General features: G+C 40.3%; 6 protein-coding genes across 7 annotated transcripts in view; 3 read left to right on the top strand and 3 right to left on the bottom strand.

The window, feature by feature from the left end:
- Nucleotides 1-8266, top strand: part of LOC5568115 (protein disulfide-isomerase TMX3) — a 13750-nt gene extending 5484 nt beyond the window's left edge. Inside the window, exon 4 of the mRNA XM_021840958.1 lies at nucleotides 7692-8266. Coding sequence (XP_021696650.1) covers nucleotides 7692-7910 — 219 coding nt within the window. The 3' untranslated portion in view covers nucleotides 7911-8266. The remainder of the gene's footprint in view (nucleotides 1-7691) is intronic.
- Nucleotides 8267-13121: 4855 nt separating this feature from the next.
- LOC5568114 (nuclear envelope phosphatase-regulatory subunit 1 homolog) lies at nucleotides 13122-21720 on the bottom strand. The gene is made up of 5 exons (XM_001652003.2): nucleotides 21480-21720; nucleotides 21343-21414; nucleotides 21148-21282; nucleotides 13724-13871; nucleotides 13122-13466 (listed from the first exon to the last, which is right to left on the bottom strand). The coding sequence occupies exons 1-5, from the start codon at nucleotides 21505-21507 to the stop codon at nucleotides 13412-13414; spliced, it is 438 nt and encodes a 145-aa protein (XP_001652053.1). The 5' UTR covers nucleotides 21508-21720; the 3' UTR covers nucleotides 13122-13411.
- An 11453-nt stretch (nucleotides 21721-33173) lies between these two features.
- Nucleotides 33174-34113, top strand: LOC5568113 (programmed cell death protein 5). Its single transcript, XM_001652002.2, has 2 exons — nucleotides 33174-33363; nucleotides 33548-34113. Exons 1-2 carry the CDS (start codon nucleotides 33310-33312, stop codon nucleotides 33878-33880), a joined length of 387 nt encoding a protein of 128 aa, XP_001652052.1. The 5' UTR covers nucleotides 33174-33309; the 3' UTR covers nucleotides 33881-34113.
- A 12677-nt stretch (nucleotides 34114-46790) lies between these two features.
- LOC5568112 (transcription elongation factor SPT4) lies at nucleotides 46791-47521 on the bottom strand. Its single transcript, XM_001652001.2, has 4 exons — nucleotides 47342-47521; nucleotides 47177-47283; nucleotides 47059-47114; nucleotides 46791-46990 (listed from the first exon to the last, which is right to left on the bottom strand). Exons 1-4 carry the CDS (start codon nucleotides 47408-47410, stop codon nucleotides 46872-46874), a joined length of 351 nt encoding a protein of 116 aa, XP_001652051.1. The 5' UTR covers nucleotides 47411-47521; the 3' UTR covers nucleotides 46791-46871.
- Nucleotides 47522-48473: 952 nt separating this feature from the next.
- Nucleotides 48474-49707, top strand: LOC5568111 (THO complex subunit 6). The gene is made up of 2 exons (XM_001652000.2): nucleotides 48474-48706; nucleotides 48775-49707. The coding sequence occupies exons 1-2, from the start codon at nucleotides 48597-48599 to the stop codon at nucleotides 49658-49660; spliced, it is 996 nt and encodes a 331-aa protein (XP_001652050.1). The 5' UTR covers nucleotides 48474-48596; the 3' UTR covers nucleotides 49661-49707.
- A 9438-nt stretch (nucleotides 49708-59145) lies between these two features.
- On the bottom strand, nucleotides 59146-71076 carry LOC5568110 (mitoferrin). 2 transcript variants are annotated; one of them, XM_001651999.2, is made up of 3 exons: nucleotides 70929-71076; nucleotides 68151-69543; nucleotides 59146-60912 (listed from the first exon to the last, which is right to left on the bottom strand). In XM_001651999.2, the coding sequence occupies exon 2, from the start codon at nucleotides 69369-69371 to the stop codon at nucleotides 68190-68192; it is 1182 nt and encodes a 393-aa protein (XP_001652049.1). In that variant the 5' UTR covers nucleotides 69372-69543; nucleotides 70929-71076; the 3' UTR covers nucleotides 59146-60912; nucleotides 68151-68189. The 2 variants fall into 2 exon arrangements, with proteins under 2 accessions (XP_001652049.1, XP_021696649.1); XM_021840957.1 differs by lacking the exon at nucleotides 70929-71076 and adding an exon at nucleotides 70627-70651.
- Between the last annotated feature and the right edge of the window lie 596 nt (nucleotides 71077-71672).

The raw sequence follows: 71672 nt of genomic DNA, 5'->3' as shown, positions 1-71672 counted from the left end.
GTCCATCGAGAAGTGAGCGTCAAACAGAATGACGGAAAATCCATCCCAAGCACAGACTGTACGACAGCCACCGGCGGCTCCAGTAATGAACAGCAGTATTCCCTTTCCGGACCCGTTGCAGCTGGATGGCAACGTACGGGAGAACTTGGAACTGTGGAAAGATGCTTTTGATACCTACATCATAGCATCAGGAGTAGAACAGCTGGAAGAGAGAGTGAAAATTGCGACGTTCAAATCTGCGCTAGGCACAGAAGCTAGGCGGATTTTCAATCTGTGGCCCCTTCGAGACGAGGAAAAGAATACGGTCGCTGCTTGCTTGCAATCATTGTCCTCGTATATGATACCACAGAAAAACATCAAGCTGGCACGATACGAGTTTTATCAATGCCAACAGGAGCCTGGAGATGACAGCCGTGAACCAGAAAGCATGTCGAAGTTCATCAATCGGACCCGTATGCTGGTGAAAGATTGCAATTTTGGTGATCTGGAGGACGAAATGCTCCGGGATAAAATCATCACCGGAATTCATGATGTTCGTCTGAAGAAGAAATTGATCAAAACCGCAGAATTGACTTCTGCCAAAGTGATCGAACTTTGTCAAGCTGAAGAAGCTACCCGAGCTGAAATGGAACGTAATCGATGGCTAGAAAATCGACAACATGGTGTAAACAGAATTGTTACAGCGAGCAGGGACAGCAGACAGTGCGGATACTGTGGACGTTCTTATCACAAAAATCTATCGGAATGTCCAGCAAGAGGAGCAACGTGTCGCTTTTGTGGATTTAAGAATCATTTCGAAGCAGTTTGCAAGAAAAAGAAGGAGCAGAGCAAACAAACCGGTATCCCAGGACCATCGAGAAGATTAGCGAAGAAAACGGTACACACCGTCGACTGGGAGACAGATCCGCCAACCGTTACTCAGTCCGACAACGAACAAGAATCCGTAAACGTCTGTCAGTATCTGTACAGCATCAATCAGGATAACGATGGATTGCTGAAAGCAACACTAACATTTCTCAACGTAAATCAGCGTGAACGTAAAGTACCATACATCCTTGATTCGGGAGCTTCCTGTAACGTTGTAGGAAAGAGGAATGCAATGGAGATTCTTGGTACGAAGCAGTTATCCCTTGACAATGACAGTGCTGTTCTGAATGTATTCGGAGGAGGCAAGTTGCGCTCGTTAGGCCGCACAGAAATCGATTGCGTACACAACGGATCACGTTTCAAAGCTGTTTTCCATGTGGTGGATTTCGAACAACCGCCGCTGCTATCGTTCAGAACGTGTCTCCAGTTGAAGCTGCTACAAGTATGTTTTTCTGTCACGGAGGATCAGAGGGAAGCTGCAAGACGAATCGTGAACCGCTACCCAGAGGTCTTCTCCGGGCTTGGAAAGCTTGAAGGAAAAGTTCATCTAGACGTCGACGACAGTGTTAAGCCAGTCGTGCAGCACCCACGGCGTGTAGCTGTTACGCTTCGTGAAAACCTTCGTCAGGAGTTGTCAAACTTGGTACAGCAAGGAGTAATTACAGAAGAAAAGCGACACACTAACTGGGTAAGTAACCTAGTATTAGTAAAACGGAATGACAAATTGCGAGTATGCATTGATCCGATCATGCTAAATAAGGCTCTGGAAAGACCACACTACCAGATGCCTACACTCGACGAACTTCTGCCGGAGCTCGCAAACGCGAAGGTTTTTACGACTGTCGATGCTAAATCCGGTTTTTGGCAGCTCGAGTTGGACGAAGAAAGCTCGAAACTTACTACTTGTTGGACACCCTTCGGTAGATACAGGTGGCTTCGAATGCCGATGGGCATTTCTCCGGCTCCAGAAGTGTTTCAACTGAGAGCGAATGAGGCCATTCAAGGCTTGAAGAACGTACGTGCACTGATGGATGATTTCATGATCTTCGGATGCGGGAATACGATCGAGGAGGCAGTGATCGATCACAATAGAAATCTGCAAGCTTTTTTGGAGAGAATGAAGGAGAAAAATCTAAAACTTAATCCGGATAAAATCAGTTTGTGCAAAGACAGTGTTAAATACTTTGGACATATTCTAACGGCCAGCGGTGTTCAACCGGATCCGGAAAAGGTGAACAGCATTTTGAATATGGAAAAACCGAAAGACGTTCCTGCCGCCCAAAGGTTCTTGGGTATGGTAACCTATTTGTCACATTATCTGCCGAGCCTCTCGACACTGGCGGAGCCTCTACGTCGCTTAACATACCATGATCAACCCTGGACATGGTCCCATGAGCAGGATGAAGCATTCGACAAGGTGAAGCAAGCTGTAACATCGGCACCAGTGCTAAGATACTTTGACGCAACAAAGCATACTACAATACAGTGCGACAGTAGTAGTGTGGGACTTGGCGCGTTACTCCTCCAGGAGGGACAACCAGTCGTGTATGCGTCGAAGACCCTCAGTGCAACCGAGCGTCGTTACGCACAGATCGAAAAAGAAACATTGGCTATTCTTTTCACCTGTAGAAAGTTTGAAATGTACATTCTTGGACGGCCTGTAACTGTCCAGACTGATCACCAACCGTTGATCAAGATCTTCCAAAAGCCTCTGACGGAAGCCCCTCTACGAATCCAGCGTATGCTTCTAGCATTGCAACGATACAACATTACGCTGACGTTCAAACCAGGTAAAGAAATAGTAATAGCTGATATGTTGTCAAGAGCTGCCCATATTGACAACGTTATTACCAGCCGCGACATTTACGATATATTCGTAACTGATATAGAAAACATTTGTGCATTGGACTATCTTCCCATTTCAGACGCTCGTGTTGATGAAATTCGATTCAGATCTCGAGAAGATCCAGACATCCAATCCATCATCAGGTGCATCGTTGATGGATGGCCCCGTAGGTACGATGAATTGCCACCAGCAATCCAAATATATTGGAAATACAAAAACGAACTCAGCACTCATAATGGTCTCGTATTGCGCAACGATCGAATCCTGATCCCGAAAAGCCTACGAGGCGCGATTATAGAAAGGCTTCATCAATCACATTGCGGCGTAGAAGCGACTACCAAACTTGCCAGGGATACGGTATTCTGGCCCGGAATCACCGATCAAATTCGACAGCGTGTGCAACATTGTCATGTGTGTGCAAAGTTTTCGTCCAACCAACAACCCCAACCCATGCAGAGCCATCAAATTCCTTCGTATCCGTATCAGAAAGTTTCAATGGATATTTGCGAATGTACACTGGGCAACAAGAGTTCTGTTTACCTTGTTAGCGTCGATCACTACTCGGATTATTTTGACGTGGACGAACTTACAACGCAGTCAGCGGCAGCTGTAGTGAAGATTTGTAAACGCAACTTTGCCAGGCTGGGTAAACCACAGGAGATTAGCAGCGATGGAGGTCCTCAATTCATGAGTGAAGAATTCAGCACATTTTGCCACTCCTGGGGAATCAAACATAGCGTATCAGCTCCTTACCATCAGCAAGGAAATGGTAAGGCTGAATCTGCGGTCAAAATCACCAAGATGCTTTTGAGAAAAGCGTACGAGTCCAAGCAAGACTTTTGGGAATTGTTACTACAGTGGCGAAATACACCGAACAAAACAGGAAGTTCTCCAGTCCAACGACTTTTCAATCGACGAACACGATGTGGCATTCCAATGTATGAAAAAAAGTATTTGCCCAAAATCGAAGAAAATGTCAAGGAAAAAATTGCATTGAACCACCGGAGAGCCAAATCCTATTATGACCGTAAAGCTCGTACACTACCAGAATTGGAAATTGGTCAACCGGTCTTCGCCAAAATGAAGCCAACCGATAAGGAGTGGAAGAGAGGAACAGTAACCAATCCTATCACAGACCGTTCATCAGTGGTAGCGGTTGAAGATCGAACATATCGTCGAGACAACACAATGATCAAGGTAAGGCGTCCAATTGAGGAACCTCCGAGCGAAGCAATGCCAATCAAAGAAGAGAAGGATACCGCACCATCTGAGATCCCCGAAACTGCTGACTACAGTTCGAAAATTGGTTCGTCATCTACAGTAGCAGTTGAGCGTCCTAAGCGTGCGATCCATGTTCCCAAGCGTTTCCAGGATTTTGAAATGTACTGACAAGGAAAGGCAGCTTAAATTTAATTGAAAAGGAGATGTTATATTATCAATACCTATTTTGATGTCTACCTTGTGATGAACTTGCTTGCCAACCTTTCATTTTGTACCTTTATACGTTGTACCTTACACTCGCACATCCTTGCCAATAAAAAGTCATTCTTTGTTGAACTGTACACGAGTCAACTTGTTTATTTAATAATATTATACTGTTTTTTATGTGCAGTATGCTTTTTAGAGTTCTTAAGCATTTGTTAAACATGGTTGCATAATTGGGAAAAAAATATTTTGTTTTCAAAAATAGGTTTAAAAAAAGCTTATATTTGGTAGTCGCCATCAAGCTAGCGGGGCAAAGTAGACACCCCATGGGGCAGTATGGACACCCTAATGTTTATAGGAAAATTGTCCCGCAATCGTTCTCAAAACCTCGAAAAATAAAGTTCATATTCAGGAAACCATTGTGACAGGTCACTGTGCCACTGGAAACATGATTAAACCCAATTTACGACATTTTTCGTAGAGATGCTTTCAATATTGCCTCCAAGTTAGTTTTAATCAAGAATTGACGATTTTCAACTGATTTGTGGTTCCGCTTCATAATCATTGCATTGGATGCTAAATATTTTTGGATAATTTTGTATTTGAAGTTATATTTTTTTCTCTTTGAAGTGTCAGCTCTACTTTGTCACCCGGTGTCCATATTGCCCCAACAGTATAAGAAATTTTTATATAAGTTTTTCAATGTCTTAAAGTACCAGAAGAAAATCTACGCTATTTTTGAATATAGCATAAATAATTGAAGATTCAATCAAGAGCTACATTATCGGTCAACTTGCAGTCATTTGCCTCTGAAACCTTATTTGGTGAGGTGTGAATGTTATAATTTTCGAACCAAATAAAAACATGCTCAATTTTTCTATTTAAAAAAATTTTAGTGGATAATTTACTCCTCCGACAGGCAACTGAAATATTGTTTGCATTTAAAGTGTAAAAGTATTCGCTTATTCAAAGATACAGGGGGTGTCCATTCTGCCCCGGGTGTCCATACTGCCTCCGGTACCCCTATTTTGCTCGTAAAACAGTCAATTGTTGAATAACGTGCTTATTTCAAGGGAAATTACATACATTTAGGCGTATTAGGCAGATTTACAAAGTTTGATTTTGCAATAAAATTATGATATACCCGAGTTGAAAGAATTTTGTCATCATTTTCAGATTCAGCAGAACCAAATTTAGTAGATAGGGAAATTTGACATACTAAAATATGCTTTATTATATAGTGATCAATTTCACCCCAATCAGTCATTTTTTTGGTACTAAAACTAATTTTATGAAATGTTAAATTTTATTTCATAAAAAATCGATTACATAAACTGATAGAGATCAATGAAGTACTGATTTTACCGAAAACAAAATGACAATTTTTGAGTTCCAAAAGAAATCATGACAAAAAGTTGTGAAAAAGTGATCAATTTGCCCCCGGATTACGGTACGTAATGAAAAAACGTTGCGTAAAAATCAACTGATTTTAGTTTCGTAATGACTTTTACAACACTGCATCATTCAGTGCAGGATAGTAGGCCTTTTCATGACAGATTGGCGTAATGAAAAACGGCATATTACGAAAGGAAGTTGCAAAAAAATAACTTTACTATACGGATCCCTCCCAAGAGGAAATACGAATTCTAGTTTTTATAGGCACCGTAAAAGGGGGTAGCTTTGATAGTTTTTTGGAAGAAAATCTCATTATGTCTGCATTATTTTCTAATGTTTTTTTTATATATATTTTTAGAATAAGTACCAGTATTCAGTGTCGTAGCGTGCGGTTGGCCAGGTTGACACCCGTCAAGGGTGGCGCCTAAATCCATGATGTGACCAAAATTTGGAAAAGACATGTTTGATAAGGGCGCAAACTATGAATAAAATATCAATGTGCATAATTTGAAAATTCCTGAGAGAGGTTCTTAAAATTATCAATATTGATATGTTGATCGTTTTATGAAGTATACTTTACAATTGACGAATAAAAGTGAGGTCAAATTTTGCAAAACTTGTGTTTGCCAAACAACTATAATTGTGATGAAAATGTAGGAAAAATGTTTCTTATCAAAATCTTGACAAATTTTACATCATTTAGTCAGAATTAGCTATATCAATTTCCAAATTTGCAGAAACAAAAACCAACTTTTATTCGCCAATTAATAATTTTAGAATTCAGCAGACGAATATGTTAAGTAGCAATCTTTTTCATAGCTGTTTTACATATAAATCTAATTTGTAATTTGTTTTGAGGTTCAAAATAATAATGAACTAATAAAGAACCATCCATGATGAAAAGGACAAAGCTGCTGAAAATATAATCCCTCTAATCACCTTAGTTATCACAGGAAATCCGGGACATATCGATGAAATTTAACATAGTACTTGGCAGGGATGGGAAAAGTACTGGAGCAAACATTTACCGCCTCTTACTTGGTGTAATTCTGACAGAATACTAGATGAACATAATAGTAACCTGAGTACATCCTATGAATTTCTGAGCTGACTAATGTAAAAATCCCGGTTGTCTTTCTTGGCACAATTTTCAGACTCTAACTCGATTTTCTGACGAAATCCTAGAAAAAAGTTCTTACAAGATCCTACCATAAGAATCTTGAGCAGAATGTTTTGCACTTACTAAAAATCATTTAAATTACTTGACCAAACTTACAAAACTTTATTTTGACTTACAAAACCATAAATTTAAAAAACTATTGGTATGTAGATTCTTTTTAAATATATGATTTTTATAAGATATTTTTCTGATAAGAATTTCATTGACGAGATCATCTATTGACTTCTACTGTAATTTGGACAAATAGACTTAGAAAGAAAAAAAAACTATGTCCAGAAGAATCTCTTTAAGAACACCTGGAACATTTGCTGAGCCTACAAAGGGTACTTTAGCTTGCTTCATTCATGCAATTGAATTTCTGAATAGATATCGGATGATTCTTATATTTTGACATTGAATTCATCTATTTCGAAGAAAATCGAATGAATTACGATACGTATATAAAGCGTTGCATACCTATAGGCGTTAAACGAAAATCCGTACTTTGATAACATAATTGGCTTGTAAAAATGCTAAGAAATTCGAAACCGAATACAAGTTCTGTTATGGATAGGTAACGAGCTATTGAAAACTTCATCAAATAGTTATTTTAGAACCGGTTGTTTGTAAGCGTTTCAAAAACGCTAACATCTCATCATTTGTATATATGAATTAATAACCCGTTTTACAGCATAATTTTTTGTTTCTGTTTGTTTGGTAGGAGAATCTTTGAATCAACAAAAAAAAAATTCTATTGACTAAAGCGCCCCTATGGCCAAACATGTATGTAGTATGCAGAGATTTTCCCATACGTACGGCCATTTTTTTTCATACATAACTTCAAGCTCGTTTAACCCCTAATTCTGATTAAATATTTACAGTAGTTTCTGAACAAACAGGAGAAGGGGAGGGGGGTTACGTAAGGTTTTTGTTGTTTGATCATTATGGTCCACCCTACTATATATTCTCAACTAATAGTTCATGAATTCATGATTTCAGGCCTTCGGCGGAAACTCGCTTCCGGTGCGGATCTATCGGGCCTGGTTCGAAGCCAAGCACTCGCTGTACGAGATGTGGATGGGCAATCCGGTGCTGACCTCGGTCCTGTTCGGCCTTCCCTTGGGCTTCCTCTCGTTGATACTGTACTCGATCTGCTGTGCGGACATCCTGGACGCCGAGGAAGAAGAGGAGGAACCCAAACACGAAAAGAAGGAGTAAGCTGTTCCGGGACTCGGTGCCATCGTTGCTTTGGAGCGCAGTATTGGTAGTGACATGAGCATAGTAACTACCATTCCTAACATATGGAAAAACTGTCCTTTTCTAGTCATTTTGATCAGTAAACGATGAATCTTTCTACTTCCATCATGGCAACGAAGTGAACGTTGGACTTGTGGGAAGCTTTTGTAGGAACCGCATTTTAAAGGAAATGTACGCATTCCCTAGAAGAAGGTTTGAGTCTTAATTAGTTTGTTGTAGCCAACGAAGAAAAGTGCGTGTTTTGTGTCTCATTGTGGTAGAATATAAGGTTAACGGAACATACCATAACTTATAATAAGAAAACTGTTTCAATTTTATTCGCATTGTTTTGATTTAGTATGACGGTGAAAAATATGACCTCCTTGATAAATATCATTGACGATGACGAGATTTTCAAACCTGGGTTAGTTCGTCTCGGGACCAACAGCTTTACTTCCTTTCCGAAAGAGGTCGCCACCATAATTTTTGTTTAGGTCATTGGTGACTATCTCGAGGATGGGATTCGATCTCAGGTTGATTGATTAACAATCAATTTCCTTTTTCCTAACTATTTTTCTTAAACAGTTTTGAAAAAAATGTATAGAAATAGTCGATTAAAGTCGTAAAAAAGAAAATTTTAACCTTTCGGATGTCGCACGAATTTTTATCACACGAGTAGTCGTGCAATGTACTTTGCACAACACCTATAGTTTTGCAAATATCCCAGGAGTCTGACCATTTAGAAAGATGGCGTCTTCGGAAAAGTTGTTCAGTAATTCGAGGACTATCTGATCGTGCTAGTGCTAGGTTCTAAGTTTTTCCATCAGGTGACGCCAGTGAGCATGAAAAATTTGTTTTACAAATACCTTAGGAGCCCGACCACTAAGTAAGATGGCATCTTCGGCAGAGTTGTTCAGTAGCTCAAATGATTGCTTTGGTTAAGGCGAAGTAGGCCATCATTAAAATTTGTACGCGTCGTTGATGATTGTTGCTTATACATCTCACGATTTGGAATCAAAGAAAATCAGTTGGTTTTGCACTGATACAGCTGAAAAAGTATCAGCATACCTTATGCATGTTAGCACGTATAGTGAAACTTCTTCAAGTTAATATAAACTATCAAGACTGAGTATTATCACTTTGAAATGCAAGCTGAAAAGTCATCATTGTTGCCAAAACGAATGACGGGATACTTAGCCTTAATCCTTGAAGTTCGAGGTTGGCTAAAATAATGATAGCTTTTGAGCTACTGAACTACTTTGACAAAGATGCAATCTTTCTAAAAGGTCGGGATTCTGAAGTACCCGCAAACCAAAAGTTTTATTCTTACTAGCGCATCCTGGTGGCAACATTTTGAATCAACTAGCTCGGACAATGATAGTCCGTAACTTACTGAACAAATTTGCCAAAGACGCCAGGTACCATCAGATAGCGCTCCACCTCCAAAACAACTTTACTGAAGACCCCATGTTTCGAAATTATAGGGATTTTGAGATATAGCGATTCCAAATTGTGAACCGTATGGTGCGTCCATTATTATGTCACTTCTATGTACAGTTGTTGATTTTACCGCATTATGAAGGGCCATACTGTAAACAAAAACTGTCGAGTATTGTTCTTTAACCCGTAGAAGCCTGAGTGAAAGAAAAAATATTGAAATTCTCACCGCTCAGAGAATTCTTAAAGGATTCAAATGATTTTTTGTCAGTTCACTGTCTTGGGTAAGAATTGTAGAGGTAGTACTTTAAGTGAATGAATTGTAGATATCTTTACCCAGACATGAAATAAAAGAGAGGAGCTGGCTGGTAGCGATATCAGTCAGTAGCCTGTGGTATGGAGGAATAGCCTTGTTGTGTTTAGTAGTCGAAGTTTATTTCAACAGGTTATGGGCCCAGGAACGCCTGGAGGACGCTGAGGCGGCTTCAATGAGGGACCACGAGGAAGCACCTGGACGAGGAGACATGGCCTAGACGAGGAGGCAGAATCTCGGTGAGGAGATATAGCCTGGACGAAAGGTGGAGTCTGGACGGGAGGTGGCTTGGACGAGGTGCCCAAGAGTTGGAGGCCAAGATGCTGAGAACGAGGCTGAAGGTGTGGATGCTGGCTGATCGGACGACGAGCTTGGAACAGCTGGAGGAACTTGGAAGTCAAGAGGAGCTTGAAGGACGGCGCGGTTGACCAAAAGGACGATGGTGCAGCTGGCCAGGATAAGCTCGACTAGGAGGAGTTCGGTAGCTGGAGCTCGGTGCCAGGAGGAGTTTAGTGGACAAGAGAGCTCGAATGGCAGATGGCGGTTTGATGGTTGTGTGATGAGGAGGAGTGTTGGAGTGTAGGTACATCACACACCTTGCAGCGGAGATGTCTTGGGTAAGAATTGTAGAGGTAGTACTTTAAGTGAATGAATTGTAGATATCTTTACCCAGACATGAAATAAAAGAGAGGAGCTGGCTGGTAGCGATATCAGTCAGTAGCCTGTGGTATGGAGGAATAGCCTTGTTGTGTTTAGTAGTCGAAGTTTATTTCAACACACTGGCCCACATATCTAGTTTCTAGAAGTGGCCAGAGGAACTCGGAAATATTCCTGTGGCCGGAGTTATTCCGGTGGGTCACTGGGTCAAGCCGGGTAAAAAGGACTTTTTTTAGGGACATGTTATGTTATCTTCATTTATTTGCAATGACAATAATTATGATTTGCATAAATCATTAAGATCTAACATTCAACATTATAGATGAAGAATTTTGCATCGTTTAAAATAGTTTGGCAAAGATGTTCAGATACAAATTGGCCACTTTATCGTAAGTTTGAGGCGTCCCGGGACTCGAAAATGGTCATTTGTAGGATAGATCAAATGAAAAACTCATAGTTATCCAATTCAATCGTTTCTCAAAAGGTTTACACTGATGCAATTTTCTTAAAATTCCGTCATGTAGGGGCCTCATTATAACCGATTCCGGAAATTATCTGTGACTTGAATATTGCCTCCAGGGACACAAACGCACAGTACCATTCTCACCCGACCTGACCCAGTGATCCACCAAAATAACTCTGACCACATATTTCCTCGTTCTTCTTTCCTTGTTCTCCACTTCTAGAAACTAGATATGTGTGCCAGTAAACTGACAAAAAATCATTTGAATCCATTAAGAATTCACTCAGGCCTATACGATTCTTGAGGCCAAGATTCTTGAGGAATACATTTTGGTTTGGTTATACGATAGATATTTTTGTTGAAAAATAATAGCATATCACAACTGTTGTACAAAGCACAACAGCGCGACAGCCCGAAGGTTAACTAGAGAACCTTACATCATATGATAATACAATGTGCTGGTGGCTTGAAAAGACGGACATTTTACGAAAGCTAAGTATGCTTTTATCTCAAGAAAAGTAAAGAAATTCCTTTACTTAAAGCTTGTTCATTTAGGAAAGTGAACACGAGTTTTTACAGCAAACTGTTTATTTTCGAACAAGTTCATGAGTTCACCTAAAATACACGGAAATCAACGTAATTTCGATAACTTTTCGTTGTGTTGCTGACCACTTTTTTTTTTTAAATCAATGGAGCTTGCTTCTTTTCCATCCTTCTTAAGATGCCATTTGAATATTGCCCAATATGTTTCAATGGGGCGTAGTTCTGGAAAATTTGATGGATTCGGTCCTTTTTCTACAAATTTAACTTTTTCCTTCTTGAGCATCTCCAAAGTAGCTGAAGCATAGTGAGCCGATGCTAGGTCTGGCAAAAACAATGGGGGCATGGTATGCTTTCAGTAGATGGGCAGCAGCCATTTTTTAAAGCATTTAGTTCTGTAATTTTGAATCCGTCGTGAAATATGAAGTATTTTCATACCGCAGAAGCAAATTGCTTGCCATACCAAATTATTTTTCCCAATTTTTTCTCTTTAATGAATGTTCGAATCCTCTGAGCAGAATCTCAAATAGAGAAACTTTAAAGTAGATGGAGTACCGTGTACCTTTTAATTCCGCTCCAGTCTTCTTCAGTGTCAGTTACTCGTATCCACTAGTGGATACGAGTAACTGACACTGAAGAAGACTGCAAGTGGTAGTCGAAATACGCGTATCTGTCAAAGATAAGCATTTAGGAGCGGAATTAAAAGGTACACGGTACTCCATCTACTTTAAAGTTTCTCAATTTTTTCTGTTGGGATGTATCGTACGTCGTCAGGAATAGGAACGACAGTTCTTCTGTACACCATTTGTGCAGAAAAAAAATGCGTGTCGCCATGTCAATCCGACCCATCGCATGGAATTTATAATTTTTTGATGTCAACTTTTGTCTGCTGTCAAAATAAACAAACTGAAGCAAATTTGTTTTAATGGAATTTTTACACCAAAATGTTAATATTCAAGTGTCCACTTTCTTAAATGAACAGTCCTTAGTGGTTCAAGAAATTTCCTACAGAGTGCTCCCTTTGTATTTTCCGTCCATTTCCTTTTGTTTTCAGTAGCAAACCAGCCTTAACCCTCTCTTTCCCATGGTAGCACGGGTGATCCACCGATTTTCAACGAACGCGGGCTAAACCGAATTGGTACGAGTAGCTCAATAATAATTGAAATAAATTTATACGCTCATTTATATTATCAAACATCGAAATAAGTGACCTAAGGGTCAAACTATTGAAAAACAATCAACTAACTATTGAAAAATAATCATTTTTTTTATTGTGGTTTTGAATAATAAAGCTTATTTGAAACAACTTTTGTTCAAGCACTTTTTTTAGAAACGCCATTTTGATAGCTAAATTGTCGAATAAAGCTGTGGGAAAGAAGGGTTAAAGCTTGATTTGCTGGTGAAAAGGAATCGCTGGAGTAATTTCTCGCCGAATGCTTGCAGAAATTTTCTACAGCGTCTCTCGTTTGAACTGACATTTCTTTTCAATTGTGTACTGCGATCAGAAAAAAGCGCTTTCTAGATCGATTTCTTACAGGACTTTCCAATGTATCAAGATAGGCCGAGAAATTACTTGTCAGCAGCGATTCAGGTTTAATGCAACTTTTTTGGTTACTATAGATAGATGCGATTCGTCTGACATAAGACTCTGATCAAGGTTTTTCTTCGAACACAAAGCAGGTTTGCGGAGTGGAGTTAGTACAGAAATCGATGTCACAATACACCCGATGAGGGCGAAAAGAGGCATTTTCGAAATTTGATGAATACCACCACATTTCTAGAATCCTTTTTTGAACAAAAGTATTTATTTTCCATAATTTTTCAAAACCAACTACACTTGACTGAATGCGAAAGATCAAAACTTACGAACGTTTAATGGTAATTTTTCAAACAATATGTGAAAAACTGTGGGAAATACAATTAAAATCATCCTATCGACTATTTACAATTGGCACCCCAAACACACTCTCAGAAAAAAAAAGAAATCGCATTATCGCTTGTGTCATTTTGGCTTCAACCCTGTTTGATCCGCGTCGTCATGCATATCTCCCGAGACCTCGGCCAATCCACGCGCTATCGTTTCGTCTTCTTGGGGCTACGGACGCTTCCGCCATTACCGTTGATATATCTACGAAAGTGCACACGCAGAAAAAGAGAGAAAGGGGGGGTACATAACTTAAAACGCAGGGTGCGGGTTTCTAGAATGAAGGGAAGGGTTTTGAACTTTCACCAAGACAAGAACACATGGAAGCAGAGGGAAGGAAGATTCAGTTCAGGGTAAATGCAAACGAGGCCAAACAAAAAAAAATCTAAGCTTAATCGCAAAGCCACGGGCAAGGGGTGGGGAGATCTGGCTTTGTCGCTTCCTAGCTCATGTCCATATACCGCGAGTTGTTGGTTGGCCGCGGCCGCAGTATCAGCTTGCCGGTTTCGTCGCAAGACATGTTGAACTCGGCCAGAACGCTTCGCGTTCGAGACGTGATGATCTGCGGGGCCATCACCAGCTTGTGGATGCCAAACACGAACAGCAGGACTGGAAACAAATAGAAACAAATGATAAACACATCGTATGTTCAATTATCAGGACTGGTATCAGAAAGTAGTGCAAAAAAAATATCGCAGAGCAGAGCTGTCCAAAAAAACGCTCGCGGCTTCATTTTGTGGCATTTTTCAATAGATACCGATCTGGGTTTTTTCGCTGCAGGTCTTTTTCGTGCTGAGATTGCAAAAAGCTTAATCCTGCCTAGTTTGGGTAGTGGTTACGATTAGTAGATGAAAACCCGAATTTAGTACTATACCATTTAATTCCACTAGAGTTTGTATCCTTTGACAGATACGCGTATTTCGATCTCAACTGTAAGGTCGTCTTCAGTGTCGTGTACTAGACTCGACTTGTAGAAAACCGTCGTATGCACACATTATATATTAACACTAGGTATAAACTTATTTCCCGAAACATTTTTTTAAACTTAAAATTTATGAGCTTTTAGATACATTCCATATCTCTTTTGTTGAAACTTTAAATGCTGAAAGGTACATCACGGGAACGATTAGTAGGTACCAAGTTGAATAGCCATGTATTGCCGTTGCCGTTGTCTCTGTTGAGTAGCGTCGTAGGTACCTGTTTGCAAATTTACAGACTCTTCGCCACATCCAGTTTCCAAGGAGAAGAAACATTTCTCAAAATTTTGATATCGGCCGTCGTAATTGTATGTCCTTCTGAAAAGATATGTTCTGCCACCTTAGATTTGAAATCGTATGTCATCTCCTTGTCTATCGTCTTCTGAGCTTTTCCTATTTCCGCTAAGTGTTCCTTGAATCTAACCTCGAGAGACCGCTTTGTTTGACCAACGTAGACCTTGCTGCAGTGGGAGCAGCTGATTTTGTAAACACCAGCCTTGTTTAGTGTGTTTACCGGATCCTTGGTAGAGCCTAACGAAGTCCTAAGTTGGCTGTCTCTGCTGGAAAATACCAAATCGATTCCGAAATTCCTTAGCTTTGGGCGGAGCTGTTTGCTGATGTGTACGTCATATGGGATGGAGACTCTCTTCATGGGTTCGGTGATAGGGGTTAGTGTCGTCAAAGCATCCCGAATTTGCTGTCTTTCCTTTTTGTCGATGATGGCTTTTATCGTCCTTTCCTTGTATCCGTTGATCCTTGCCGTCTCGTAGATATATTCCAGTTCCTTGGTCTTTCCGTCTTCGCTGAGTGGTAGAGTCTGCATCCTGTGGATCATGTGGTGAAACGCTGCCATCTCATGCTGGAACGAATGATTCGATGTGTAAGGGATAACTCGCTGGGTGTTTGTAGGCTTCCTGTAGATTTCGAAGTTGTAAGATGAACTTTCTTCCCTGGTGACAAGTAGATCCAAAAATGGTAGTTTTCCATCCTTCTCCTCCTCGTGGGTGAACTTGATGTCCTTGTGTACGCTGTTGATTGTATCCAGAATTTTAGCCAGATCGTTCCGCTTGATAACGCTGAAAATGTCGTCAACATATCTCCACCATTTATCCGGTAATGCTCCTTGTTTTTTTTTAAATTTTCCTCAAAATTCGCCATGAATAGTTCGCACAAAAACGGGGAGAGAGGGTTTCCCATGGGGGCTCCTTTCGTCTGTTTGTAGAAATTTCCACGAAATTGAAAGTAGTTTGCGTCCATGCACAATCTTGCCAACCTCATGTATGTCCTGACCTTTCCTTTCCATGCTGCATCCGTCCTTTGGGGTAATAACCAGTCCTCGAGAAGATTTAGGGAATCCTTTACTGGAACGCTGCACAGTGGCCCAAAGCTGGCCAAAAGTCAAAAAAATTAAGTTTGCAAATTCCTTCTCGAATATTTTTTCTTTATTTCTTCAGTATTGAATAACAATTCCCCAAAGTTTCAGATCAATCGGTGTATATTTCGATTTTTCACAGCATGTGACCTGGAGAGATGTTAGCTGAAATTGACCCTCTTGAATTCTTCAAATTTCGTGAAGGTTGTTCTATAGAAATTGCAGTTTCTGTACTAAATCATGACCAAACCTTTCTCAACCGGTCTCATTCGAAAAAATATACCTTAAGCTTTGTTTCGAAGATATTTTAAACCATATTTGACATGTTTACCAATTGAGAATGTCAAGAAGTGTATAACATAGAGCTCCTTCATAAATAAGGCATTTTTTCAAAGGTAGTGCAAGATATCTGGGAAACGCTCTAAAATGATCATTTACCCCTCAATGTGTGGCAAATATTCCATAGTATTCGATGTACTATGGCTTCACTTGCGCTTTTTTTGCGCCAAGATAAGAAAAAATATTTTTTAGTTACACTACGAATCAGCCTTGATATAAATATCATACTTGATATAAATATCGCATTTTTACCTTTATAAGCTCCCAAATAGATTCAAAAACCACCTCGAGCTTGCCCACGATATTTAACTTCAAATTGGCATCAAAAGAATGACGTTTCATTTGATTCTGATCTGGATACGGATTTCATTGATTGAATTACAAAAATGTGCTATTTTAAACAAATTCTGTCAAATGTACCGAAAATATCGATTTTCTGTTTCAGCGACTATTTCTATCAAATTACCTCTAAAAATCATGTTTTGTCAAATAATTAGCATTTTTGAACGTTTTGAGTGAGAATTGTAGTTTTGTATGGGATGCGGCCACTGTGCGCTGGGGAAAAGAGCCGCTACGTCGAAAGAAACCATCATCTCGTCATCCTCGATGTATCCTGACTCTAATAGTTTCTGGGAGAACTCCTAAGTGTTTTCAACTGACCTAGTGGGGAATGGATTCGGCATACTCTGGAATTCCTTGACTAACCATTTCGCCAGTTTATGAGTGGGGGATCCGTCAGCCGAGATGATTTCTCGCATTTCCTTCCCTGGTTTGTGAATCTTCGGTAGTCCTTTAATCCGTGGAAGAATGGGGTTTGACTCTTTCAAACGTGCCTCGCCAATAATCGCCTTGCAGTCCTTCAGGGTTTTGTCCGTGAGCTTGATGAGTCCGGGTAGTGGATCCACTCTCAAATGTCGATAGGGGCCTTCGTTGATCTTTTTCGCCATTTGTTCGTCGTAATCCGTCTTGTCCATGATGACGACTGCGTTGCCTTTATCCGCCTTGATGTAGAACACTGGTTTATCCTTAAGTTCTTTCACAATCCTCGTCTCGTCCTTGTCTGCCCTGCTTCGTTCTCCTGTTGTAATGGCCTTTGCTACGATGTTCCTCGTTGTGTTCTGGTCCTTCATTGGTACGTTTTGGATGATTGCTGTTTCCATGTCTACGATGATTTTCTCCACGTCAGGCTTCGTAGTCACCGCATATCCTAACCCCTTGTTGAGGTGTGTCAATTGCTCTACTGTGAACTGCTGCGTCGAACGGTTAACTACGAAATCTTCAATGGGTTCTATAATCGGAGCAGGAACGCAGTTAACTTCCGTCGTCCTGGATCGCATGGAGGCTAATTTTTTCCGATGTAGCCTGTTCTTCCTGTCGGCTTCGCATTCTTCCGCTCGTTTAACCTTGGTCAGGAATAATGGGAATCCTTCCGGATATTCCTGAGCCAATTTTAAATGCAGAAAATAGCACTTCGTCGTCAGCTTGTCCAGTTTTGCGAAGTGGGATTTGATCGATGCCGTGATGTACTCTTTCTCTGCTGTCTTCTTAATATGTTGTGGGATATGGGGCCCATCTTAATCCTATGGCTAACGGGTGTTAGCTTTTCCTTCAGAAATGCCACGTCCTTTTGGGTGCTTACGATGGATCTCTTCAAATCGATGAATATACTGTGCTCCGTCCGCTTGGTAGCCATGATGATAATAAAACTTCGAGCTGTTTAGCAGAATACCTATAAGTAGACTAGTGGAATTAAATGGTATAGTACTAAATTAGGTTTTTCATCTACTTATAGGTGTTCTAAACAGCTCGAAGTTTTATTATCATCATGGTTACGATTAGGTTAGCTCAGATCAATCTTCAGCATAAAAGAACAGCAACGATCATTTTTTGCAGACTCATGCAAAATGATACAGCCTAAGTGCACGCCATGGCGCTAGTACAAGAACCCTACTTTCGTAGAGGGAACTTCTATCTAGGTAACCTTGTGGACCCAATTTTTGCTACTTTCAGCAAAGTTGTGACACCGATTATGGAACTTCGTATCACCTGATATGTAACTGTCCAGTATTTGCACAAATGCGATTCCAATTATTTGGTAAAAACTTATTCTGAATTCAGAAGCCTGAATCTTCAGGACATTCTGTTATTCTTAACCCGCTGTGGTAATGAGCTATAGGCTCTCTTTACGCTCATGCGTTTTGCAGTGCTCTTCTTAGGGCGCTGTTCGAACTCATTGTGGTATGGAGCTACATGCTCTCAATTCGCTCATACGATCTTCTCTCTTCAAGGGACCCCACTCCTATTTCCTTCCGTCTTTCCCTTCCCTTTCCTCTCCCATCGGGTAGGTGATGAAATAGGCTCAAATATGGCGATGGCAATAAACCTCCCAACTGGCGGGGAACGTGCCTTTGGAGCCGGCCTTCTGATACCTGATACCTCTAACATGAAGTGTCAAAAATTTGTCATTACTTGTGCATTAGTTTTGTTTAGCTAATCGACAGAAATTACCCATTTACTGCCATGCCTAGCTTAAGAAAAATGTCATGATTTGCTAAAAAAAATTGAATATAGTGACTTATCGCAGGGCTGGTAGCAGTCAGACAGTAAAATAATAGTGACTTTAATGACCAAAATGATAAAAATAGTGACCTAAAAGTGACTTCAAAACTACATATAATAGTCATGAAAATGACTATAAATGAAAAACGTTCTATGTGGGTATCAATCAATTTACATTTTGGGTGGATTTAGAGTGTAGAGAACTACACTGCCCATGTTCGCATAGTCGCAAAATTCATATGTTCGTTGCTATGCATTCTATGCCTAATAACACACTCGTTGGACATGCGAACAGCACTTACTTTTTAGCACATACACCACCTTATGAGAATATTCACACGGTTTGTCTAGTGTTTGTTCGGATAGTTTAGCGTATAAACCAGTCTGCTATGATCATGATTGAAACTTACTGTTTAGTCGCATAAAATACCATGCGAATATGGGAAATGCAGTAGTTAGTCAGTTTTTCAAATTCCCGAATGTCCAAAAAAATAAAAAAAAACTCGATATTTTAGTTTTTTTTATACAAAATAGTCAAAATAGGAAGACTTGAGATTAGGAATTAAATTAAAACTGCAAAAACTGCAAAGTTCAATAACAAACTTTCTAAGACTGTCTTCGAAATTATGCGTTAGCCATAGACCATGATTGATTCCTGGAAAATTTTTTGATCTGGTGAAACTTATGTTGGATATTTTTAACAGAAACGGTATCTTTGAAAACATTTTATTATTCTCCTTTGAAGCTGGCTAAATTTTTGACATAAATCTAAAGTTGCATCTTACAAGCAATCTATCAAAAATATGGCTAAGAATTGCGTAAAAAACTTAACAAAAATCTGACCAAGATTACCTAAAGGACCTCGCATTTTATTTACGTTAAAAGATTTTTCCATGAATTTATGAACAATTTTACATGAAATTTGTTGGGAATTATTGGAAAAATACACTGTAAATCTGCAGAAATCAATGCAAAATCTCGTCAGGGGCCTCATGAGAACTTTGTCATAGATCAAGGAATAACTAATAGGTAATCCAGACAAGGCTTCATCAAAAATCAGTATCATCTCAGAAATCCGCCAATCGTACTTCTGAATTAATCTGTCTAAGATTTCTGTGAATCTCCCAAGAAATTTGTCAAATGTTCATTTAGCTCAGGTTTTCATAAATGGCAATATCATCAACCATAACAACTTACTACAACTTATTTTGGTGGTTTGTAGGTTTAGTGCTTGGAGATGTTCGTTCCAAATTATTTTCCCGGTGATCATCCCAAATTTCCGATTTTCCCGTCTTTTTCCCCGGTCCAGTAGCCACCCTGGAATTATTTAAAACTAATCGTATCACTTAGTCACGACTCGTACGTTTTATCTGTTTTACAACCCGTTTTGTATAGAAATAGTTGACCTAAGATGAAGTGATTCCTATCAATATTAGTACTAAGGGGGGTCCGTAGCCTCGAGGTTACGCTTTCGCTTCATAAGCTGAAGATCATGGATTCAATTCCCAGCCCCTCCAAAAAATAACCCGTCCAGCCACCAGAAGACGCTGCACGGAGGACCGTGCATAGAGGTGCTCATCCATCCTCCGTCAGTATCAGATGGTGACTGAGACAAACTGACCCACTTCGCAGGCAGCTAGCCTCAAACGACTCAGGAACACGGCAAAACGAACCACCGCAAAAGCAATGGACTATGGCTTATGGAAATCGATTGGACCAACAGCAGAGCACTCTCCTACATGTTCGGTGTGAGAGCAAAAAGAGCAGGAGAGAGTGAAAGCAGATGTAAATATAGATTAGTTAAAAATAGAACTGTATCGGTAAGGAAGATATAGATAAACTGATTCCGGCACAGTAGTGGCCACGAGCACGGAGTGCCTTAAAAAAAATATTAGTACTCGCTTTTGAAGTCCTGGACGAGTTTCTAACAAACTCTTCGATTTTTTGTTTGTTATTAAAATCCGTCTCTGGCTTATCTCCGGAAGGAATTTTGATGAGGATCTTTCAAATAATAGGTTAAAGATTCCTAATACAGTCACATATTATTGCAGAAAGTTCACTAGTAATTTATTCAGATCTGTCAGATAGGGTCAAAGTATTCGCCAAAATTTATTAAAATATTACGACTACAAAAATAAGCCCAAATGTTTTACCACCTTATTCTCCAAAACCTTTCCCAGATTTTTTTTGAATATTTTCCAAAAAACATTCATTTAAATATTTTCGTTGTATGTCGTAGACATTATATTCAGGAATCCCTTTCTTTTTTGAACCTTAAATTTTCAAATCATACTTATTTGTCTTTATAATAATACATATCTATTTCTTGCTGTTTGTGTTTGAAACGATAACCCAGCCTTAAATTTCAATACCGTTAGATCACAAAAATAGTGACTTTAGTGACCAATTTTCTGAAAAAAGTGACTTTAGTGACTTTTTGTTGGAAATAGTGACTTTTTAGTGACCAGGTCGAAAAAAGTGACCAAGTCACTAAAAAGTGACTTGCAACCAGCCCTGCTTAGCGTCTAAAAAATGAGTAACTCTGTAACTGAACTGTTCAGTAGAAATGTCTTCAAAAAAGAGACCATGTCGCTGAAAAGCGGCTCGCTACCAGCCCTGTAATTAGAAGTTAACTTACGCAGAATAGCGGTCGAAAAAGTGAATACTGGATGGTTCCATAGTGAGTCCATTAGCGGGACAATCGAAGTGCGGGGATCCGTCAGCCAGTAGAACGCTCCCACGAACGTTATCAGTGACATGGTACATAAGAGAACTGCAAGAGAAACAGAGCTTAGTTAAATTACGAAAAAGAAACCCGCCAACTAATACATACTTCTCCATCGCAGGGTAGAGGGCTGTAATGCTGCTATAACTTCCGTGAGGCGCCGTTCGAAGGCCTTCAGGTCTGTAATACGGGGTTGTTAGAATTTTAAGAACAAGCTCAACGCAAGCATCGACCACTATTCTTACCTTCACAAGCCGAGGGTTCCAGAGACATCTTTGCGAATGGTATTCCGCCAACCGAACCTGGATGTAGTTGGTTTTGCACTTTGGTTACTATTCTTATCTAAACACGGCTTTTTTTTTGCAATCACACAGCAAATAAACACATTTTTAAACCTATAAAATACTAAAAAAATTTCGGAAGATTTTTCTGCGAACCCTCCACCGCGAAGTTGTCACAACATTCAAGCTGAATTTTTGACATTTTCGGTACGAGCTGCAAACGGGAGATTACATTTTGACCCTTCAGCGTTGGCTATGTGCACTTGGCATACAACTTATTGTTGTGCTATTTTTTCCCGAATGTCGTTACCCCGAACGCCACTTTCCCAAAAGCCAGTTACTCGAATACCCTCCAAATATTGCTGTGTGCGTTTGAAATGCAAATATCAAATGCGGAAACATCAAACGCGTTAAGATTTTTCACAAGAAATGCGATGTCAAAGATAGATTCAGGGTTGCCATTATGCCAGATTAATCTGGCACTGCAAGACTTTTAATCGAGGAAAAGACGAAAAGACAAACTACTCATTTTGCAAGACTTTTCCAATTCAGCCAGACTTTACAGACCGACGGGTAGCCATATTTACTTTAATTACGCAGGATTTAGAATTTTTCGTATGATTGGTAAACTCGCTTTTCAAAACAATAGTTTGATGAGAGCCTGTTGTGTAGAAATGAAGGAAATTGGTGCAATCGTTTTCGAGTATTGAGTATTCATTTGTTTGGTTCCACTCTGACCGTAAAGAGATCTTGAAAACTTCGAAAAACATCATTTTTTTTTGACAGAATCTCCTCAAAACCTGACATTGTTTTGCCCTTTTAATAAATTAAGTAAAAACAAAATGGTGGCCAAAGGAGTTTTATATAGGGAATTTCGTTCCCCCAAGTAACCAATGTTTCAATATTGATACCGATTTCAAAAACAAAAGAGTTGTTTAGAACTGCTAAACTATAGAAAAAAAAGTCTTCGTGAATAAAATATTGTTTTGTGGTAGAAAAATGATGATGGCAGTAGAGAGGTTATCCTAGTGACTTTGATTATTATGCAATGGTATTGTAGCATTTGGACTCTTCTGTTCATTGAAAAACTGACGGTAGTAGTTTAAACTGTGTCCAGATCAACTCTACTAGAGTGCAATTCTCATTTATAAATTTGATATAGAGTTTTGAAAACAGACATGGTGAAACTTTCTCATGGATTCATCGTTTTGACTTTAATTTTGTACAATCATAAGAATCTATGTGCCAGAATGTAAATAAACATAAAGGACTTATTTGATAAATACCATAGTTGAAATACTAGAATGTTTTCCAATACAGACAAAAGGCCATGTTTTAGTGCTGATGTGAATTTAGATTTTTTTTTCTGTGTTGTATATTTTTTTGTTACCGTCGAAATTGGAGTCTAGTAGTATACCTGCACAATGGTGTCTGCCAGACTTTGCAAGACTTTTCGTGCTTATTCTGCGCGGCGTGTGAGTCGAGACGAGTCGCTCTCACCGCGAGTGACGTGAGACGACTAATGTTAATCAAATGGGAGCGAGTCGACAATTGTCACCTCATTCGACTCGTGTCACCTCACACGCAGCGCAGAATAGACACGTTTATTTTGAACTCGCCAGACATTTTCAAAAACCTAGTGGCAACCCTGGATAGATTTTTCTTGCTAGGGTGGCGGTGATTTTTATAATCGTTGCTAGGTGTCCTTTGATTGTTTTGTGTTACCGCATTTGGAGGACGTTTAGTCAAGATTTGCATCTCTAATGCAAACAGCAATATTTGTTCTCCAAATAGTCTATTTCACCGAAATATTTTTGGCACTCACAATTGTCATAACTTCACACATTTCAGGATGATGATCGAGCTCGTCATTTTATTATGCACACTTTTTTTATTAGTGATTATTTCGAGTTTCACTGTCCTCGAATCTTGGCTCCAGAGTGTGCCCGGCACACTTTCACTCCTTTTCGGCACACCTGTGTACACCGTTAAGAAAGTTCTACAAAAAAAAAACTGAACAACCCTATTGACTGCTTAACGATCGACGCGCCACCATAATTCATATAACGGAGAGTATTAGAACTAAGTTGGAGGTGATGATTTCGCAATTTGGAAGTAAACATCAGCTCCACACACTAGCGATTTTGCGGTGGGATGTTGACGTTTGATCACGAATAGAGGTCTTCAAGCAAAGCTCCACAAACACTAAAGGCCAAACGCAATGATAGCGGAACGGCAACGGAAAGCGGAACCGATTTACCAGCATGAACTATAACATACTTGTCGAGTCAGTTTTAGTTCACTTTCGTTCGTTAGCAACGCAGTTGAGATTGTGTGATTCATGCTGGCAAACCGGATCCACTTTCCGTTGCCGTTCCGCTATCACAGCGTTTGGGTCTTAACGTACGATTAAGGCCCAAACGCAATGATAGTGGAACGGTAACGGAAAGCGGAACCGGTTCGCCAGCATGAATCCTACCAGTCAGGTTTTAGAAAATTTAACGATCCATAATCACATCCCCTTCAACCGCCTGCAGTCATACAACACGCATGACAACACAATGTACAACACGCTATTCATCGCAAACTTCACTCTTCTCCAGTTCAGTGTGTCGTGGATGATCTTGAGCTCGTACTGGCCCGTATCCGAACAGCAGAATCGTCTCTGTTCATCTGCGCTGGATACATTCCTCCAGAAATGCGTTCAAACATTGTGTTTGTAAAATACTTCTCCGATGCTATCAGGGACAGCCTTGACTGCGCATGCGATGATGATTCAATTATTGTTTGTGGCGATTTTAATCAAGCTAACCTGGTGTGGGAACAAAGTGAGCCGTTCTATGTTACTGTTGAACCCAGCAGTGTTGGACCGGCGAGTGCAGGTTTACTTGACAACATGGCAATGTTAAACTTGCAGCAGTATTGCCGAGTATCAAATCCCTGGAGTCATACCCTGGATTTAGTTTTCGCCAACGACGACTCATGCGTTGTAATTGAAGCCGCTGTCGCTCTGGTCAAAATTGATCGCCCGCATCCTCCATTAGAAATTGCGTTTTTTTCTACTGATAGCGAGCCCTTATTCAATTACGAAGATGTTCCTCAATTGGACTTCAAACGCATCGACTTTACATTGCTACACGGCTTTTTAGCGCGTCTAGACTGGACCGAAATTCTCACCTGCTCTGATGTGAACGATGCTGTAAGATTTTTTTCCGATATTGTGATGAATTGGCTTTCGTGAAACGTTCCAAAGATGCGTACACCTGCAAAGCCACCATGGGGGAATGCTCGACTCCGTTCGCTAAAGCGCGCGAAAAACTCATGTCAACGCCACTACCGCAAGCAGCGGACGCCACTTCATAAGCGGCGTTTTCAAGATGCAAGTGATGCATACAAATCGCTCAACGAACATCTTTACGCGCAGTATGTTGATAGAATGCAAGACGGCCTCCGTCGATATCCAAAACGTTTTTGGAATTTCGTTAACTCTAAGCGCAAGCAAACCGATGGTGTCCCTGCCTCGGTATCTTTTGTCGACGAAGTAGCATCGACTGCACCGGAAAAATGCGAACTCTACGCTAAGCATTTTTCAAGTGTTTTTAATGCTGATTGTGCAACTGTTAATGATGCGATGCGTGCTAGCTCCACAGTGCCAGAAAACGTATGCGACATTGGTTTGCCACTCGTTACTGATCAAGCCCTACGAAAAGCTGCGAAGAAAATGAAATCGTCTATCACTCCTGGCCCAGGCTTCAAATTTATCCCTATCATTTATCATTATCACGTCTATCTTTTGATACTATCAAATGATACTATCCCTATGGGTAGTGATAGGGATACTATCACTTCTTGAAAAATGATGGATAGAAGATAGACTTTATTATCTCTATCAATTGATAGACGGATGGAGATATTATCAGCATTCTTTCATCACAGATGGATCAAGCCTATCTTTATCATCTATCTTTGGGGAAAAATATACTATCAGCAAATTTCCATAGCTATCCCTATCAATCCTATCATTGAAACAAAAAAACGAAACCAAAATCTTGCGCATAATGGGAAAAAGCTTACAGAAATGGGTATTTTCGGAACGGGTGCGAGGTGGGGATGACGAAAATCGATGCTCGACGCCATTTTGAAATCGAAGATGGCGGCCTCCGGATTAGTGAAATCATTGGAAACCCATGCAATATGGGTATTTTCGGAACGGGCGCGATGAGGAAATGACGAAAATCGATGTCCGACACCATTTTGAAATCCAAGATGGCGGTCTCCGGATCAGTGAAATCATTGGAAACCCATGCAATATGGGTATTTTCGGAACGGGCGCGATGAGGAAATGACGAAAATCGATGTCCGACGCCATTTTGAAATCCAAGATGGCGGCCTCCGGATTAGTGAAATCATTGGAAACCCATGCAATATGGGTATTTTCGGAACAGGCGCGATGAGGAAATGACGAAAATCGATGTCCGACGCCATTTTGAAATCCAAGATGGCGGTATCCGGATCAGTGAAATCATTGGAAACCCATGAAATATGGGAATTTTCGGAATGGGCGCGAAGAGGGGATGACGAAAATCGATGTCCGACGCCATTTTGAAATCCAAGATGGCGGCCTCCGGATTAGTGAAATCATTGGAAACCCATGAAATATGGGTATTTTCGGAACGGACGCGAAGAGGGGATGACGAAAATCGATGTCCGACGCCATTTTGAAATCCAAGATGGCGGTCTCCGGATCAGTGAAATCATTGGAAACCCATGCAATATGGGTATTTTCGGAACAGGCGCGATGAGGAAATGACGAAAATCGATGTCCGACGCCATTTTGAAATCCAAGATGGCGGCCTCCGGATTAGTGAAATCATTGGAAACCCATGAAATATGGGTATTTTCGGAACGGGCGCGAAGAGGGGATGACGAAAATCGATGTCCGACGCCATTTTGAAATCCAAGATGGCGGTCTCCGGATCAGTGAAATCATTGGAAACCCATGCAATATGGGTATTTTCGGAACGGGCGCGAAGAGGGGATGACGAAAATCGATGTCCGACGCCATTTTGAAATCCAAGATGGCGGCCTCCGGATCAGTGAAATCATTGGAAACCCATGCAATATGGGTATTTTCGGAATGGGCGCGAAGAGGGGATGACGAAAATCGATGTCCGACGCCATTTTGAAATCCAAGATGGCGGTCTCCGGATCAGTGAAATCATTGGAAACCCATGAAATATGGGTATTTTCGGAACGGGCGCGAAGAGGGGATGACGAAAATCGATGTCCGACGCCATTTTGAAATCCAAGATGGCGGCCTCCGGATTAGTGAAATCATTGGAAACCCATGCAATATGGGTATTTTCGGAACGGGCGCGAAGAGGGGATGACGAAAATCGATGTCCGACGCCATTTTGAAATCCAAGATGGCGGTCTCCGGATCAGTGAATCATTGGAAACCCATGAAATATGGGTATTTTCGGAACGGGCGCGAAGAGGGGATGACGAAAATCGATGTCCGACGCCATTTTGAAATCCAAGATGGCGGCCTCCGGATTAGTGAAATCATTGGAAACCCATGAAAGATGGGTATTTTCGGAATGGGCGCGAAGAGGGGATGACGAAAATCGATGTCCGACGCCATTTTTAAATCCAAGATGGCGGCCTCCGGATTAGTGAAATCATTGGAAACCCATGCAATATGGGTATTTTCGGAATGGGCGCGAAGAGGGGATGACGAAAATCGATGTCCGACGCCATTTTGAAATCCAAGATGACGGTCTCCGGATTAGTGAAATCATTGGAAACCCATGAAATATGGGTATTTTCGGAACGGGCGCGAAGAGATGATGACGAAAATCGATGTCCGACGCCATTTTGAAATCCAAGATGGCGGTCTCCGGATCAGTGAAATCATTGGAAACCCATGAAATATGGGTATTTTCGGAACGGGCGCGATGAGGGGATGACGAAAATCGATGTCCGACGCCATTTTGAAATCCAAGATGGCGGCCTCCGGATTAGTGAAATCATTGGAAACCCATGAAATATGGGTATTTTCGGAATGGGCGCGAAGAGGGGATGACGAAAATCGATGTCCGACGCCATTTTGAATTCCAAGATGGCGGTCTCCGGATCAGTGAAATCATTGGAAACCCATGAAATATGGGTATTTTCGGAACGGGCGCGAAGAGGGGATGACGAAAATCGATGTCCGATGCCATTTTGAAATCCAAGATGGCGGTCTCCGGATCAGTGAAATCATTGGAAACCCATGAAATATGGGTATTTTCGGAACGGGCGCGATGAGGGGATGACGAAAATCGATGTCCGACGCCATTTTGAAATCCAAGATGGCGGCCTCCGGATTAGTGAAATCATTGGAAACCCATGCAATATGGGTATTTTCGGAACAGGCGCGATGAGGAAATGACGAAAATCGATGTCCGACGCCATTTTGAAATCCAAGATGGCGGTCTCCGGATCAGTGAAATCATTGGAAACCCATGCAATATGGGTATTTTCGGAACGGGCGCGAAGAGGGGATGACGAAAATCGATGTCCGACGCTATTTTGAAATCCAAGATGGCGGTCTCCGGATCAGTGAAATCATTGGAAACCCATGCAATATGGGTATTTTCGGAACGGCCGCCATTTTGGAATTCAAAATGGCGTCGGACATCGATTTTCGTCATCCCCTCATCGTGCCCGTTCCGAAAATATCCATATTGCATGGGTTTTCAATGAATTTAGTAATCCGGAGGCCGCCATCTTGGAATTCAAAAAGGCGTCGGACATCGATTTTTGCCATCCCCTCATCGTGCCCGTTCCAAAAATACTTATTTTGCATGGGTTTCCAACAATTCTTACACTCCTGAAGCCGCTAAATATGGAATTTAGTTCATTTTCTATGCCCATAGTCCAACAATTTCTATTCTATAATATTATCAATTGATAGAGATAGAAGCTCTATCATTATTAATTGAGAGATGTTGTACTGATAGTATCATCGTGAGAATTTTTTGGGATAGGGATACTATCTCTCTATCCTCTATCTCTGATAGAAACCGTTCTCTCAGTGATACTATCAGGGATAGACATGAAGTGATAGTATCATCTGGCTGAACTGATAGTATCATTTGTCTATCAGATAGATGATAGTATCATCGTCTATCTGATAATTTTGATGCCTGCTCCTGGGCCCGATGGGATTCCTGTTATCGTCTTCAAGAAATGCATCGACGTCCTTACCGTTCCGTTGTGTTACATCTTCAACCTCTCGCTACAGCAGAAGCAATTTCCTGCTAAGTGGAAAAAATCCTTCATGTTCCCAGTCTACAAAACCGGTGACAAAAGCGATGTTCGGAACTACCGGGGAATAACTTCATTATGCGCTGGCTCCAAACTGTTTGAGACAGTCATCAATGATTACCTTTTTGCCAAAACAAAAGCGTTCATCTCCAGCGACCAGCATGGTTTTTACCCTGGCAGGTCAGTAACAACAAATCTTATTCGTTTTACCTCAAGTTGCATCAACCAGCTAGAGGATGGGAAACAAGTAGATGCTGTTTACACCGATTTGAAGGCCGCCTTTGACAAAATCGATCATCGTATCCTATTGCACAAATTAGCTAGGATGGGTGCGTCAACCGCTATGGTAGAGTGGTTGGAATCGTACCTCTGCGACAGGACGCTCTGCGTCAAGATTGGATCGTATACTTCCGCTTGGTTTAAAAACTTATCTGGCGTACCGCAAGGGAGTAACCTTGGACCGCTTCTCTTCGCACTCTACTTCAACGATGTTGCGGCTCTACTGGGTGTCGGGTGTAAGTTGATATATGCCGATGACCTGAAAATATATGTCGTCGTTGAAAGCCTAGCAGACTGCGAACGGCTGCAGTCGTTACTGAACACTTTCGTCCGTTGGTGTGAACTAAATCGCATGACGCTTAGCATCAATAAGTGTTCCGTGATCACCTTCCACCGTTCCGCAGTACCACTTCGTATGGACTACACAATTGGCGATACAACAATTCAGCGTGTTAGCCACATAAGAGATTTGGGTGTATTACTCGACTCTAGACTCACCTTCAAGGGCTCATTCATTTATTTCATAACGCTGAAATTGGCCATTTTTGACACCCACCCACCCCCTTGTAACACTTTTTGTATGAATATTTTTCAGTTTTTGTATGGGCCGTAACATTGTTAGAACACCCACCCACCCCCTTCAGCGTTATGAAATTTGTGAATGGGCCCCAACGATCATCGTTCGGAAATCATTGATCGAGCAAATCGACAACTGGGGTTTGTTATGCGGACGACCAAAAATTTTACTAATGTCCATTGTTTGAAAGCACTCTACACCTCGCTTGTTCGTTCAATTTTGGAATCCTCTTCCATTGTATGGTGTCCGTATCAGGCGAACTGGATTGACAGGATTGAACGTATTCAAAAACGGTTCGTGCGCTATGCTCTACGGTTGCTTCCGTGGAGGGACCGTTCAAATCTTCCACCATACGCTGACCGGTGTTGCTTGCTTGGGTTGGAAACCCTTGAACAACGTCGAATCACCCAACAAGCTGTTACAGCCGCCAAAGTATTGAACGGAGAGATAGACTGTCCGAATCTCCTAGCAAAGCTAGCTCTGAACGCTCCATACAGGATTCAACGCAGGAGTCTGGAAAGGATGCTTGCTCCACAGTTCCACCGTTCGCTTTTCGGGTACAACGAACCATTGTCTTCCGTAATGAGAGCATTCAACGATGTAGCGTACCTATTTGATTTTGGAATGTCGTCAACAGTGTTCAGACGAAAAATTTTAGATTCGATGAGACCTAGATTTGTTTAAATTAGTACAGTGACATTCATTGAGACTTATGTCAGATGAATTAAGAAAATAAATAATAATAAATAATGACATTTATCGTTCGTGGAAGATAACGAGCCATAAACAAAAACAAGACAGACACACACCAGCCACTGTTTGGCGCCGATCACTGTGTGTCAAAACTTGTAACATTCGCTGACCCACTCTCATTGTGATCAAGAAACAGAGGCGAATATTTGCCATTTTATTTGCTATGTTTGAGCTCATTCGCAAATTTCAAAACGCTGGAGGGGGTGGGTGGGTGCAACAGTTCATACAAAATTCTAAAAACATTCATACGAAATGCGTTACGAGGGGGTGGGTGGGTATCGAAAAATACTATTTTCGGCGTTATGAAATTTGTGAATAAACCCTTTGCCACCAAAGGGATGTTCAATGATCCAATAGATTATAATTAGGTTGTTAAAGACTGCAGTACCAGAAATATGAAAGTTATTACTAATTGCATGCAAAACATAAATCACTCGAATTGCTCGATACTGTTGCAGTCTGTGAGAGTTGCTGCTCTTGAACGCTCTCGTGCCACGTACCAAACGAGAGAGTAAACGTTTACATTCATAGGGCTCTCTGAATGTGATGTTCCACGAACTGTTATGGTTCGCGAACTGTTATACTCTCCGAACATGGTTCGATCGGCTTATTCGGATCAAAATCCAAACATTGATACCAGCTCAACAAAGCTGTCAACGAATGAAAATGAACTAACACTGAGTCGACTAGCATACACGGAGAAAATGGAAAACTCTAGTTAGCATAATATATATTACATTTTCACCTTAACTCAGTTTTATCCATTGCAATGAATAGAAGATATGCTTCGTCATAATAACTTAATGCATTTGGAAGCATATTGAAAATTTATTTGTTTGTATGCGTATTGTGTACTTGTTTTCACTCTGAGGACTTTATCAAATCAGCAATGAGATTATATTCCGACATTTTCTTTTTGCGTGTCCTCGTGTCCTGAAACCAAGTGATCGTAGCTTACAAAAACTAATAATTGTTTTAAACAATACATGATTAACGGTTCCGTGTTAGATGTATTGTTACGGTAAGTTTTTCCCTGCAGTTAAAATTGCAGTTCCGTGATTGCACCTATTCCAATATTTTTGTTAATTTAGAAATCCTTTCGAAGCTGCCGGACATTGGATTTGGAGCTCAGTGACGTTGGATTGTTGCTGTTCTTGAAACGAAGCGGTAAAACTTTCTCAGCTAGCAGAACCTTGAGAAGATCTAAGCAGATTGTGTGAATGGTGCGGAATCATTTAATTTAGCTAGTGTCCATTGAGAGCATGTAAGCAAGTGCAAAAGTTGAACCGGTGTCTCTACTTTTTTGCCGTGGCTAAAGAGATCAAATCTAAGTTAACTAATATAACTTGCGACACGACGTGAGGCAACGAAGGCGACATAAGAAGATGATTAAGAATCTATACATGAATAAAAACATTTTTTCTCTTAATTTTGTTTGTTTTGTTGTTGTTTTCTTTTCGAATTCGGGTAAAACCTTCTTTTTAACTGATTTATTGAATAATTCTCTTTTATCCATCGAAAGGATTATGCTCATGCTATGCACGTTCAAAGATAATTACCGTTTATACTAGCAATGCATAATGCTTTTTAATTCCTTTCAATGAGTAAATAGACCAAATATGATTTTAGAATGGTATTTAACTTATTTAGTATTTTATTTTCTTAGCGTGTATTATACTTCATGCTGGCGAACCGGTTCTGCTTTCCGTTGCCGTTCCGCCATCATAGACCAATCCAGTTGCCTGCGTAGTAGTGCAATGTTGACAAAATTTTCTTTGTTTGCTGTGAGAACTGTCACAACATTGCTTTTGTTTGCTGTGAGAATCCAAATATAAACAGAATTGCTGCAAAACAACCACTTCCTTGTTGGCCTGCCGTTGGCCGAAAGCTCAATGACGTCAAACAAACATCGATACGTTTTCATTCTGAGGAAATCGACTTCTGTAAGATTGTTTGTGCGTTGGTGTTCGTGGCAGTTTGCTTGGGGACCTCTATTGCGTTTGGGCCACAAGTCGATTTCCTCAGAATGAAAAAGTATCGATGTTTGATTGATGTAATTTGAGCTTTCGGTCAACGTCAGTCCAACAAGGAAGTGAATGCTCGGCAGCCATTCTGTTGATGTTTACTTTCTCACATCAAACAAAAGCAATGTTGTGACAGTTCTCACAGCAAACAAAGAAAATGTGTTCAACATTACATTACTACGCAGGCAATTGGATTGGTCTATGATATAATTAAACAAACGGTAATGGTTTGCAACTGAGACGAGACTCGCGGAGACGGTCTTCTTTTTCTGCGATTGCTGAGTTTTTTCTTCTTTCACTCAGTGTTCACAGCAATCTTGCGCAAACCGTTCAAGCTCTCACATGACCATCTCACCAAAAACCTCTTGCGTTTGCATCACACCGGAGCATAAACGGCATTTTGAGTAAAAGCCAGCATCTTTGGAAAATTACTCCGCTGACTGAGGTTTTTAATAATAGTTTATTTTGAATGCAATACTTTCTACTTTTTCAGGCATAAAAACGACGGGCTGCATTTGACGTTTCATGACAGCGGAATATGGGCTGCATATAACGTTGATATTTTTCTTCGCGAGTCTCTCTCAGGTTTGCAATACTTACAATATTTTTTATCAGTGTACACAAGACGTTTTTGAAGACTATATACGGTTCAATCGTACAGCATCAATCCAATTGGGCAGAATCCATTGCTCGTTCTCTGGCGATGTTGACAACTGCTTGTCAAATCTGAATCACGATTTTTCTGATACTCTCCACAAGAGGTGCGGAAAAGCGCTTGGAAAAACTTATCACTAGATTTTCTGGTTATTTTAGTTTAATTTTCAATTGTGTTAATAACAATATCCGTAGAATGGACGATCCGGAGCTAAACGCCTTACGCCAGCAGCGTCTGCAACAGATGCAGGTTAGTGAAACAAGAAATGCATTCCGTTTCGTGCCACTTTGCCGACCGGCGATGGCCGAAACTGCGTTGAACTTTTCCTAATGTTCCATAAATAGCTAAGGTCATGCTGTGGACAATCTGATAGTGGAGTAAACATGCAAGTGAAATCGAACATAACGGAATTTTGCTACGATATCGATTGCAGGGTGGCGATCCGGAACAGCAGAAGGCCAAAGAGGAACAGATGGCCGCCCAAGAGGAAATGAAGAACTCAATGCTGTCGCAGCTGCTGGATCAGAACGCCCGGGCCCGTTTGAACACACTGAAGCTGAGCAAGCCGGACAAGGCTCAGATGGTCGAGGGGATGATCATCCGGATGGCACAGATGGGGCAAATCGGGGGGAGACTGGATGATTCCTCGTTGGTGAAGCTGCTGGAGAGCCTCAATCAGCAGATGCCCCGTAGTGGATCCACGGTGAAGTTTGACCGCCGAAGGGCCGCTCTGGATTCGGACGACGATGACGATTACGGCATTTGAAGAAGGCGGTTGCCCTCCGTTGGGTGAAACGGTCCAATGAGAACGTGGGAGATGAGTTACAGCTTGGGATTTGTGCTTCAGTTTGCTGCGGAGGACGCGAATAGGTCCTCTGGCTTGCCGCGAAGGATTTGCTTGCTTTCAAGGGCTCGATTCGAAGCCCATTTAATCTGATTAACAATAACATTAAGGACGGAATAAACTCGTTTAGAGCATTATGTGACTAAAACGAAAAACGTATATCATTTATGCAGGGCTGGTAGCGACTGGGAGTCTTATTGAATGATAAACTAGAGTTGTTTATTGCCGTTTTGAATAAGTGCTGTGAACATTAGACAACTTGAACTTTAAAATTTTGAATATTTTTTTCACTCACGAGTTTGAAAGTAATAGCAATTTAACTAAAGTTCAATTTTCGACGAAAAATTCAAAACTATCTAAAAATCTACACAGAAACTGTGTCAAATCCTTCAATTTGTATAGTGATTTCAATTTATTATGAAGATTCGGCAAAACCCTGACCTGGATCATGGGGATTGACGGTGCCAAAGTGAAGGTGCACCGTAAAATAATTGTAATTTGTAATTTGTAATTTGTTTATTTATTCTTACGGTAACTTGTTAGTTTACACTTTTTATCAAGTCAAGGAAATTTTAAGGAAACTACATATTGAAGTCGAAACTAACAAAATTACTTAATAATGCAAAACAAAATGACAAAAGGAAACAAAAATATAACATAATTGCAAAAAAGGAACAAAGAAGGTTTAAAGTTAAATTAAATTTTTCATCGCGCTTTTAAAAGACGATAGTGTTGGTTTTTGTTTTGTTTCGACCGGCAATCCGTTCCAGTAGGTGGCTCCGAACACCAGCAGGCTTTTGCCACTCGCCGATGTGTGCCTTGGTATGATGAAACAACGAGTTCGTTCTTGCTGTCCACGTTGTAGATGTTGCAGGATATATTCTGGTTGGTTCCCATAGTAGGCTTGCCTCATGAAAGTACTGATTCGTAGATGATAGTTCGGAAGTAAATCGTGTCCCAAAATTGAGTTGCGAACAGCTACAGTAGAATCACGCCGCCGTAGATTGAAAACGAAACGCACAGCTGATTTGTAGCACCGGTGTAGTTGCTCCTTCAGGCTGGCAGCTAACCCAGGGAAATACACAACATCACCATAAGTGAATATGGGTACCACGACGGCTTGGACCAGCTTTCTCCTCGTTGGAAGTGATAGAACTGGAGCGAAACGACGGAATGTGCGTAGTGTATTGTAGGTTCTCGTGACTACATCGTTCACCTGATTAGTCCATGACAGGTTATTGTCAAGCTGCAGTCCAAGATTCGTTACCTTGGTAGACAAAGGTACTACCTCGCCGCAGAATGAAATCGGTATTTGGGGATTAACAGTTCCAGTTCTATTGAAAACTATTGCCTGAGTTTTCTTTGGGTTAGGTGATAGTTTATTAGCCTTGGCCCAGTGTTTTATCACTTCGAGGTCCTCGTTTATGGTTTGGATGAGCATGTCGATTTCCGCCACAGGCCCGGTTATGTACACCTGGAGATCGTCGGCGTACAGATGGTAGTTGCACTTCAGAGATAATGGCAGGCTGTTGATGTATAAGCTGAATAACAACGCGCTTAAGCAAGAACCTTGTGGAGTACCGTCAAGGACACCACGCTCGCCGGACACAGAATTAGAAAGGCGTACCGACTGTTTTCGTTGTGCAAGGAATGATAAGATAAGGTCGCACGCAGTTTGAGAAAAACGAAACTCGTTGCGCAATTTCGCTTCCAAGATTCGGTGGTTGACGCAGTTGAAAGCCAGCGAAAAATCTACTAGGACCATGACTGTGCAGAGGTCCCTGCCGAAACCGTCGTAAATATCATGAACGATTTTAGTTAGGGCGGTAGTAGTGCTGTATCCTTTGCGATATCCAGATTGGTGTTTCGCAAGCAGTGGTGCATTTGGGTTGTCGAGATGATCGGTGATTTGGGCCAATAGAATCTTTTCAAGCACCTTAGATATTGCTGGCAAAACACTGATTGGACGATAGTCTTTGGCTTGGATGGGATTCGGAATCTTAGGAATTGGAGTAATGATGGCATTTTTCCAGCTAGAAGGGAAGATCTTCGAATCGATAATTGCGTTATACAGATGGGAAAGTGCTGGTAATATGAAGGGACAAAGAAGCTTGATGAAAGATATCGGAATGTCATCAGATCCAGTGGCGTTGGTATGAATTTCAAAAATCTTGCGACAGACCTCGTCAACGTTTGTATGTTGGAAATTGAAATTCGGTCCGCCATGATCTATCGCTGTACGGTGGATTGGCTCGGTGGATGAACCAGATTGATCCATACTTTGCAACTGTCTATGACCTTCGCTGAAGAAGAAATTGAGTTCATCAGCGTTAATGGCATCTATAGATGAGCCCTTCTTTGTGTTGCTGTGGATCCCTTCTCTCCGCAGGTTACACCACAGCTTTTTCGCAGGTAGGTTGTGATCAAAATGTAATTCGGCATAGCGCTTTTTAGCTGCAAAAATAAGGGAGTTAGCCCTGTCCCTCTTCCTGGTATAATCCAGCCACTGGTTGTCACCACGCACTCTGTTAGGGTTGCGTGAAAACAGGGTGTACGCCAAGTCCCTTAGTTCCACCGCTCCTTTGATTTCTTCCGTTATCCATGGTGTTTGCTTGTCGCGTATAACAAGAGTGCGTTCCGGAGCATGCTGCTGAAGAAGATGCTTGAGTTCGTTGGTCAGAAGTTCTGCCTTCGTCGATGGGTTTTCGGCGGCATAGAAATGCTGCAGATCCTTGGCTTGGTAATCGACTTGTAGACGTAGGGAGTCAATTGCTTGCAAATTTCTCACACGAATGGTTTGTGGAGTTGACCTTGGTATCCGTATGTTGGCCAGAAGATAGATCACTTCATGATCAGAGATGGTATTGCCGGTTGACGTTTTCGATTTGATCACATTCTCTGGCGAGTCTGTGATAAGCAGATCAATCGTTGTCGAAGAACTTTCAGTGACACGCGTGGGGCCCGTTGGTAAGATGGTTAGATTGAAAGTTGCGTTGATACGAGAGAGTGCAGATAGATTAGCTGAAGGATGGGTTGATTTGACATTGATGTTGAAGTCCCCTACGATAAACAGCCTGTCGATTCCAAAGTCAAGCAAATCGATAAGTACCTTCTCATACACTTGACTGAAGTATGGATTGGAGCAGACTGGATTGTAGAAAGCCGCGACGCAGATGTTCAGCTGATTAATCTTGACTTGGACAGCTAAAAATTCAATTCTTTGTCCAGTGGGGGTAGTCGGGTCGAAACAGATTTTACGATTGGCGTGGCTTTTATTCCTTTCTGGACGTAGATCCCTATTCCACCGCAGGCCCTGGTGCCACGACCTCTTCCACACGGCAATGGGTGCTTGACAAAGTTGTAACCAGGAATGCGTATGGGGCCAGCAGGACTAGATGATTTGAGCTTTGTTTCGGTAACCGCAAAGATTTGGTATTGGTTACCGTCAAGTAAAAGTTTGATTCCGTCAATATGGTGTTCGAGCCCTCTCACATTGAGGTGGCCGATACGAAGGTTTGGAATATGATTTCTGGGCATATCGGGTATTCAATCGTCAGCAGTGTAGTATGGAAAATTAACAACGTGAAGAGCTAGACACATCTGCCGATATCGCGTCGAAGAACACGGACGAATCGTCTTGTCTACTGCGCTTATTTTCGGTGAGATCGAGAAGCTGATTAATACTATCTACACGAGTATACCGTTCTTCTCCTGGTAAAAGGACGGCAATGGTGTCGTTGCGTACAAAGACTGATCTGATGATTTTTCTCTGCTTGAGGCGAAGTGCGAGGTTACGGATTCTAAAGGATTGCACTGACAACATTTCATTGATGGTGAAACGGTACTCAAGTGCTGGAGCACGTTTTAGTTGACACAACTTTGCATTTTTGTGCCTGTCGAAATATTGGCGTAGAACTCTATCACGCATCTCACGGTTGTCGAAAATGACTACAATGGTTGGAGTAATGGTTCTGTCCGACCATTTCGATGGCTTGCCTTGGAGACGGAAACAGCTTTTTACATTGGAAATGCCTTCATGGATTTCGAGAAAATTAAGTACGTCTTCCACGATGCGTCGCACGTTTTCACCTTCGCAGAACGGGATTTTGTTTATTGCAAGCCTACAGCAGTTTGCCGACTGGGAGCAGGTGTTTGCAAGTTTGGCCCCCGCTTCAATAACTTCGAGTTTAACTTCGATGTCGTTGAGTAGAGCTGATTGGGCTTGGCATTTGGTATCACGTTGTTCCTGGTTGTTGACCATGCTGCGGATCCTATCGATTTGTTTTTTGCTGTTGCATCGTAGCATGTCAAGTTCCGCTTGCAACTTTCCGAGTTGTGTGGACAGATCTTGTACTGTTTGGTCAAGCTTCACAATCACATCGCTCCCTGCAGCTAAAGTCGATTGTTTGGCGACGAGACTTCCTCGCACTGTACAGTTCTCGCAGAAGAACGTGAAGTTCTGGATTTCTGGAGCTAGAGCATCGCTGATACGGACGCAGCAGAAGTGATACCAAACGGTGCACTCATCACAGCAGATCCATTTTACTTGCTTAGCTTTTTTCTTATTTTTCGTTTTTCCCCGCACAGGAGGCTCAGCAAATCCGCATAGGCCACACTTCTCTTCTTTACCCATACTGTAATATGTACACACTACGCTGACGATTTTATACTGTTTACTGCTTCGATAGCATATCAACAAAGTTCACTTTGAGGTTAGGTCGAGTTGGAAAAAAATAGTATTCAACTTTTTATAAAGTGCAACGAACAAAACAGGAGAACTTCACTTGTTTCGGGTACCGTTGATAATAAGACGTGTCTGGAGACTACCAGAGACCGGAAAAAACGTAAAAAACTTTAAATTCAGGAAAATTTTCACGGACCGAAAAAGACGAAGCGCGTCGCGTGGCCAGTGTTGCCAATTCTAATATCCGTTTGTATAAAATATCACCTTCCCATTACTTTGGCACACCTCTAACGGATCATGATTTATCATGAAACGGCTGCTTGCAGGCTGAGGATCTGTTAATATGTTTCTGCATATTATCAGAAACTCTTCGAATGGAGGGACCGCCAGGGCTCAGTAGTTACTTATGCACCTCTACTTGTAGTTGCAGTTTGTTAGATGAATTGTAGCATCCTTTGTACTAATCAGTAATGGTGGATAGGTTTCGAAGCTAACGCATGATCCAACTTTTTGTTATGTGATTTAAAAGTGAGTATTCGGTAAGTTTCTGTGTAAAATTCGTCGTTATAAAATTAATGATTGTGAGGGTGATAATGATACTTGATGAATTGCATAGTGATGATAAACTGTTGAAATTGCATTTGAAGTGATTGTGAGGGTTACGTTAATACCATAGACATAATAATAACAGTATGCACTTATTTCTTTAAAGAACAATACTATTGCCTAGCTCTTTACACTCTTACAATGACAGTGTTCATAATAACAGCGAGTGCAATAGAAGTGATCGAAGTATTTTTTGTTACGGTCGTTGTGATCATTCGTAGTTCAATTAACCCTCTAATACCCAAATTTTTGTTTTCGATCTAAATATAATTTTTCGTTATCTAAAATCATTCTAAACACGGTTTGGGCAATGATTTATTTTTCTTCGCAAATTTATTAATTTTGGTTTTTGATTTTTATTATTTTTATTTTTGAACATCCCTATCCTTTTCATTTTTTTCTTGAAGCCTCTTTTGGTTACTGATTTTTGACAATAATAAAAATTAGAGTTTTTACTATACTTTTGAAAATATGATTTTTTCAATTTTTTCTGGAACATTTTTTATTTTCCGTGTAACTAACGGAAAAACAGATTTGAAATCATTTCAATACCATCAGGCTCTTCTTCTGTGATAGGTTGATCGTAGAAAAATATAAAAGGTACGATTTTTTATAATACACGTTAAATGAATCCCAGGCATTTAAAGGTTAAATAAGAATACAATTTTTCAAATAATTTTCAATAATACAAAAAAGTTTCAAAAATCATAAAAAACTTTTCTTATATGCATGTTATGAGTCAAGGTTTAAGCCAAAAATAAAATCATTTTAATTTCCGAGCTACGAAAAAATACACAAAATTCCAAAGTGTACCCCGTCTAAAGGCGGGGTTGGGTATTAGAGGGTTAAATAGTAAAAAAACATCCTTCAATTATTGGTAATAAAATAAATTGGTATGAAAGTGGCTTGATGTAATATTGGTGAAACTTTTAGCTGTGATAGTGGAAAGTGATAACGAAAGTTCATACATGATAATCGGGTATAGAAGTGGTAGTATCAAAAACAAAAGTGACGACAGCAAAAGTGAGACAATTATCTGACAGTGAATAATAAAATAAAATGGAGAATGGGGACCTTTCAATAAAGCTATTTCGTTCTTCACTTTAACCACTCTAGTAGCATTTCAGGCCTTATCATAGTTTGATAGTAGTCTAAAGTACTAGACTGCAAAACTACGGTAAGGGCTGATTGCTGCTAGGGTACACAGTGACCATTTGAGCAACATTGCTTAGGAACGTCTGTGTGATGAAAGCAATAGAGGCTTATAAAAGCAAATGCTGGGAAGGAGCTTAGGGCAGATTAAAAGTGCCAGTACTACCCCTATCGCTACCGACAAAAACAAAAAAAAAAAGAATATGAAGATTCGGCAAAATATTCAGTTTATTTAAACCGTTATTGCTTCTGATCTCGTGGGTAGGAAAATCACTCAAAACTGCTGAAATTCAAGTCATGTCTAAATTCTTTCAAATAGATCCATAAATAACTCAGTTTTAACCCTCTAAACTTGATCATTTCAAATGAAAAATTGAGAAGTAGCAAGGATGGAAATCTAGTGATCATGATAAAACAAATGATGCATCGTGGTTGTTCTTTATCATGCGATCATAGCAACAACGACAAACCCTTAGTCGTCAAGCCATCACAACAAACTCCGCTCCGCGAAAAATGAATCGCTCGGCCTGTGAGCTGACGATCAATTGTTCGCGAATCAAAGTCATAATTTTGGAGGATTTTTCTGGTTGCACTCCACGATTTGTCTCCTAGCTTGTCGTTTATCATCTGAAAGTCAATCGTGCGTGGTATGTGAGAGAGTTTATCCGTGAATTTTGAATTGATTCGCATTAATCGCAACATGTTACAATATCCGACAAACCCTTTGTCCTACGACAAACAGTTCATCGGATGCTCGATATATCTATGATCATCGCGCGTGGTGAGGTGTTGAAATCATGTTGCTGCAAGAGCGACGGCCCTCTTGGACCATTCAGATACCGTGTTGTTTGTCGTTAGAGCTGATTTTTTTCCATCCTTGAGAAGTAGCAAATACAATGGACAAACAATACTGTAGGAATTTATTTATTCGTTTGTCCAAAGCTTCCTTAAAACATTACTCCGAAGATTTATTCGGAAGTTTATTAAGTGATTTTTTTCAAAGAATTTTGTCTAGTTTCAGATACCTTTATGAATTCAGCTAGGATTTTTTCAAAGGATAAACACAAAATGAACCTCAGTGATTTTATCAGGAATTGCTCTAAAATTTGTTAGAAATTATTCATAAAAGTCCCAAGTTCTCCAGGAGTGTATCCAGTGTCTCTTCCGTCGATTTCCATCTTTTTACAGGGTGTCCAGTCCTTCCATCCGGGAATTTGGAGAACTCACGGGGAAAATATGTATTTCAAACAAAAGATTTCCGGTTTGTTTCAATTCCAAGCAGTATGGGCAAATCTAGGTTTTTTTTTCAGAAGGTGTGCGATTGTCTGTCATTCACATTTGGCATCATGACTGACTTTTGGTAGGTTGGTAGAGAAATAGTAAACGATTAAGATCTTTGAAACATTTCTAGAAGGGTACTTGGGGATTCCTGGTTTCTGGAAAGATGCTCGCCAGTATTCCATTTTAATTTTTTTAGTGAGATTTTTGCTGGAATCCTAACGGCAATCGAATCGATAATTGTCCAGTTTCTTGACAGTTCTTTCAGAGAGATCACTGGTTATTAGTAGATTTCTAATAAGGTTTTCAGTAGGTTCTAGAAAAGATCCTTGATTAATTTTGCTTTCAATTATTACTAGATTCGTAGAGGTTGACGAAAAGCCGATGAAAAATATTAGGCATATTTCTTAGGAGATATACTGATATCCTAGACAGAGGTCAATTCAGAATTTCGTTTGAAGGATATCTGGGGTTAATGATAATACTGATTCTTCGCGAAGCCTTGTCTGGATTACTAGCCGAACTAGTCCTTGATCTATGAAGACAACAGACAAGCATGCTTTAATGGCACAGCCAAGAAACATCCATCATGAACAGCTTCGAAGGCTGAAGCAGGAACTGAACCTTGACACAAGGTGTTTTAGTGTCTTACTTGTCTTACTTGCTTGTAGCAAAAAGTGATACCGAAAAAAGTTGTTGTAGTGATACTGCATATATTTTTTTAACCCGTATAGGCCTGAGTGAAAGTAAAAATCCTAAAACCCTCACCGCTCAGCGAATTCTTAACGGATTCAAATGATTTTTTGTCAGTATACTGGCACACATATCTAGTTTCTAGAAGTGGAGGAACGCGGAAATATTCTTGTGGCTGGAGTTATTCCGGTGAATCACTGGGTCAGGTCGGGTGAGAAGGGTACTGTACGTTTGTGCCCCTCAAGGTAGGCAAATTTCAAGTCACAGATAATTTCCGAAATCGGCTATAATATGGCCACTACATGACGAAATTTAAAGAAAATTGCATAAGTGTAAACTTTTTGAGAAACGATTAAATTGGATAACTATGAGTTTTGCATTTGATCAATCCTATAAATGATCATTTTCGAGTCCCGGGACGCCTCAAACTTATGATAAAGTGGCCAATTTGCATCAGAACATCTATGCCAAGATCATGGGAACGCATTTTAGTGCAAAATTATGTTTGATTTCTACTTTTCGAGAATTGAAACGGTTTAGTATCCAACAAATCTACAGCCGGTTCTTCCGGGCATTACGTCCGAATGGCCACATCCGGTATATTTTAAACGGTGCAAAACTCTTCATTTATAATGTTGAATATCAGATCTTAATGATTTATGCAAATAAAAATGATTGTCATTGCAAATAAATAAAGGTATCTTGGCATGTCCCAAAAAATAGCTTTTTTTTACCCGACTTGACCCAGTAACCCACCGGAATAACTACGGCCACAGAAATATTTCCGAGTTTCTCTGGCCACTTCTAGAAACTAGATATGTGGGCCACTGAACTGACAAAAAATCATTTGCATCCGTTAAGAATTCGCTGTGCGGTGAGGGTTTCAGTATTTTTGCTTCCACTCAGGCCTATACGGGTTAACAGAAGAGTTTACATTTACATTAATTATTTTTTAACCAATTTTCAATCTTTTCAAAATTTTAGAAAGATGTTTTTAAAACGAAAATCGTTTGTGTCTTTTGTATCACTAAAATATTTTATTTTGTAATGTAAGGTTGAATAAGATTTTACCATAATTGTGAAATCAAAATTTTATCATTTCATATTTCCATGCAAACTCCCAAAACATCACGTCCTTAAAAACACTGGGTCCTTTTTTTTTTATAAAATCTTGTTTTTATTGAATAATACGATATAGCGTGGCAACTTTTCCCACTCAAACGACTAGCTCATATTTTAAGACGGGGTTAGTGGTCTGATGGCTACCGCGTCTGCTTCATAAGCAGAAGGTCATGGGTTCAATCCCAGGCCCGTCCCTTTCCTCGTACTTTGTAGTTGTATATCTCTCACTTGCTTCTATCTTCCATTCTAAATCTATCACACTCAAACTATTCGTTCATAGCAAACGCTAAAACCAGAGACGGACAAGAAACCGTTTCCCTAACGCTTCCATTCTTCCACGCGCATGCCTTTCCTTACGCCTGATACATAGGCAGTCTGCTAACCACAAAAGCAAACCTTTCTGCCATGCCTTTCCCCTAATCCATACACTCCCGCATGAACTGGCGTAGATGCAGTGGTATATACGGTCTACGTGGGAGCCAGTTTAATGCATCATCAATTCCTCCCCCTTCCCCACATTGGTCTGCATTCTGACGTGGCAGGCACCATTGTCGCTAAATATATAAGATCACCAGCACTTATACACTGAGGATGCCTGTTAGTCCCAAGCAGTCATTCGGTTGGTTCCTTGTGTAAGTGCAGCTGATCTGCCGATACTGGAGTAGCATCCACGGGCGGCCAATCAAGCTCAAGCTCAAGCTCAAGCTCAAGCTCAAACGACTAGCTCATATTTAAGTTTATATTTTAAAAGTGGATCCATATATAAACCTTGACACTTTTGATCATGTTTGACGTTCATTAAATCGATAAAAACGCCACATATCTGACATTTCCGAGGGGACACGGAAATAAAAGTACATTCAAAATTTGAGTGCCAAGGTGTGTGACAAAATCTCAAAAACCAGAGAAAATGTTGTTGGACTCAAACCAGCGAAAAACATTGAGTAAACATGTATTACTGGCTTAAACATAAGCGTTTGGTACTAAAATTGGGACAGGGCTTTGGGAACCTATTGAATTCGTAAATTCATTCTACACTATAATAGATCCCATAACCTTCCTATGACTTTAAGTCGATAAACATTCAAGATTTAGTCTAGAAGAATTATGAGCATATTCACCCCGATCAATTATAATATTCACAGCAGGATAACTTCTATTTAACTTCATTAGATTCTCTTAAAAAGGTGTCTTAGGGCCGATTTCTTCACCGTTGATTAAGCCGTAAACCAGGTTTACCCATATGATTAAACTAGGTTTAAGACCTAAGCGGGGATGACGAAATCGGTCTTACACAACTAACACTTCTACCACAGACAAAACCTAATAAGGCCAATATTGTGTGTAACTAGAACATGATTACGACCAATAATTACTATTTCCAATTAAAAATTATGATAGAAGATCGAGTATGATTGATCATCAAAAAGGATACTAAAATTTAAACCTTAAGTGTTTCAACAATCAACTTACACCATATTAATAATAACTAAGATACTATTACAAATTACGAGCAACTCTATGAAAGATTATTTTTTCACAAGAAAACCATGAATCAATATTTTGATGTCATGAAGTTGTTCTAGTGACCTAACTTAAAACTGTGTGTGTAATCCATCCAACTAACACCCACTGTTCGGCAGTGATATTATGGAAGAAATCTTTCTGCAATGCTTTTTGAAGCTATTGCAGATAGCTTTAGTCAAGGAGTTAGAAGGTGATATCTCTATTGCAGATCCAGCGGCTGGAGAGATACGTCCATTCAGAAGTCACTTTCACCAACAATAATCCCCGCATGTGTACATTACCAGAGAAAAAGGGAAGTGTTCAGGGGGATACATCCCCAAGGATTATAAGACCAATTGATTTCCAATTATTTGATCTACTAGTCTCCAAATTGTGGATATTTAAAAAAAACAAGGTTTGTCTTGGGCTTTTAAGAGTTAAAATGTTCGAAGTTGTTAGAAATGTATTTTTTTGTTTAACGGTAAAAATTGGGAACATTTCTGTCAACGTAAAACTTGTTGGAAAATTTTCTTCATTTTGATTTCTATGTTTTCTTGCTACTTCTCAGAATAATTTGGACATATAAAACGCTAGAGGATGATTGAAAATGCGATGATTTTTGGTTTATCGATGCATACTTAGTGTTTTTGAAACCAACTAATAGCTTTTAGAAATTCTTTAAACATTCTTGAATCATCAATAAATATATTGTATTTTTGGAAACATCTTCAAAAGTTTGAACTTTGACAAAACGATGAATTGTTTATTCTATCGGAAGATACACAATTTTCCGTGAAAATTTCGTTCCTCTCCTTTCAACGTTTTGTCCTTAAGATGGGATTCGACGTTTTGTCACTCAAACCAAGGTCTCAACTTGGAAAAACTTCAACAGAATCGTTAAAATTCATAACGGCAAAAGAATGAGACATCTTTTTTCATACTTAAGGTGACACGGGAGACCGTGTTATTTTCCCTATCTTTTGTCTCACTCTAACAATTATCATCAAAACTTTGTGGAAGCAAATCTCGAGTTTTAGTGAACCGATGGAGCTGAAAATGTATTGGGTTGTGCATTACATATATAGTGATACTGATAGTGATAGTGATTTTAAATTCAATTAAACAAGATACTTAAGAGACCATTCATTAAAAATAGATACCTTTTAATAGACATGTATTGAAATAGGAACCATGTCCTTTGTCTTTAAAAATGAGACCTTCTACCAGCTCTGATTTCTTCGGAAACTTTTGAATAAACCTTCAAAATTTTGCTTAGAAGATCTGCTAGAGTAACTACTGAAAAATCGGTAGAACTAGTGGAAAAATATATGGGAAAATTTTCAGAGTAACGTCTCTAGAAACAACTGTAGATTCCATTGAATTAAATGGAACAAATTATGGATAAATTATTCTAAGCAACCAAATAAAAACCTCTGGAGGAATTTCTTTTTTTGGGGAGAATTAGTTGAGAATCTCTAGAGTTTTTCAGAATGGATTACTCCTGACAGTATTTTGGGAGAAATCAATAGAAGACGAAAACCCCGGAAAACAAGTGGGATAATCGCATAAGTCTCTGAGGCCTCTAGAATATTTAAGGATAAAACGAAAAAATAAGTGTCTTCAAACGCCATTTTAGTTGAAACAATAGACAATTAGATTAGATTAGATTAATTGAAAATGGAGACTTACATCCAAATAGTAACAGTTTCTAAAAAGAGACCTGCCACCAGCCCTGCTTATGAGAAAAATTCCGCAATTAAGGCTGATTTCGGAATTAAGAAACTTCCATCATCTTAGCAAATTTGTCAGTATATTAAATAGGGAGTGCTTAAAGATACCTGATTGGAGAATGTAGATTTGAATTCGCAATGATTATCGTTGACTGGTATCTCTGGGCCGGTATGGAATGCCTCGGTTCTTCATATCGCGGATGATTCCGTTTGGCAAACGTCCCGACACCGAAATGGCGTAGACTCCTTTCTGGAAGCGATCTACAAACAAAGGAAGCAGGTAAGTTTTGCTTAAAGAGAATAGGATTCCATAGCTATTTGCTACTTACTGATTCTCTGCCACTTACAAACCCAGCTATCATCCGGACTCATAACAGCAATCAATCTGAAACGAGTCAGATAATCGTTATTGAAGACGTGAAGCACTCAAGCGATCATTTCACTCACCCATCAAAGTTGTTACTGGTACAATCGTAGACCTGGTCCTTGTTGTTCTTCATCCGGAGAAATTCCTCACAGTTTTCGCATCCATCGAATTCGAACTGGTCGAATGTCTGCAAGCGAAAAAAGAGATTGATCAGAATGAAGATTAACGGCCGAATATCCACTTACCTTCACTAGGGAACACACCAGGCAAGCGCGCAGTCCTCGCAAGTCTTTCGGAATCGAGTCAAACGACATTTTCGTGGTAGAATTTTAAGGATTTCACAGAAAATTGTTTCACTGTTTACGAAGCTGCGTGGATTTTGCCTGGCTTTTTCGGCAGTCGACAGCCAACGACGGGACAAACGTCAAATTTCTTTGACAGTATGTGTGCGTGGAAGCACCGGTTGGAAATTGGCATACAAATAGGGTGGCCAGGTTCGATCCTGTATTCGCTTCACTGGAAATGGTTGAAAGTGAAACATAAACCATTCGTCATCAAACGTCAACATCCCACCGCAAAATCGCTAGTGTTTGGAGGGGATGTTAACCTCCAAATTGTCAAATAACCTCCAAATCACTCGTACTCGATATTCTGTATCTCGATATTTCCCCGATCTCGATTAAGGTGATTATAAAACGAAGCCACACCTCAAATTTTCAAGAGCACAAGAGTTGAGAACCAAACAGCGCTTCGCATTAAAAATTTATCCCATTGGTCAGCACCAGCAAGCAAGCAAATTGATTGATTTTCAACGCGAACTGTTGTCAAATTTTCCTGTCTTGTGCACTTGAAAATTCAAAGTTTGGCTTCGCTTTATAATCACCTTAAGGCGATTATACACTCAGAAACACGGGTAGTCACAGAATGACTAAGGTTTAGTAATTTATGACTATTTTCTATCTGTCTCTCTTTCATTGGTAACGAGAGAACTTGGCACTGCTAAAACGTCAAACTAGTGAACTCGTGCATCAGTCAATGGACCAATGCACGAGTTCACTAATTTGACATTTGAGCGGTGCATTCACTTGTTGCCATGGTCACGTAAATAACACGGCACCGCTCGAACGTCAACGGGTGAACTCGTGCATGGACCGATGCACGAGTTCACTATTTGACGTTTTAGCGGTGCCGTGTTATTTATGTGACCATAGCAACCGGTGAATTCGGCACCACTAAAATGTCAAATTAGTGAACTCGTGCACTGGTGAGAAGATGCAACTTATTTTTTTGCAGACAAACTTGCATCTTACGACTTATGCCCTTATTCTAGCACACACTTGAAATTGGCATACGAATGTCAAAGAAAATCCATTCCTGAAGGGTTTGTTTGTTTTACTGCAATCAACGACTCAAACAGAAAGCGGCTTTAGTTTAGCTTCTGCATTTAATTTAAAATTTTGAAACATAAAACTTTCAGTAAAACATCCAGAAAACTGCACAATGGTCGACATTAAAAAGTGCTTCTACACCACCATTCTCTCGCAAACAATCTCCTCCGATGGAAAGTACCTATTTTGCGGTAGCAATTTCGGTGAAATTCTGGTATACAGGTAAGCTGCCACATTACATCACAATGCTTCAAAACATAAAGGCACCTAATCCTCATTTCCCGGCTCAGCATCGATCGGATTGTAACCTGTTCGGAGACCGTGACCCACGATGCAGACAAGCTCCCAACCGAACCGCAGCTGGTGTTCCCCCTGCCGGAGAAATGCCAAGTGTATAGCCTTTCGTTCCATAAGGACTTCCTGATCGTGGGGCTGAACGGGGAAATCTGTGGCTATCATTGGAATGGCAAAAACGGCACCATTGGCAAGCGGACGTGGACGGTGAAGCTACCGGCCTCAACCGAGTACACCGACATCAATGAGGTCAACTATCTGTGGCTGGACAAGGAAAACGAAGTGCTTTACGCCGGCTGTGGGGACAACGTCATGTATGCCGTGTCCCTAGAGGATGGTCGAGTCATCCGTCAGTACCAGGGCCACAAAGATTACATCCACTGCGTGTCAGGATCTGCTGGAAAGATTGCCACCGCTTCCGAGGACGGGACCGTACTCCTATGGGACTCTCGCCAAACCACATTCACCGGAAAGATCGAACCGCACACGAACCAGGCCCTGAACCGATCGGAATTCGGCAAGTGGCAGGGGACGGTTTCCATCACGGAAGATTGGCTGGTCTGCGGCGGAGGGCCACGCTTTTCCCTGTGGCATTTGCGTTCCCTCGAGTGCACCACCGATTTCGCGTTCCCCGATAGGCTTCACGTGTCCGGATTCATCGACGATGCCATCTATGCCGGGGGAGACTGCCGGAACCTGTACCAGTACAGCTTCAATGGGGACGTGACGGCGGAGATTCCCCTTTCGACCCCGGCCGTGTACAGCGTGGTGCAACAGACGGAACCGAACCGGTTTATGGCTATTGCGGGGGCGGCAAGTCAGATTGATGTGTGTACGAACTTCAGCTATCGGGATATTGTGCTGAATGCGTACAAGAAGTAATGGCTGGTTCTATTAGTTTAATAATAAATATATAAATATTCACGTAACTGTTTCGAATAATTTGTCTTTGATGAAAGAAATACAAGTACTGCGATTTGAACGGGCAAAAATTTGTTAAAAAAAACTATTTGTAAGGCACTTTTTGTTTCAGATTTATAATTAAAAAAAATACATTATTTTTATTTCTTGTATTTTTAGTACAATATATTTATTTCTTGTAGCTTGAAAAACTGATTTCCTATCACGATTTTTAGCGACGGGATAAAACTGCCCACCCACGGGGTAAAAGCGACCACCACGATTTACATCAGGGGTTCTTAACCAGTGGTCCGCGGACCACTAGGGGGCCGTGACGGCCTTTCAGGGGGTCTGCGAAGCTACAGTCGACACTCCATATCTGTGATGTTCTACATCTCGATATCTCTCCCTATGTCCAAATTTTAGAGATTTTAGGGTTTCAAAACAATTTACAAAGTCGAAATGACGTCTGTTTGTTTTCAATTTTCCTAGTAACGGAGTGATTTTCAATTTAGTATTCATTAAAAATTTGTTCTATGTCTTGGTCTCTCCCTATCTTGATGATCCCGAGATGATGTCGAGATATGGAGAGTCGACTGTATTTAAAATAAGCGTCTAGTTGCTGTTTTTATAATGCAAATATTTAAAAAATGTAACTTATTTTATTTAACTTTAAAGAAGGCCAGTACTGATAAAATGCTTTTAATACATACATTTAATACATCAATACATACATTCACATTTCACATTTTATAGATTCAGATCCATTTCACAGATCGTCACATTTTTCAAGGAAGTTCCAAGTTTTCCAGAAATATATCCATTGATTTCCGTAGGACTTTCTCCAACGTTTCCGTTTAGAGCATCTTCAGCAATTCAAACTTCTTCCAACCAAAGACAAATTAAAGACCTCCATGTCCCTTGCAGTTGCCCAAAAATTTATGGCTCATAAGGTAATCTAGAATGCCGTGAAAAGTGTACTGCGATCTGTCAAACTTGGGTACCTTTTGCACTACCGAGGGACCAAATGCAGTACTAGAAGTGGTACCCAATCTGAGCCCGAGTGGGACGGACCTGTTCCAACTATTTTTTTAAATCCCTAAGGAAGGCGTCAAAGTTTGTTTTCCAATCTCAACAAGGGATGTTTCCAGGAAAATGTTAACAATTCAGTCGACGCGCTGTTGTATTTTGTACAACACTGCTGAAAAAACCTCGCTATTCGTTCACAACAGCAGCGCGGTGGTTCTGATGGTGGTAAACCGCGCGACGACTGGACGGTTAAGGAAATTTTTCTGAGCTTTATGTAAAAAAAATTAAAGAAAATCCTACAGTAATATCTGACGAAGGTTATGTGAATTCTGAGTATGCTTGATGAATTCCTACGATAATCTCTGAAAGAGCTCCTGGATTCTTGATTAAATTATTTCTAAGACTTTCTAAATAAACTGCTGAGTTAAATAAAAAGAAACTTTCGAATCTCTGAATAATATCCTACAAGAAATTTATGTATGAATAATCGGACTGTAATAATTGTTGTAGAATTAACTAGTTCAGAAGAATCCATGGGGATTTGCAAATTTTATTTGATGAAATTCTGGAGAAATGCCGACAGAAATGCTAGGTGAAACCTAATAAGGAACATCAGTTTGTATTTATCATTGAAGGAATAATTCCTGATAGTAATCGTAGGTGAATTTTAAATTTATCCTTATTAAAATTCCTGAAATAATTGAAAAAATGACTTAGGAATTGTCATACGGTTTCTTGTAAAAATGCCGAAGTTTTTTTTTTCAGCAGCTCTGGAGTAAAGGTTTGTGAAAGAACTCCTGTAGGATCCGTGGAAAATCTCCTAGAGGTAACAACTGGAAAAATTGTTGAAAGAACCAGGGAAAGTAACATGTGTAGGAAAACCTGGGCTAATCTGTAGGATTTGTTCGAAGTAATCTCTGTGAAAATTACTAGAGGTAGTAACGTTTGAGTGCTCAACGGATTTCTGGACCAAATTCTGAAGAAATTCATCTAAGCATCCTTGAACGAGTACCTGAAAGTATTCCTATCCTCTGGATAACTAGAATTACTGAACCATTCCTCGCGATCTGAGAAAAATATCATTAAGGGGGCAGGATCCGTCATCAATTTGGGAATTTTCAAAAGCACTTTTTTCGTTCAAAATCATGAAAATTCACATGAAATTTTGTTCACTGTATTCTATTCTCCAACTAAAACACAGTGAACACATTTTCGTCGAAAAAATTTCAGTTTTGAACAGAAAAACTGCTGTTGAAGTTTCGATGATGACGATGATTACGATGACGGAGCATTAATCGTTAAGAACTTGTGGAATAGATGCGTAATAGTCTCCGAAGGTATATCTGGAGCCATCACTGTAAGCAGATTAAGGCAAACAAGTGACTTTAGATACCATTTTAATTAAAATAAAGACTTTGGAGACCTTACATCAAAAATATACTCCTGCTTACTACTATGTTTTCGGATCACGTGGGTTGGGTTCAAACACTGGTTTAGGATTCTAGGGTAACCAATATATTTTGGACCTCTATACATTTTGGACCCCCTGGGCCATTTTCCTGGAAATTTCCTAGTTTAAGTCGATAGACCAACTCAATTCGCATGCCATTTGGAAAGATTGGACTATTCCGCACTTGCATCAATCGTTTGTACATAGAAAATGTGTTTATTTTATCTGAAATTAATTTAATTTAATCGGTTCATCCATGCAACCGTTACAACACGTTACACACAGAAATTGAAGTCATCAGAAATTTTTCAAATGTAAACAAAAACTTTTTTCAAGTTTCTGAACTAAAAGCGTAGAGTTCCTTCGGTTTTCCATTGTCAATCGATTGATTAGACTATGGGCAAGCATATTATACAACCAGTGCCGTGAGCTTTGTCGCCAAATGGTAAAAAATGCTGGGGGTCCAAAATATATACTTCGAGGGTCCAAAATGTATTGGTGTGTCTGCATCACAATTCAATTATTTTCGATGTTTCTTGGATCCTACATTAACGTTTGGGCATTTTTATCTCGTAGAGGAAGTTTTTCTCTACATTTTAGCATGTTATTTGACTTGGTTACGCTGTGCAATTAATTGATTGGGACAAAAAACTAAAATCACATCCTTAGGGGGTCCAAAATACGACCGTTACCCTACTTACTATTTATTCCGTGCTGATGTTGTAGGCTCGAGGAATGAGCGAATAAAGAGAATGATACAATGGTTGATCGATTTTTTATATGGGTAACAATTACATGGTCAGGGGATTGTTAGGTTTGACCTTTGCCATACCTACTGACGAGTAAACGATATTATTTTGATATTTGCAAGGATACTATCTACAGTCGAAGCGCGTTATAACGACATCGCAAGGGACCGTCGCAATAGAGAAAAGTCGTTATAGAGAATAGTTATAACATCGAAATGTTTTTCATGGGACCGAAAAATGTCGCTATAGAGCGCTTTTGTCGTTATAACGAGCTTCGACTGTATGAGGTACACTACAAATTTCCCCTTTTTTGATTCTGAACTACATACTTATCTAATTACAATTCATCAAATCAAAATCTTACTGGAGGTCTACTTTCCCTAGCTGATCTTCTAAGCATTAGTTCATCACTCATTGATTCACTTCTTCTTTTCAAATATTTTGGTGTTGGTGCATGAATTCCGTTTCCTGAATCACTTCTTCTACGCTTACATCTAGACTGATCTACAAACTTTTCTGGCAATTTAATCAAATTTGATTCGATAAAAGAACTCTGACGCCGCAACTGATTTACATGTACAACTCTAATGTTTCTATTTTCAATAAATTTAATTTTATACAAAAATTTCCCTATCTTATCGATAACAACTACTGGAATCCATCTAACTATTTCCTTCAAATGATTTCTATACATTACTCTTTCCCCTTTTTTAAATTGTTTCTCGGAAATCTTTTCATTAGTTGCGATCTTTCTGTTACTTGCATCGTACACAATTGTCTCATTTTTGGACTCATCAAATCTTACCTGTTTGGTGTTTCGGTTCGATTGTTCAACCGAAGAATTTGCTTTCGGGCTAATCCCACTTAAAACTGTACGAGGTCTGTAACGCAAAATCAATTCACTAGGTGATAAGGATGTGACGGTTGTTGGAGTACTATTGTACCAAGCGAGTATTTCATTCAACTTCCGCGACAAATTTTTAGAATTCAATTGTTGATCCAACAGGCGTTTTTTCAAGAAATTTTTAACCGTTTGTACACCACGCTCAGCTGTACCATTGGACTGAGGATGGTACACTGGCGATTTAGTCACTTTCACGTTTCGCGTCTCCCAGTGATTAACGAAATCAAACGAATTAAACGGAGGTCCGTTGTCGGAAACTATCTCCTTTGGCAGTCCAAAAAACTTAAAGAAATCCTCTAGTTTTTCATTAACCTGATCTGCATTAGTACTACTCATTAACTTTGCTTCGATGAACTTAGAAAAAGAATCTACTAATATCAAAAATGTTTTACCCTCGAACGCAAAGAAATCAATGTGGATCCTATCCATCTGACAACTCGTTTTCGGCCACTTTGATGTAACCTTTTCAGTTGGTACATTTCGCCTCTGATCACAAATCTCGCAATTTTTGAAATAATTTTCGATGTCACCTTGCATATTTTTCCACCAGAACCAACTTCTATCTAGCATTTTGCCTCGCACGATACCATCATGATTCGCATGTAACATCTTCAAAACGATTGACTGTAGCAATTTCGGTATTACTACACGATCACCGTAAAACAAACATCCATCCTGCGAATTTAACGAATTTCGAAGGTTATAATAATATTTCAAATTTTCCGGTACACTTCGCGGCCAACCGCGCATCACGAATCCGTAAACTTGAGAAAGAACTTGATCCTTAGCAGTAAAATCTGCAACGTCTCGCGTTTTCAACGGCAGATCTGGACAATTTTCCAGTCTGTTGATCGAAAGTTCTTCAATTTCCGTACTTCCCGGAACCGGTAATCTCGATAACGCGTCCGCGTTCGCCAAACACCGATTTGGCCTGTATTCGAATTCATATTCATACATTGATAAAATAACCGCCCATCTCTGTAACCGCGATGTCGCTACAATCGACGTACCTTTTCGTGGATGGTAAATTTCTTTTAACGCTTCACAATCCGAAACTAGCTTGAACTTATGACCGTAAATATATTTGTGAAACCGTTTCACCGCAAAAATAATCGCTAAACCTTCTCGATGAAGTTGTGAATAGTTCTTCTCCGCTGGAGATAATGTACACGACGCAAATAATACCGGCTTTTCTTCGCCATCAACGATATGCGATAAAACTGCTCCCACACCGTAGGGGCTAGCATCTGCCGCGACGACTATCGGTTTTCGCGGATCGTACAACTGTAACACGTTATTGTTCAAAATCAGTTGCTTACTCTTCGCGAAACTGTCTTCACATTCTTGAGTCCAGACGAAACGTTCATCTTTCCGTAGTAGACGATACAAAACTCGCAATTCCGACGAAATATTCGGTATGAACTTCGCATAATAGTTCAGTAAACCAAGATACGACTGCAATTCAGTCACGTTTTTAGGCGCTGGCGCGTTCACGATCGCGTCGACTTTACTTTTATTCGGCTTTAATCCATCTCCGGAAACCGTATGCCCTAAATAATCAACATAACTCGCGAAAAATCGACTTTTATCTAGATTGATTTTTACATTGTAATGGTTCAAACGTGCTAAGACGACATCCACAATTTGCTTACATTTCTCTAAGCTTTCTGCACCGATCAATGCATCATCCAAATAACACCCTCAACCTTCAATATCACCTAATATCTGGTCCATTATGCTCTGGAATATGGATGGAGCGCATGCCACTCCAAAAGGCAATCTCAAATACTGAAACAATCCAACATGTGTGTTAATGGTTAAGTATTGCTGAGAGTTCTCTGAGACTCTGAGCTGTTGATATGCACCCCGAAGGTCAATCACACAAAACACTTTACAATTTGCCAACTTAGCAAACAGATCATCTATTCTCGGTAGCGGATAGTGCTCTGACCGTAAAAACGGTTTAATCGTTACCTTACAATCGATGCATAACCTCAATTTGCCATTTGCCTTTGGAACAACTACAATCGGAGAGGCCCATCTACTGTGTTGCACTCTCTTCAAAATATTCTCATCACAGAGACGATTGAGCTCAGCTTCTATCGCTGGTCGCTGTTGGAATGGGGGAGAGTATGCCGCATGAAAAATAGGAGTCACATTGCTTTCAATGACGATCTCGGCTTCAAAATCACGGATGGGAGAATTTACATCTGAGACGGTATTGGGGTACTTAACGCGTATTGAATCAAAAATTGAGCGATCAAAAGAGTTTATACTCACATTACCTTGCTTAAGCGACGATCTCCAAATTGGCCATAGTACGTCCATCCAGGTCCGTCCAAGAAGCGGTCTGAAGGATTTTTCGCTCTCGATCACCACAAGCACTAATTTTTTGCTCGGACCACTTCTATCCTTAGACACCTGTGCACTGATTCCACCGATAATTTTTAACCCTTCACCGGTTACGGTTGAAAAATCATTCCTCACACCAAACAATTGCAAATGAGAAAATTGGTTCCGATACAAGCTACTACTGATTACTGTTGCACAAGCACCACTATCTACCTCAAAATCTACTGGTTGGCCCTCAACATAAAAGGTTTCTACCATCACACCACTACGTTCTAACAAAAACGACTTATCCTGGAGAGAATTCAGCTGCATCCGCAAATTGGCTAACTCCAATGCCAACTCGTCTCCGGAACCAACCGTCCCCACGGTTTGGATCTTCCGGGGCTCCTGACTCGAACTACGATTCTGCTTCGACACTTTCGCATAGCACATGTTCGCCGCATGGCCCTGTTTTCCTCATGAATAGCACTTCCAGTTCTTGGCCGGACACTTTCCTGGCTCGTGTTCACGACCGCACTTATCGCACAATTTGTTTCTTCTCGGCTACATCTTCTTGTCATCATGAAACCGCGATCGACTTTTGCTTCTTGCTCGCCACGGTTTGTTCGATCTCACCACGTGGGCACTAAAGTTACCTTCTCGCACTTTGTTGTCTTTTTCGGCCAACTCCCACGTCAATGCCTCTTCAACAGTCTTGTCAAAGGACACATCTTTTTGTTTCAGCAGGTGTGTACGTAACCTACCGTCGAAAATCCCGAACACAAATCTGTCCCGCAATGCTTCTTTCAAAAATTCACCATACTCGCACTTTTCTACCAACGCTTTCAATTCCACTACATATTCAGTCACCGACTGTCCAGCTTTCTGGTCGGCTTGGTGAAAGCGATAACGTTCGGACACTTTGTTCACTTCTGGCCTGAAATGCCGTTTCAAGGTCAACACTAGCTCTTCATACCGTTTCGTACTCGGATTCACTGGTTGAAGCAACTTTTTCAGGATTGCGTACGTGTCCATTCCCAAATGTGTGAGCAAAAATGCCACCTTTCTCTCTTCCGGTACATCATGAAGGAGAAAATGGGTCATCCGTTCTTCATACACTTCGAAATCATCACCCGCGACGTAATTCTCGAACACTCCGAAATTTAACGTTTTCGGTGTTCCCGCTTGCACTCCGGCACTCGAAATACTCGGATTCATCTTCGCATCAGCTGTAGCCATCCTAACCTCAAACCAATCACGTGTTCACTCGCGCCGTACTAACGATCGTTCTTCTAACGCCGCTACTATCTTCCGTACGCGTCACACCACGTGTTCGACTATTGCGCTTCACGACAGCACTCACTGCTTCCACAAACTCGTCGCCAAAATTTACTATGTTTTCGGATCACGTGGGTTGGGTTCAAACACTGGTTTAGGATTCTACTTACTATTTATTCCGTGCTGATGTTGTAGGCTCGAGGAATGAGCGAATAAAGAGAATGATACAATGGTTGATCGATCTTTTATATGGGTAACAATTACATGGTCAGGGGATTGTTAGCTTTGACCTTTGCCATACCTACTGACGAGTAAACGATATTATTTTGATATTTGCAAGGATACTATCTATAAGGTACACTACACTTACTTGAGAAATGTACAATTTTTCGTAAATACCTTTTGTAATTTTTTGCCTTTCTCTACAAAGTTTATTATTATTATACAATAGGAGAAAAAATTGTAAAAAAAATTGGGATGTTCTCAACTATGTTTCATATGCTCATGAACCCAACTGGAACTGGGAACTGAACTTGCCTTTACCAACTTGGACAATTCTGCTTCATTGACTATTCATAATTCAAGATATAGAGAACTTTGCGTAGGAGCCACTAGCATTGCCTTGTGGTAACGTCCGCGACTTACCACAAATTGCCCATTTCTGCGGTTCATCACAAGCTATTGTTGAGGTACTCTCCCTTGCAAAAGTTTGGGTTCACCCCTAAAAAACATACAAAAGTGTTCAGCCCATATCACTGTGCTTACACGTCTGATTGAAACTCTTTGAGCCGCATTCGAAAGGCAAAGATATTCTTACTTCGTATGCATTTTTCCAAAAACATTTTATGAATTTTGTATACTAAATTTTTACTTAAAGTTGTGACATTTTTCAAAAAACACACTAATAAAACATTGCTTATTTCCAGCATTGGATCGACCATAATTTTGAATCAAAGGGTCATTAGAATCGTAAACTTATATTCTTTGAAGAGACCCCACGAGATTTTGGCGGAAAAATCCGAAAAGTATTCAAAATCAATGAAACAGTCAGTCAAGTCATGATTGGTTTGAGATTTCACAGATTAATTAAGTTCAGGTGAACCCAAACTTTTGCACGATACACCATACTGTGGGGTGAACCCAAACTTTTGCACGATGACTTGACTGACTGTTCCATTGATTTTGAATAGTTTTCAGTTTTTTCCGCCAAAATTTTGTGAGTGCTCCTCAAAGAATATAAGATTACGATTCTAATGACACCTTGTTTTAAAATTTCGTTCGATCTAATGCTGAGGAAATTAGATATGATTTTTTAGTGCGTTTTTTGAAAAATGTCACAACTTTAAGTAAAAATTTAGTATACAAAGTTCGAAGAATATTTTTGGAAAAATACATACGAAGTAAGAATAACTCTTTGCCTGTCGAATACGGCTTAGAGAGTTTCAATTGGACGTGTAATCACAGAGATATGGACTGAACACTTTTGTATGTTTTCCAGGGGGTGAACCCAAACTTATACACGGGAGTGTATCTGGCATCTGGGTTTGATTCCCGAACGGTTCAGGATTTTTTCGTATCGAAAATGTTCTTGAATTTTCTACGCAAAGGTCTTCGAACGTAATAGGAGTTTCGGTACATTTTAGTGCATACAAAAGCCGTAATATATTTTTTACTTTAAATTTCAACTTTTTCTCATATACAGGTATTTATTTTAATCACTTCTTCCAATAATTTGAATTTCTTTCCATCTCACTGTACAAATCTTCGACAAATCGCTTTCCATTGTCCGTTTAATCTTAAACATTCGGGGTTTTTTTGTCTGTCGCTCGTTCCGAACAAGAACCAAAGTTAAAACAAACATTTTTCCGTAAACTTGTTTCCGGTCACCCGTCACGTTCCTGAACGGAATACTCAGTGTGGGTAGGTAATATCAATCTGAATCTTTCTTTCTTCAGGGTGTTGTGAACGCGAACAGTTTTGCGTTTCTTTGTGATAACACCGTTTGTCCTTCGTCTAATCTAATAGCTCTTGTTGTTGTTTGTCTTTGTAGTTAATAATTAAGCATAGATTCATCGTTCAATAATAATCATCTTGATCCTTTGGTATCAAGCATTCTATGGCATCTCACCATCAGACGATACTTAGTACCGATTCAAAACGGTAAAAATAATATATGTATAGAATATATGAGAGAGTGTATAATAAGTGTGTCTGTGTACGTGTAGTTTCTGTTAATCTTCTGCTTCTGACTAATATTTCAGCTACAACCGCGTCAAGGTTCTTTATTTGTCTCTCGTTTTATCTATTTTTCTGTATTTTACTAATGTAGTTTTGAAAATTTTTGTTTGCACCTTACGTGTATTGGAGCCAAAACATGGTTAAGTTTTGAAAACAATTTTGATTTAATGCTTCTATTCTGTTCTCACCAGCGACAAACGCGATTTTCCGACCGCGGTACCTACTGGCAATCTATCGTGGGCTGGGCATGGTTTTGGGTGCGGGTAGTGTGTGGTTTTTTGGGTAAGTTGATTGTAATTTGACGACTGATTCTTATTGCAAGTGGGAAGGTGCGGCAGAGGTGTATTACATCACCAACGACAACGAGGTTACACATGCAAACACTCTACAAAAGTGCCAAACACTAAAGAACAGAGTACACTGCGGGAAGGTCCACGATTCATGCCTTCGCGCAGCGCAAGAACAGTCTAACAATTTACGGTGGCAACAATCTTATGTTAGAAGATTTTTTCGTAGGAAAGGAACTTGTAGAGCATATCAGTCGGGCGGGGAACCTTTTTCGTTTCCGAACAAATTCCGGATGTAGGTATTCTACAGAGAAAAAATACCAATCGATTATCGATTTTCCTAGGCGGAACTTCATTTGTCGAACTTATTTGTATTAATTGACTCATTTCTTTTGCAAAGCGCAGACCATTACTGATTATTCGATTGATCGAGTGAAGGATCGTCCTCGGCCAGATGCTCCTAAATTTGTGAATTGGGATTGTTGCTCACACTTTTCTGGGCTGTATTTGGAACAGGAAAATAAAACTAAACTAAGGGACAGGGAACAGGCGGGGAAAAGGTACTAATTAGAGTAGGATTAGGGTGTGAACCTACACGACTAAAAATTTACAAGTGGCAGCAGCGTCTTGGACGCTGGGAACGCGCATCATCTAAATCGATCGCAGCTTCATCAAGTAGAAGAACCGTTCCGCGTTTTTTTTAATTCCCTGATCTATGGTTGTTTGTTCTGTTTAGCTGTTCCAACTCCCACCACTCGGTACATGCAACCACGCACAATACGCGATACGGGGGCACCACAGAGCGATAGCTTCTATTTACATAACTAAATAACAATAATTATTATCATCATCATCATCACCGTCGTCAATCCACCGACGATAGTTCGTTTTGTCCCTCCAATAACCAGGCTGGCGGGCGCGTCTCCATCTTTGTTTGCCACATTTTTTCGCTATAGAACCAAGGTCAACTGCCGGAACCGGAAGGGGCGCATGGAAATGAAAACGAAAAGGAAAGAACGGTTAGCTTTTTGTAGATCACTGGCGAAGCAATTTAATCACAGGGAATATTATTTTGCTGATTTAACCATCCTTTTGCATTGGGGTCGATTTTGGACATCGACACTGTAAAGAAGCTACAACATTGTAAAAAATATCCTCACCTTCCCTTAATTTTGGAAACGAATATATTTATGCTAAAACAAACTTTCAGAGACCTACAGGAGCGGAGCTACAAAAAAGCTGTCTTGGTGCTAAAAACACACCAAGTAGTTCCCATAGGGGACGTTAGCCACAAGGAAGGACGTTTCAAGTAATATTGTTTCATATGGTATGCCATCTTCAACATCTAATCCAATTTATCTCGCCGTTCCCTTACGGTACCTATCCATCTAGTATTCATTGCTTTCTTCTCCCTCCTCCTTCGAGCAAAATAGACCGATATGCCGATAAACAAATTCAAAATATAATTATCACGGTCGATACCTTTGTATGGATATTTGCTTTAAACGACAGATCTTCTTCTTCTTGGCATTAACGTCCCCACTGGAACAGATCCGGCTTCTCAGCTAAGTGTTCATATGAGCAGCACTTCCACAGTTATTAACTGAGAGCTTTCTTTGCCTAAATTGCCATTTTCGCATTTGTATATCGTGTGGCAGGTACGATGATACTCTATGCCCAGGGAAGTCAAGGAAATTTCCTTTACGAAAAGATCCTGGACCGACCGGGAATTGAACCCAGACACCTTCAGCATGGCTTTGCTTGGTAGCCGCGGACTCTAACCACTCGGCTAAGGAAGGCCCCAAACGACAGATAAGAAACTCAAAAATTGAACTCTGGTAATTTTTCGAAAGTTTGGCTATCGTGGGCACAATAAGTAACCTATTTTAGCAGGAGCTGGTACTTATGAGCACGAGCACGGTAGACACAACAAGGTAGGCTATTCCCACGTGTAAACAACGAATTTCCATCAAAACATGTGTCGTCATTCCTATCGTCAAGCATGAGGCCTTGAGAATAGTAAAGGAGAGCAGGCCTTGCTTTCTTTTGCACTCGTTCGAGTTTGCGATAGGGATGACGTCACTTCCAAATGTCATTTTTCGGAGTATAATACCTTGCTTCTTTTCACCGTGAGCATGAGCATGAGCATAGATGACCATACAATTCGTAGTTGCTACTCCGTGATTGACCAGAACAATCAAAATTGCACAGGGAACCAACATATGGAGTTTGGGAGTAGCTTACCATCTTAAGTGTAATAACGGGGAATGAATGTTAATGCGATATCTATTGTTACTAAAGACCGAGTATACCTCTGCATCTTCATGGTTGTCACGAGAAGGATTTTTTGTTAGTGAGCTACAGAAGCTACACAATCTGGATTCACCTTGATAAATGATGCGATTCATGTAACCTAAAATGAAAAAGTCATCTGTTGACATAGATGAAGACTAAATATGAAATATGTCGACACCTATGGTGACGAACCAATCAATGGTTTTGTAAATACGAAAACAGACATGTGTGTTGTGTTTTCATGTTACTGTCTTTAGGCGAAGAAAAGAATGTTTGTGATATCCACTATTATTAGATACCGAGTATACCTCTGCATCTCCATGATTATCACAGGAAGAGGCTTGTTTTAGTAGGAAGGTACATCATATAGTATTAATAAATAATAGCCCTTTATCAGTATCTAAAGAAAACATCGACAAAGTCTTATTAATTACGAAAACAAAATTATATGTATGTTTATTTCAATTTGTTCTATAAAACATGAATAACAATATGCCGACATTTATAGTGACGAACTAATCAATGTTGCTTTAATAATTGCAAATCCATAACATTAACACCGTTGTCACAAAAAGATTTCAATTTCATTACCAGCACTGCCCAGTGAAACGAGCAAACAAAAAAAAAAGGAAAGAAAGCGGTGAAAACAGAGAAACCGCTTGCTTGGGCTACCGAAGCGCTAATAGATTTCCGTTTAGGAAATCTTCGCGAATTCAAACAGTAATTAAACCAAAGATTACCCTTCACTGATTTCTTAAGATTTCGAGTCATAATTTTGAGAGTGATAACTCCAGAGATTCCAAGATTGATTCAGGAATTCTTCCAAAATTCCTTTAAGATTTTTCCTAAGCTCTCGTATTCTTCTAGAATAAAATGTACCCAAGAATTCTTCCAGAGTTTGTCTCCCAGGAATCGTGAGGAAAAATATCAGAAATTATTTGTGTAATTACTGAAAATATTCTGAAGAAAAGGCATGCAAGGATCTCTAACAGAACTCCTGGACTCTTGGAGAAGTCTTGGGGATTTTATAGATAAATTTCTAAGATAATTATTGAAAAAATATTATATTCCCTAGATTAAATCCTGCAGGATTTTCCAAAGGAATTCCTTAAGGTTTAATGCAACTTGAAGTTCAATAAAGATTTTAGTTAAGAAATTACTCAAGAAATATTGAGAGCAATATTAAGGAGAAACCGTGGATGACTATTTGAGAACATCCCCATGAAAATGGTTGGAAGAATTTCTGGAAAAAATCGGCGAACCCTTACATAATTCTTCTTAAGTTTCCAGAGCCTTTTTTTTCTTTTTGAAAAACTCTTGAATAAATCTCTGAAGATTTTTCTGGAAGAATTCCAGTTTAAAGATCTCCTGGAGTAACATCTGGTTGAATCGGTAAAAGAATTAGCGAAAAATCTTTGGAGAAACTACTAAGATAGTCCTTTATAAAAAGTTCAGGATAATCCCTATGGAAATTATCGGATGTAGTAAGATAATTATTGAAAAAATATTATATTCCCTGGATTAAATCTAGCAGGATTTTCCAAAGAAATTCCTTGAAAACAAAACAATTGCACAGTATCACATAAGAAAAAGTGTGGAAACGATTGAAAGTATTACTGGGATAATAGCTGAATGTGTTGTTTAAGTTTTAATGTTTCATAATGATTTTAGTTAAGGTATTTTAGGAAATATTTCAAAGAGGAAATGGTGATGAAATTCATTGAATTTTTTTAAGGCACTTCATGAGTAACCCCTGTACGAATTATTTCAAGATTTCCTGGAAGAATTCTTATAGACTTCTTTTAATAATCCTTGGAGAATTTTATGATGCAATTTCTGAGTGAAACCGTGGATGACTTTTTAAGGAATGGTTGGGAAAATTTCTGAAGAAATCGGCGTAGGAAATCCGGGATAAGTTCTTCTTATGTTTCCAGAGCGTTTTTTTTTAACCTCTTGAATAATCCTCTGAAGATTTTTCTTGAAGAACTCCAGTTGGAATAACTCCTAGAATAGCTATTGGGATAGTCTCTGAGTAATCCCCGTGGAAATTTTTCGTAGATAGTAGCGTTGGAGTGTATGACATTATTTTGGTGCAAATTCTGACGAAACCTTTGAAATAATTTCTCCGGAGGCGTTCATAAAAGTATTCCAGTAGAAATCTCTGGAGAAATCATTTAAAATATTCCTGAAGCTTTTCCTTAAGAAATCTGTGAAGCATTTTTGAAAACCCTTTTGAATAGCCGTCATAGAGTCTCTAAAAGTTTCTCTAGAGTCTCGAGAATTATACACCAGGATTGATTGTGAAAAGAAATGACTTTAGAGACCGTTAGACATTACTATTAAAGATTGGACTCGGAAAAAATGCGACACTTTGTTTTGGGTATAACTTTTCATCGCGTGGGTAAAAATCAATGAAATTTTGGGTAATCTAGTTTAGAGTGTTATGTTTATTTAAAATTATCGCGATCTGTCGAATCTGTGCCAGCAAATCTTGGGCGCGGTGATCGATAATACTGGTCAGTCGCAAAGATGGTACGGCAAAAGGCTTGGAATCCATCATTCTACCATGTCCCGCGTTGTAAAAATGTTCCAGGAGACGAAGACCATCGAGTGGCGCGCTGGAAGCGGCCGAAAATGTAATACCCATAGAAGACGCGGAAGATAAGGCAGTATTTTAAGAATAACCCGAACCTTTCCATCCGAGACGTGGCCAAAAAGTCAATTCGTCGAAGTGGTTCGTCCAGCAGACCATGAAGCGGGCTGGGCTACGTGTTTTTAAGGACATATAGGAAGGAATCCCTGTCATGGCAGTGAAAAAGGCTTCCTCACATATACAAACACATTTCTGGAAGTCCACATTATTTCTCAAAATATTTCACTTACCTACACTAAATTCACTCCCAAATTGCTAACGAGACATCAGAACACTATTACCTTACGATTTCCGTAGTTTTAGCACTAGTAGCTGGTGGAAATTTCATGCACCGTGCTAATTTTCAACACGGACGTTTAAATTTGCTACAATTGTTTACACGTATCCGCCTGCATACGAAGAACACTTTTCACCTAATTTTACCACTTTCGCTAAACGTAGAACCTCCAACACAATTTACTTTCACTACTTGTTAATTAAAGAACAATTACTGGTTGATTTCTGATGAGAAAAACTTAAAATTCCACCAAACCGTGCTAAAAACAATCACTTGATCACAACATTCCGCTTTTTTTATTTTTCTAATTTTACGCCGGCTGCTCGCTTGCAGGGCTGTAAGATACGTTGATGATTACGTACGACATCAAGCAATCTTATTTAGTCGAAAGGGAAAAGACTCAATTTTAAGTGGCGATTAATGGCAACAACGTCTTAACAATTATAATTTCACTATTACCAACAAATAGGAGAATATATTTTGTGTACCACTACTTTTATACCGTTATTAGTGGATTCAAAGGAGTTTCACCTTAAGGTCATGGAGGCACCAAACCGGACTGACAAGCAAAACACGGTGGCCAAATTGCGTGCGCGGAAGCTATACCTTGAGTGGCTGGACAAGCCAGGCTGTCTCGTCATGGAGGACGAGACATCAAGGCGGATACCAAACAAATCTCCGACCTCGAGTTTTTTTGTCGGTACGTCCCGCATGAAGGATCCGGAAAAGTTCCGGAAAAGAAAGATGGACAAGTTCTAGTACCAAGACAAGAAGAAGTACCTGTTGTGGCATACGATCTGTGAGTGCGGACGGTATAGCAAGACGTTCATAAATGGGCAGATTTATCGAGGAATGCTTGCAGAAGTGTTTGTTGCCCTTCCTTCTCTCTCACCGTGGTCCCACGCTGTTCTGGTCGGATCTCGCTTCGTGCCTTTACGCCAAGCCTGTAATGGATTGGTACGAAGCGAATGGCGTTGATGTGGTCCCGGAGGAGGCGAACCCGCCAAATTGACCAGAACTTCGTCCGACCGTTAAGTTTTGGGCGATAATAAAGAAGTTGGAGAAAAGCGGAAAAAAATTCAAAACCGTTGAAGCTTTGAAAAAAACTGGTAGAAATTGTGTAAGAAAGATGGACAAAGCCTCATCCAAGATCTCATGAGCAGTGTTAAGAGAAACGTAAGAGCATTCAGCTTGGGGAGGAAATTTAATAAATATATTATGATAAAACGTAGCAAATATGATAAACGTAGCAAATATATAGTAAATTAAGATTTCTAGCAGGACTACTTATCTGGAGGAATCTTCGGATTTTTGAAGAATTTCTTGGGAATCGAATCAATGATCATCCGCTTTCGACGGGGGAAATCCAGCCTCGGGCTGAATAAAGAGTCAATCAATCAATCATCCGCTTTTAAGGCGAACGTATAACCTTGAGGATACCTGCGGAGCAAAATCTGGAATAGGTCATTGAGGAATACTTGAAGGAATTTCTGAAAGAATCTCAGGAGGAAGTTTTTGAAGAATCCATGGAGAATTCTTAAAACAAAACCAGGGTCAATCCTTGGATGCATATGTAGAGGAATCTAAGGATGATCTAGAGAAGGCTCTGATAAAATTTTCTGAAGGAATTCTTCAAGGATCCTGGACACATCTGTGGTGGAATTCATGGAGTAATCCTTAGTGAAATTTTTCAAGGTAGATTTTCTAAATAAATCCCTGTTTGAATTCTTATAGAAATTCCTCGTGGAATTCCTAGAGAAATCCCTGGTGTAATTCTTGGAAGATCTCTGCTACATTTTTTGGTGGTATCCCTGGAGGAACACCTAATAAAATTTTTGAAGGGAACCCTTTGGGCAAATGCTGGAGGAAACCTTGGTGGAATTCATGCAAGGTAAGATTCCCTGATGGCTTTTATGGGGTAATCGCTGGTAAATTTTTTGGAGGAATGACTGGAAGAATCCCTTGTGCAATTACTGGAGGAATCCTTGGTTAAATTTCTAGGTGAGATTCTGTCAGAATTCCTGGAGAAATTCTTGGTAGAATATCAAAACGAATCTTTAATGAAAAATTCTGAATAAATCTATGGTGGAATTCATGAAGAAATCCATGGTGGAGTTTCTTGAGGTATCCTTGTAGACTTTTTCGAGGAATCCCTGGTGGAATTCCTAGAGAAATTTAGAGTGCAGTTTTTGGAAGAATCTCTGCTACAATTTCTGGTGGAATCCCTGGAGAAATGCCTAGTAATATTCCTGGAAGGAACCCTTTGGGCAATTTCTGGAGGAAACCTTGGTGGAGTTCATAGAAGAATCCAAGGTAGAATTCCCTAGTGGAATTCATAGATTCATAGGGTAATCTCTGGTAGAATTTTTGGAGGGTTGCCTGGAGGAAAGCCACGTAAAATTGATAGAGTAATTCTTGTTTCAGTATGTTGCTGAGATTCTGGTAGAATTCCTGGGAGATTCCATGGTTTTAATCCTGAACAAATTGTTGGTGGAATTCATTAATTAATCCCTGGGAGAATTCCAGGAGTTGTTTTCGGTGCTTTAATGGGACCAGTTCGAACTATCCGGTAGCGACCAAAAATTCTTTTTAGTTTTTAGTGATGAAAAATCATGAATTTTGATCCGTATCAATCTGTCCTTATTAGCAGTATTAGAACCAGTTTTGGGTGTCCGGATACAACTCATTTTATGTTTATGACATTGGCAAAGCGTCTATTTTAGATTGTTAATTTTGAAATAATGTTGAACTGTAGGATGATGGTATTATATGCTGAAATAAGTTCCAGGCATCCAAAATATGTTCATAGTTTTATTCTTAAAGCAAAAAGTTGAAAACTTGTTTTAAAATGTATTTTTGGGAGCATTTCAACGTCGTTGGTCATTTTTTACTCTTAATGCATAATGTGTAACTCGTTCTCAACGCATCAGGAAGGTTAAACACCAAAACAAGCTTCCGCCTGGAAGCGCAAACGAACTCACCTTGAGTGACGACGACACGTCCAGCCGATCGGGGGCCCTCTAGTTGGTCCTCCGCAGCGGATGGTGATGATCGGTGATGTTTGCATCATTCGAGTGCATCGTGTTGTAGCTCATCGCTCCGTAGATTCCGGCCCCGGACATGGCGGGCAGTTCGCGGCGGCCCCCATCCCGATCGCCACCGGACGACTGTCCGGCCCCACCGCGCACGATCAGACTGCTGGCCGAGGCTTCGGCCGATGCCGCACTTACCGGTAGCACGTATCGCAGATCGGACAGCTGTTTTTTGTCCGATTCCTTCGGTTTCTCTACTGCCGCTTCCGATGAGGTACTGCTGCTGCTGCTCCACACTGCTCCCCGGGCGCCCTCCGTAAGGATGTACTTGAAGAACTCGTAGGTGGACCAGCAGATGGCGGTCGCGGGCATCTGGTAGAGAACTCGGGCCTGTAGTCCCTTGAAGAAGCCCATAACTCCGGCCGTGCGGTAGATTTTCTTTGCGGCCTGGATGAGACCAGTGGTTTTACCGGCACCGTCCTCCTGGGTGTTCAACAGAGTCTTGCACACGTCCAGGGGTGTAGTGAGGGCTGAAGCGGCCGCGCCCGCAGCACCTCCTGCCAGCATATGCACGGGGGGATTATACTTATTGTCTTTGTTGAGCAGCTTCTGGAAGAACTCGTACGTCGGGAATTGGATTGCCGAGTACGGGATGTTCATCACAAGCTGCGTCGAGTAAGATCGATAGAACGCTCGCAGGCCTTCGGTTCGGTAGACGTGGCGGGCACAGTGCAGGATCGATCTGTAGGGGGAGTTGTACATTTGTAGCCTCTGCTTGACGACGTCGGCCGGATTGGAGATGGCATCGTGTACGAGGGTGGCCAACGCGGCCGACACCATGTAGTTGATCTGATCCCGATCCGAGAAGCGCCCGATCGTCTCCTTCGAGTACTCGTACGCTCCGAAGTAGAGGGCGTGTGCGGGGCCCGCCCCGGCAACAACGGCCATCACACCGCGGAACGGTCGCAACAGGCCCTCCGAACGGACCATGTCGCGCATCGTCGAGATGATTGTGTCGTTCACGTGCATGTGCGTGAGGGATTGCATCCGGGTTTTGACCGAATCCAGCGGGTACATCACGCAGTGCTCCATGACGCCGGCAATCGCACCGGCCGTCATGTTGGTGGCTACACTGGTCGTCGGCAGCGATTCATATTCGTCTGGATTCATGACACATACACTGCTGACCTCCGGCGGGTTTCGTTGGTGTTGGGTGTCTCGTTGGGTTTACACACAGACACACTCACTGGTACGGTTTATTGTTGCTGAACCGCTGATGAGATTATTTTACAAGCTTCTAAATCTATACACTATTCTAGCATTTCTGTCCGTCAGGAACGATCTGGAAAAAGGGAAAAAAAAAGAAAAAAAAATCAAATTAGTTTGGTCATTTAATACATTTTAGCAATATACACTATACACTGTATAGTAGGTATAGGATTTACGGACGGACGTGTGGTGATTGAAAGGTGCAAGCAATACTATGTCGATCATCTGAATGGCGACACTGAGAAAACAGAAGGTCAAGACAGCAGACAATGAAAACCAACGCTATTGGATGTTCAAGGGTCCAGATAGTCGTAGTGGTAAACACACAACTATCCAGCAAGACCATTGCTTGAATTCGAATACCACCGGTGGAGGATCTTCCCGTATGAATTATGTTTTCGACTTCCCACGGTATAGAATATCTCCGTATCTGTCACGATATACATAACTGCTATTTTTTGATAAAATAGACATGATATTACTCAATATCTATTTTAATCATAAAAAAATAGTAATGCTGAAAATAATACGTATAAAGAAATAAAGAAACAAAATAATTTCATAAAGTGCGACCGAATCTATTTTAAAAATTTCCTTATCCCTCTTTTTCCCATGGTAGCTCCAGAGCTCCATTGGTTTTCAACGAACTTAAGACAAACAGAATCATGTAATAGTTACTTGATTATGATTCCTTACTCATAACGATCAGCTGAACGTATGATTCAAACATTGTCGTTTGTGATCATCTGAAGAAAATCAATCCGTGCATCAATGCGATCGGGTTGAGAAACTTCACAGAGCGTAAATCAAGCTGGGTATTCGACCATCTAAACTGTAGATTAAATTCGATTGTTTTACGGCATTGTTTATGGGTTACGCGAGATTGCCCAAAAAAGGACCCGTGGGTGGCCATTCAAAACGTGTGCAATTCCAATCGGAAGATAAGACATCGAATATAGGAAAAAAATAATAGTGAAGAACGTCGATGATAACAGTTGATTGTGACCGCAAGAAGACCACAAAGTAACCTCAATATTGAATTCACGAAAAGTTGGGTTTGTTTACACTTCCCCACTGGAATAGCAAACTCGTTCAACAAGAAACAAGTACGTAGTAATACAAATATAATCTAATCCGCACATTTTAACACACTCACGTGCTCGTGTCACTGCTCGTGCTCTTCTTGTTTCTCACATTCTCAAACGGAACCGCGTCGTTCCCGATATCCAGTTTCACGCAGATCGGAACCAAAGGCAAACAGACCAAGCACTGACGAAATTTCCATTGATCACGTTTCTCAAACAATCATTTCAATTTTTCTATGCTTGCGATGGATTTCAATAGAAATCGTTCTAAGAGCTACATCTGTTTGTCTGTGTCGGAACACTCGAATCAATTCAAGGTCATTCCGGCGACAATCAGCGTTCCTCAACAACAAATTCGTCAATTTTCATTTACCTGCACTGCTTTCGTTCTACCGTGTCGTGTTTTTCGATCGAGTATCACTTTGCAAATGAGAATCGGCCGGTTGATGAAGTGTCCGTCCGGCCGGCCAGTTGTGCTATCTCATCGCGCAGTTCTTATCAGAGTCTACCTATATGTGGTGGCTCTTTCTGTGATAAGGGGGTACGCTATCGTGACAACAATTTGCTATCAGCAAACAACCAATCGGAAACCACTCTGGACAACGACAACGACAGCACCGACGACGACTCTTCACTTGAGTATTCTCGTCGAGCATCATCATCATCATTATCGTTTGTTTTCTGGTGGTGGAGCGGCAGTCGTCGAGTGTGGATGCGTTTGGTGGAATGTCTCCGCGGAAACGTAAGTCGTTCGTTGCTATTTCTGTGGCCACCCCGCTATGACCCCAGGGCTGGTAGGGAGAACTGATGGCAAAATCAGTTATGTTGGTGACCAGAATGGAGAAAATAAAAAGCGTGAGCATATCCAAATCCATGGGTAGGACTAATAGGGTCCTAAAGCACTGTCCCAATTTTAGTGCCAAACGCTTAAGATTAGGCTAAAAACACATATCTACTGAATTTTTTAATGTTTTCCGTTGGTTTAAATCCAAAATACATTTTTTCATGTTTCCTTAGATTTTGACACACCCCTTGGCTTAAACTCATGTTTTGGGTATATTTTGTTTTCCGTGTCCCTTCCGAAATGTCAGATAGGAACAACACCAGTGTTAAAACT

This window comes from Aedes aegypti, chromosome 2 (assembly GCF_002204515.2).
Source record: "Aedes aegypti strain LVP_AGWG chromosome 2, AaegL5.0 Primary Assembly, whole genome shotgun sequence".
In the NCBI taxonomy this organism is placed as follows: domain Eukaryota; kingdom Metazoa; phylum Arthropoda; class Insecta; order Diptera; family Culicidae; genus Aedes; species Aedes aegypti.
This window is presented reverse-complemented; position numbering and strand designations above follow the sequence as displayed.

Bases quoted from the DNA above. Each gene is read 5' to 3' on its own strand.
- LOC5568114 (XM_001652003.2), bottom strand. From the start codon at position 21,507: ATGTCTCTGGAACCCTCGGCTTGTGAAG. The intron at 21,415-21,479 runs GTAAGAATAGTG...CCCGTATTACAG, and splicing joins GGAACCCTCGGCTTGTGAAG to ACCTGAAGGCCTTCGAACGG. The intron at 13,467-13,723 runs GTATATGGACAT...GCACTTTCGTAG, and splicing joins CGGCCAACCAACAACTCGCG to ATATATCAACGGTAATGGCG.
- LOC5568113 (XM_001652002.2), top strand. From the start codon at position 33,310: ATGGACGATCCGGAGCTAAACGCCTTACGCCAGCAGCGTCTGCAACAG. The intron at 33,364-33,547 runs GTTAGTGAAACA...TATCGATTGCAG, and splicing joins AGCGTCTGCAACAGATGCAG to GGTGGCGATCCGGAACAGCA.
- LOC5568112 (XM_001652001.2), bottom strand. From the start codon at position 47,410: ATGTCGTTTGACTCGATTCCGAAAGACTTGCGAGGACTGCGCGCTTGC. The intron at 47,284-47,341 runs GTAAGTGGATAT...TTTCGCTTGCAG, and splicing joins TGGTGTGTTCCCTAGTGAAG to ACATTCGACCAGTTCGAATT. The intron at 47,115-47,176 runs GTGAGTGAAATG...GACTCGTTTCAG, and splicing joins ACCAGTAACAACTTTGATGG to ATTGATTGCTGTTATGAGTC.
- LOC5568111 (XM_001652000.2), top strand. From the start codon at position 48,597: ATGGTCGACATTAAAAAGTGCTTCTACACCACCATTCTCTCGCAAACA. The intron at 48,707-48,774 runs GTAAGCTGCCAC...TTCCCGGCTCAG, and splicing joins GGTGAAATTCTGGTATACAG to CATCGATCGGATTGTAACCT.
- LOC5568110 (XM_001651999.2), bottom strand. From the start codon at position 69,371: ATGAATCCAGACGAATATGAATCGCTGCCGACGACCAGTGTAGCCACC.